Consider the following 60,948-nt stretch of genomic DNA (forward strand, 5'->3'; position numbering starts at 1 on the left):
TGCCTAACCCCCTCACCTGCAACTTACAATGTTGAAACCGGAAGTCCAGAACGCTACTTTAATACAAGCCAACATTGATTTGTAGGGAGAGGGGTGGAGATAAATTTGTGCAAATCAACGCAAGTGTCATTTCGTTTGAGGGAAAGCAGAATATCCACGTTTCGTTTTATACTCTAAAGTCCGATTTAGAAGGTACAACTTCTGCTTACGATTGTCACATGCGATTTCTAGAGCGTGCTTTGCTCGCGTCATGCAAAAAAATTGCACACAACTCTCGTCATTCAACATTGCCTATACCTACGATTGTCGTAGCATTTAACATTCATGTTTGTCCCAACGATTTTTGTCCAGGATTGTAGCTTAGAGCTCTGGAGCCAGATTTAAATTATTGTAAGTGTTGTTTCGTACCAATAACCTATCGTTGTAACAACGATACTATATTATTGAGGAATGAGCAACAATACTTAGGGTATATCCTGACTACGGTCTTTGTGAACCTGGCCTCGGAATGGTGAATTTTATGGGGGATGTGGTGGTGTTTATCACTAATTAATCCTTACAGTCCCGAGTTGAACGTACGTTTTCTTCCATTCTCAAGGCTTTTTACGGAAGTGTGGTGTTACACAGCATCAGTTCCAAAATTCCTAAAATTCCTAAATTTTGTCTGCTGAAGTGTATATTTACCTATTGGTATTCCATACAATAACTTTCTGGGCTGAAAGGGTTAAGATCTCCAAATCATATTGATTGAAATCCAGTTGTAAGCCATTTATACTGAATGTTAAATGTATGAGATTTCAGAACTTTGCTTGAACGAAATGTTTTTTGGTGCAAATGCATTTGAAAAGTGTTCAGAAATGAAATAAATATTTTTGACAGAGGAGTTGCTTGTGGTTGTGTTTTTCTCCTCTTATGGTTATTGTTATCTCGGTTTTGCCAGGTTTTGTTTAAGATAGTATGTTCCTAAAAATGAATGTAGATATATGAAATATATAATTTTGAATTGCGGATCTCCGATGAAAGATCACATAGAAGAAAGATCCTCGCAGTAAGAACGCAACTAAAGCAGTTGCGAAAAGAAAGCCTGAAAAAAAATTCAAGCTTGAACGGGATTCCAACCCATGACCTCTGCGATGCCGGTGCAGTGCTCTACCAACTGAGCTATCAAGCTGACTGGCCGCTGGTCATATTGTGAGTTCGTAATATACCCGTGAAGGATGAATAAATGAATGTAAATATATGAAACATATATTTTTGAACTGCGGATGAAAGATCATATAGAAGAAAGATCCTCGCAGTTGCAACGCAACTTTTAAGCAGTTGCGAAAAGAAAGCCTGAAAAAACGTATGTCGTTACAGATCGTTACCAGATGTTCCAAAGCACTCTATACCTGCTACATGATATCTGCAACAAGCATACCTTATTATAGAAAATTAAGGTTCGTGTTAATTAAGGTATTGGAAATTAGCGCGACTTAAATTCACGCGAATTGAGGGAAAAATTAATTCCCAATAAAGAAAATTAACGCCACAGAGGTGCTAAAATTTCAAAATGAGGGAAATTAACGCGACTTGGTCAAAGAATACCGCTAAGTGTAAAGATACGAAATGCAAATAATGTTCATGGAATTGTTGCTAAAGGTAGGAGTTAAGCGATAGAATCTGGCCACTTCAAGCGTTCATCTCCAATCTGATAAAACAACAACGCTTTTTCCTTTCAGGAATGTATCGAGAATTTGGGGTGACAATAATGGAAATTTAGGTCGCGGAAATTAACGCGCCACTTAATTAAGGACGGTGCCTACTATTGTTACTGCGCATACGTTCTGCGCATCGCGAGATACTCGGGTTTCCTACAATCTCGTCCCCAGAGCCCGCGCACGTTTAAGGCCAGCGGTGGCCACACGTCCACGAGCTCTGGGCTAATCAGAAACCGGAAGCAAGGATCCTGCTTCCGGTTTAAAGGGGAATACTGCTGACCGAGAGGAAGACAGCCTCTGGTAAAGGGCATCAAAGGCCAAGAAAACGAGTGAAAATGGCGACAACCTCCATCCCTCCCGTTTGCCAGTGATTGTCATTTATGTGAGACTTCCTTGAAAACAAAACAACCAAAACAAAGGCTGCGTAAAATCTGGGTTTGTCGGCGATTTGCCTCTCTCGACCGCGACAAAATCATTTTGCACAATTTCAGGTCGTTTTAGAAAACCAAACATTTTCCATAGGCAGGGGCAAAAACACATATATAGGCTATATCGGCTAGAAACCATTTGTTGGACTATACTCATTTGGAATTAAATTAATCTTGTTTTCGCCTGTGAATGTAGTTTTTAAAACTTTAAAATGGTAGTGAACTGATACGCAGTCTACGCAGTATGAGATAGCCAAGTTTTTTCATGATACCACGGTAAAGTTAATAGCGAAACGAAAATAGAGCCTGGTCGGAGGTTATATAAGCTTCAACCTAATTAACTAACACAGGGTAAAGATTTTCAAACGACATTCAAGAAACTTCAGCAAGATATCGTTCCTAACCTGATTGCCGTCGACGACAAATACCAACACTGATGTTTACAAACGTAAGATTAATTTTTTTCGTCGTGAAATTTACAAACGATAGGTTTCACAAGATCAGATACCACGATACCACGATCCCCGAATAAATACAATAAAATGGCAGAAGTACATTTAATAACAAGACACAATTAACTCTGTAAACGTTCAACCGAAATAACCAGCAACTTGAAACTCTAAGCTTATCAGAAAGATCGGCAATTTTTTTTTCAATTCACATATTCAGCTTAAGCTTAAGAAACTCACCCTGAAAAAAAATATTTTACCTGCACTCGATGTGGTTTATCAATCCTATAAGCTGCAAACTTACAAATGAACTTTTGCTCACAAATGAACTGTTGTGTAAAGAGTGACAACGATCGCTATTCCAAGCGTTAGTATTTTTGTCTTTCTGTCCGTCCGCTTTCTGAACCACTTTTTGGGCCACGCATTCTTGAATACTCCGCTTTTAACGCAGTAGTGACAAAGGCCGTTGGTTTTCCTTGTTCAAGTTCAATTATGTTTCTGCTGGACTGCTGACAAAATATCTGTTCCTGTTCAACAAAGTAATCTTCAATACATTCTGCTCCAGTTAAATCAACTCGCAGACTCCGCGGCGCGAATGGATTACAAGTTTGCTTCTTTCAGTTCCTTCAACAGCACGAGAAAGGCTGTTAAACTCTTATCCGCTTTAGACAATGTTAAGAACGATTTTAAACGGCCAGCATCGACTATGAACCACATTTCAGAGTCGATAATTAAAGAAGTGTTTCCGAAAATTGTCAGGTCTACCGTTAACCTCGACCGTTGCAAGTGTCATACTCCTGTCATTCAGCTTTGTCAAACGCTGCAACATATCGCAAAGGTTTTCGCGCCTTTTCCGTTAAGTCATGTGATTTGACTTGTTATCTTTTTCGTGTTTACTCACAAAAAAAAAGCGTATTAAATTTAGTTCCATTTCGATTCTATGGCGGCTTTTGCTCCGATATCCTTGACCGGCCGGCAGTCTATTTCATTTCTTGTTTTGAAACCTCCGATTCAAAGACACTTCCGGTAAAATGTAATATCCAATCAGATTTCGATTTACTGGATTTTGACATTGATTAGCCCAGAGGTCTTGCTTCCTTGGTGCTGACCAAAAGGAACGCAGCCTCTGGGAACGAGATTGGGTTTCCTATGGGTGGTGCCTGTTAATACAGGAATATTTTTGCGCGGTTAAAAACTATACGGAGAAAACAGAACTTAGCAAGTGCTCTTGGTATTCCAAAAGAAAATTGGGGGTAATCATGCATTTTTCAGAGATAATTAAGCTTCAATTTAGAAAAAAATCCCATACATTGCTTTATATTTTGGCACTTTTTAGAAATATTGTTGCTTAATTACCTCTTAAAAATGCGTGGTCACCCCCAATTTTCTTTTTGGATTCCAATAGACCTTGCTAAGATCTGCTTTTCCTGCAAAGCTGTATTTTTTCGTAATGTTTTAAGAAACATTACGAAGAAGTTCCTTCATGTTTTAATGCCCGTGGCTGTCTTGCTACAGAGAAAGACTTCTTCTTTCTCCTATCTGACACAAATAAGGTAAACGTTCGAAAGAAAATACAAAAAAGGAGCAAATGTCATGTCTTTGTTGATAACCCTTTATTAAAGTGCCAATATCAGCATGGATATTCTCTTCACTGTATTCTCTGTATTTTGGGTGGCACTAGTTGGGAGAATTTCTTTGGCGATCATTTCCTTTATTCCCCTCACTGTTTGATCAAGTAGGGACATTGTAAGGAGAAAAAGCAGCATATTCATTTTGTGTTGCAAGCAGGGGGCCTAATTTTACCAAATAAATTACGCCAGAGTTTTGCTACAGTTTTAAAATTATTCTTACGATGGCGCAAATCGCAAAAAATACGCTTGCGTGATATAACGACAATAACAATGTTTCGAAGTGTTGTTGGCATTTCCGTCTCTTATGCCGAAATGTTCATCAGGAAACTGCTCTAATTGTTCGTGCAAAGTTACATTCTTCGTTTCACATTTACCTCTTCGATTTTGTTTACCGCAACAGATTTCGTCCGATATCGCCGCACCCGCTAGTCCGAATGTTTCAATTTCGTTCGGTATCTACTTCTCTTTTTGATCTGCCAGTATTTAAAGGGGATACTGTCACGGAGATTTTGCTATATCAGTGTCGGCTGCCTCCTCCACAGTCTCCTCCCAAGGGAGCCGGTGACGAGTGCGGACACGACCTGGCGGGGCATGGGAACGAGCGTGAAGCGGGGGCTTATGGGAAGGCGAAAAGCGAATCGGAGACTGCCCGCTACAGTTCCGAGCAATGGACTGGAGACAAGGCAGGCGACTGAGATCAGGGTACGAGATTAGAGGCTGATATGTTGGCCAAAACTGCTCAAAGATTGACAAAGAGCCTCTTCTTTTACGTGAAATCACTGTTAGAGCACAAATACGCATGAGGAGTTGAAAAACTGGCCGATTTTTTTCAAGTTACAATCCTTGATTTCCATCCTAGCCATCCGCCGCCAAAGATGATTACTGCTAGTTTCTGTGCACTCGTAGGGTTATTTTTAACAAGTTTAGTGTTTTCCATCAATACAAATATGTTTTTTTCGCTTCTAAAACCATGTAAAAAGTTAGAATTATGCTCGATTAAGCAAGAAGTGCTTGTTAGTCCTTGAAAAAAAAAACCGCCACAATTATACTCTCTTTGCCTGGTTATGCTAACACAATCGACAGAATCCTAGTGCGGCCCTAGGCCAGGTGTTCACGATATTCAAAATAACGGATCGACGGCGGTGAAGACAATTGGGACACGCTGCAAAATATTCCACGAATCATGGAGTACTTTGTCACATGACGCACTTGCTTTTCATCTGGTAGCCACATTTGATCCAGTTAAAAAAGTAGCAAAAACGAAAATCAAGTGTGTATCACGTGACAAAATACTCTATGATGATTCTTGGAGTCTCCCAAGAGTCTTTGTCGCTGTCCGCCATTTTGAATATCGCGAAGACACTGGGGACGAGGTTGTTACCATACCAACAACGTGGCTCCACTGCTTGATGCTCATGTACAAATCAAACACAACCCACAACTCCTCGATACGCTTCCAACGAAGGGCCAGCGCTGGAAACATCAGTTTTTTGTAATTGACAGTGGCCAATTAATTATTTACCTCATGAACTCAGTATATAAAACCGAACATTCGAGTTTACTCCCCCACTGACGCAGCAAGCGACACAATTTCTTTAGAAAATAACCACCTTTATCTTTTGCTTATGATTGACGTGCCTATTTCGGGGTAGCAGTGTGTGTGTTTGGCACAATGTATGTGTGGTATAATAATCCTTGTCAGAATCCTTCCAATCTCAGAAATCGTTCCTTTGCTCCTAGTTAATAAGCGGGTGAGGGGGGGGGGGGGGGGGGTCCAGAGTTTTTACTTCACTCCCAAAGTTTCACACGACCGGGATCAATGCCCATTGCAACTTCGGGAAACTTTCCTTTCGCCCCAATCCCCTAAAAGTGGGTGGTTGTCTTGTGCTACAATTTGTGTCTCCTTACATGACGTACTTTCCTTTCTACTCGATTCCGAAAAAGCGGAAGCTGGCGGAAGCGATAAAAATGAACCGCTTGAAAAATGAAGAATTGAAAAGACTTTACCAAGAGGCAGAGTTCGATCGAGAACACGTGGAAGTAAAGGAAATAGAGAAGACGATACGGAGTTTTGTTGATGGAATCGTCGAGTACATTGGCCGCCGGGATCCCTTTTTCAAGAACTTAATTGTGATCCCCAGCGGAAGTTTCTATGAAGACCTTAAAGTAGAGGGACCGGACGAGTTTGATTTTATGATTTGCCTGGCAGATCTGTCCCAGCCTGGTGTGTGTGAGAAAAAGGAAATCCCGTTGAGACCAGTCCGCGATCCCGGGTATGTCCATGTGCAAGTCGTAAACGAAGCTTATCGTCGCCGATGGCAACGCTACATTTCCCGACGAGGAAATCTGAGACCCGATCTCCTCTTGCAAAGATTTCTTGAACTGATTGAGAAGGCAGTGAGGAAGAAAAAGCTAGTGTCCCGAGGAAAGATAGCCGAAAATATTGATGTTGAGCTCAGGAAAATCCCGGTCACGATTAAGCTTACATGGAACGGGACAAAGTACCCTAACTATGAAATAGGCATCGATTTAACTTTGTGCATTAAAATGACTGGATGGCCGACCGATTCAGATATACGAAAACGAGTGAAGAGAGGGCATCCTGGCTATGAGGCATTTCGAAAAGCAATCCACGAAGGTCACCATCTTGTAGCGTCGACCATTGGCGAGTCCGGCAAACCTAGGCCTTGCTGGCGTTTGTCGTTTTCAGTTGCCGAGGGGATTGTTCTCAAGAGCATTTGTAAGGACCCAAAACTCATACACAAGGTGGTTCTCAAAGTGCTAAAGGTCTTACGGAAGAAAAACGAGGATGACTTATGTCTGCTTGAACGAGCAGTAGATCCAGAAGAAGGTTTTATGCTGCAGCCAATCTCTTACAGGATAACTTGGGTGTTTCATTCTTACGTATTAAAGACAATGTTTCTACACGAATGGACTGAGTTTCCAGAAGACTCCCACTGGACCAAAGATCAGCTACAGAAACGAGTGAAGGCCATCCTACAAAGGATCCGAAAAAGTGTGACTGGGAAAGACATTCGTAGTTTCTGGGTTCCTGACTACAAACTTTTTAATTTTCGAGCAAGAAATGCAACTGAGATCGAAAAGTGTGTGTTTAAACTTTCCGATCTCCTCGAGAAACTAACATTGTAACATGGGATTAGCAGGGTCCTTGTATGTGTTTTTCTGCGGGAATAGAGCCTAATCACAGATTAGTTGAAAAATTCGCCCTGCATCCAGCCGGTTAGGTGTGTGACTGAAGTACTCAGTAATTTACCCTAAAATAAATTTGATCGTGTAACCTCGCGGTTTATTTAATAACTATGTGTTGCTCAGCAACGTGCAATTCAACTCAGCCTCTATCAACGTTCCATCATATCAGTTCCTTCTTTAGAGTCAGAAAATGAAGTTGGATTCAGGTTTAATTACTAATCAATAAAGATTCTTCCAAAAGATTTTTGTCCCTTAATTTGGTTTACACTTTTCTCTACCATAAATCTCGGTGATTAACTGAAGGCCACGTGACCTGCAGGTTGGCCTTGCGTGACTAGAGTGACAGCTAGCTGAATATCCGCAATTTCTTTTGTACCTTAAACATAACGATTAAGCTGTCACGCTGATAGTCACTGGTCACGCAAGAACATGTCACCATTCTTTTTCATCAGACATGATGCGGCACAAGTTCACTGCTACCTATCTGAACTGACTTCAGCGGACGTATGAAAGGGGAATGCCTATTGCAAATCTACTTCCCAGTTGCACCCAGATGAAAGGACAATAGCGTCTGAAAAGGCAGATGTCTTTCCTAAGTATTGTCACATCGATCCACCGGGAGAACGCATTTAGTCACCAAGTAAACAGGTCAGCTTGAGGGAGGGTGGGGCCCATGGTTTGAGCATTAAAGTCTAAGTCCTGTCGCGTCCTTGCCTCATACAAAGCACCGCTTTCGCTTCGGCGTTGCGCGGGCGCGGCGTTGTGAGAGCTTCGGATGCGCAAGGAATGACGGGTTTTAGTGCCTTACATGCCCTCTCTGTGAAGAGGTCCTTCGGTTCGCGTACGAAGCAGCGTTGTGATGACTGATTTTTTTCTTATCTCATCTCAAATGAGAGTATCTCTTGTTATAATACAAGACGATTTACTTTACCTTTTTTTCAGCTTATTTTGTTTCGGGTGCTCACTCTTTTGCAGGATAGCCAGCTCATCATGCTTTCTTTGTAAGAGGCATTTCTATTGTAGTTAAACATACTTATCTTCAACCTGTTTCTCACCGTTACGACCGGTTTGACAGGAAAATCCTGTTTGCGAAAAAGTTCCATTGCGGAACGAAAACTCTCCCCAGTCTTCCAGCGACATCTTCACCGTTTCGGAGAAAACCGGAAGAGCGACAAGACGGTTCGGAGAAAGTTTGAGACTGATGGCTTCAACAAGAAATACGGATATACACAATTTATACAAAGAAGCAGAATTCGATAGGGAACACGAAGAAGTGAAAGAAATTGAAGAAACAGTGAGAAATCTGGTACAAGAAATTGCAGAGACGATCGCCCAAAAGGATCCCCTTTTCCAAAGCACTGTTCTTCGAAGTGGAAGCTTTTACGAGGATCTAAAAGTCGAGGGGCCCAATGAATTCGATTTTATGATCTGTTTGGAAGAGTTGTCCAAACCTGGGGTGTGCGAAATCAAAGCCATCCCATTTCGGTCCGTTCCTGACCCAGGGTATGTCCAACTTCAAGTTCAGGACCCCGATATTCGGGAAAAATGGAAGAGATACATATCAAGAAAAGAGAATTTAAAAACTAAAACTCTGCTGGAAAGATTTAAAGAGCTCGTCGAAGAAGCTTTGACGGAAAAAAAGGAAAATTTCCACGACAAGCTGGAGCAACAGTTTGAAGCTGAACTCAGAAAAATTCCAGTTACCATGAAACTCGTGTGGAATGGAACGAAATACACAAATTATGATATTGCCATCGATTTGGTATTGTGCATCAGGGTGCATGGATGGCCGAAAGATTCAAACTTCCATGATCGTTGTGATAGAGGTCACCCTGGATACAATGCGATCGAAGAAGCAACCCAAGGGGGCTATCACCTCGTTGCCTCGTGTATCGGTGAGTCCGGCGCACACCGGCCTTGCTGGCGACTGTCATTTTCAAATGCGGAAGGCATTCTATTGAAACACATTTGCAATAACTCGACTCTTGTGCACAAGGCAGCGCTTAAGATATTGAAAGTGGTACGGAAGAAGAACGAGCACGAACTATGCCTATTTGAAGAAGAGGAGGACATCATCGACTTAATCTTCACTGGATGTCCCGAAACATCGTACTTAATAACTTGGGCCTTCCATTCCTACGTGCTTAAGACAATGTTTCTTCACGAATGGTTTGAGCGCCCGCAAGAGTCATATTGGATCCAGGACAGACTTGCCGAGCGTATCCGGGGTATATTGTTGAGAATCCACGATAGCCTCCTGAAGAAAGATATTCGGAGCTTTTGGCTGCCGGATTACAAACTGTTTAACTTTAGAGCGAGAAGAAGGACACGGACCAAGGTTTGCGAACGAAAGCTTTCCTCGCTGATAAAACAGTTTTAACAAGTTTTAGTATTCATTTAGCGTGCCTTTAGTTTATGGCTCGATTTCTACCAAAAAAAAAAAAAAAAAAAAAAACCAAGCTGAATATACTCCAGTAATAAACCAGAGTTCTTGGTTCTCAATTCTCTTATCTGGAGCAAATCAGGAATGTGCGCTGTCACTGCGCGATCGAGTTGGGTACAACCATGCGATGACCTTAGACAGCAAAATTTGTTTGATATCAGTGTCAGCTCAGTAACTATCGCTGTTTTTCCGTTGCAATCAATTTAGCTATCGGCCAATTCGTTTTCGTTTGATATGACCACTAGTCAACTCAGGTGACTATTTATAAGAAAAGATCTAACATTTCTAAGATACGGACGGCTGATGGCGCTTGACTAATGCTATATTTGACCGTCTTTCACTGAATTGCGTTTGTGCAAACACCGTGATGCAAATAAGGAACTTATTACCAGTTATTAATTATTCAGACTCCGTAACCGTCGCGTTTTTAATCCATAAATCAAGGGAACGATTTCGGGATGCACGGCCATTACAATGATTCGAAACGAATTCAGGTGCACCCAATGAAAACGTGATACTCGTGCATGGTTTTAGAAAAAAGACGTTAGTTTCCTTTTTGCTATATCGTCAAAGGAAGTTTTTCATTAATTAATTAAGGGGTTTGTTTGTGTACAAAATGACAGTTTGAATTGCTCCGAAAGATTCCTTAGCTGAAACGTTCGGAGGCTGAACTGAATTCAGGGAACAGAATCTTCGGAATGATTATATGCATGAGTTTCCTCGTAGCACGAGTCAAGCTGGAGCCCGAGTCAAGTTCGAGTCACAAGCAAGTTCGAGTCAGGGTCCAACTATTATTTTTCTCTCTTTTTTTCTTCTTGTTATGACTTCTGGTTGTTATTCTCTTTTATATGATGATGTGCTAGTGGTAAACGGAAAAATTAACTTTCAGGTTTGCAACATTTTTCGTTTCAATTGATCGCTAGAGCCATTACCGCTGTGACTTGCTGCTACTGCGGGAAAGAAATACGACATCCCTTAGTGTTCATAAATTTCCTAGGAAGATTAAGTCCTGAAGCTGCATACACCTGAGGCAGAGATCCCATTTCCATGACTGAGAAAACGAACGATAATGAAGTATTTAATACCCGCCTGACTCAAGCGCCATATTGTTGCGTCCAGATTACACCCAGGATAACATACAATAGAATCTTTACCCTTCGAGGGCAAAATGTAGACGCCCATGGGAATTTTTAATTTTCTCAACACGTGGGTTTCACAAGGCATAGTGACTGAAGCTTTAGTCACCAAAAACACTGGACAAACCCTTTCAGGAAAATTATAGATGGCGAGAATGAATGAGGACTGCGATTAATTTGCTACCAACAATTAATTCTCGCGATCGTGTTGACAATTAATGTTTCGTTCATGTTGATGCTTCGAACGTCAGTTGGCACATCATTATGAAAGCAAAAACCACAATCACAACCTTTGATATCAAGACAAGAACGAAGCAAAAGGGAAAAGAAAACAGAGGAAACGGAACCTGACTCGAACTTGTCTCGTGCAACGAGCAAACTCGGCTTGCGTTTCTCAATGGTCGAAATGATTTCGAGTCCGAAAAACTATTTTACATACATTTTAAAAGCAATAAAGTTAGCTGTACGCAAAGTAACCAGCAACCGATAGAAAAGGATAAGAAAATACTTTCGGTCCCGAAAGCTCTTCATCGGGAGCTTTGACAAACGTATACCTGCAGGACTTCGACTCGGTCTCTATACTGTTTACATGAAACTGGTTTGAAAAATCATCTCAACTGGATTGACTCGTTCTGGGAGCTAAATAGACACGAATTAGACTGGTTGCTTCTGTTTACATGAAACCGGTTTGAAAACATTGTCTCCTCTTGTTTGTTTCAACTGTCCTCTCCCTTCCGGGAAGCACGTTTGTGCACATAAAAAATCATTACTTATTTATTTTCTCTAGCTTTTTACTGTCTTCGTCTTGTTAGAAACAGCACCCTATTTAACATTACATATATCTTATTCGATCATTGTACATGTAGTCTACATATAATACGCCCGGACATTTTGCGAATTGCGTAGTATTTTTCTGAGCCTCGAAGGGGCGAGGAAAAATACGAGAAATGAGCAAAATGTCCGCGGGTATTATATGTAAAACCATTCAATAAGAGATTTATTATTCCACTACAAAAATTTTATTTTGTTATTTTGGCTTTTCTTTTCTAGAAAGAGTGTTGAAATACACCCGGCATTATGTATCTGTCCATCAGTTTCGAAGCGTGCAAATGACGTTAACATCACAGAAAGCCCTGACTCGTTCCCAGTTGTCTTCATCTTTATACAGGGCGCACGAAGCGGGGAGAGATGGGTACCGACAAAGGGGGTGCAAGGTGCGATAGGAAGGGAATAAACGAGAGAGGGAGACGTCGTCTTCCCTTCCTTCCCCTTCCCATCAACCCCTGCTGCCCCACCTCACGCTTCCCTTTCCCGCGGGCTGTATGAAGACGACTGGGGACGAGTCAGCAGAAAGCCAGTGAAATGTCGTTGCCATTGCCCGTGTTCGCTGTTGTAAACCGGTCAAACCAGGACACTACAGTTTATTACGGTCTTATATTTTGCGCGTTCTCTTGCCCTTATTTGGTGAAATGACATAATTGTGGAATAATAAAAGGGACCTTCAGATCAGAGTACGAGAACGAGAACGAGACTGAGTGCGAGTACGACTCAGTCAAATTTCAAATCAGTCACATCACTCCCCTGAACTCTCGCTCCTTCCCATTGTTTGCCAGCAGATTAGGAGACCCTAGAATCAAGATTGGTGTGGCAAGTGGTTATCTATACCACGCACACTAGATTGGAAAAGTCGTATACTCGTAGTCACATCTGAAGGTCCCTCTTATGAAGCAGACAACAGAATTAAAATACGCGGGGTACTTCTTCAAAATGTCGACCATCCACTTTAGCTTACGGCATTTGGATCGTGTGGCGCTTGCCAGTGTAAACGCTTCATACTCAGTTTGAGACAAGTCTAATATAAACTTGCTCTTACCAGGAGCAAGAAGCTTAGAAATATGGCGGCCAGCCTTAGCCGTGCCCGTATTAAACTTCTCTGAGTTTATACAGGTCTTACATCTTTCCCGAAAATCCAAGTAGGACATTTTTTGAACCATCCAAAACGACATTCATTAGTCCGACAGTATTTTATTCTCTTGACCGTATTTCAACCTTTCGTATGCTTTAAAATAAAAATTAAAAAAAAGCACACATTACATCGTGCATATTAGTTATTATATCATTTTCTATTTAATTGCAACACTTGTACCTATAAATATAAATATAATATGTATATATATTTGTGACAACGGTGCTTATTAATAACCCTCCCCTCTCAGAACCAATGGCATCATAAAAGCCTTGCTCGTTAAAAATTGTACTTAAGCTTTACATCTGATCATGTACGGTAAATTTCTTAGTCACCCAAAAGAAACCCCGCAAAAACACCTTCACACCACCATCGTTACTCCTAAAACAATTCCTAACCCGATTGACGTACAGTGAATTTTCTGGGAGCTTCGGACCGTCAAGGATCCGGCGATATTCTATTGATCAACGCGTGAATTCTCCGCACACTATCAGCACACTGTCCGGTAGAGTGCTAAAGAGAAACTAAAATGGAGAGTCTTGTTGTCGTCTTTGACCAGTCTCTTGCGGGCGTACCCACATTTATTTAATTCAGTGAACGTGCTTCCTTGCTAGCTCGTAAATGGCGCTATGCTACCAAGAGATCCAAACTTGTGACCCATACATGCAGGTTCTTCCTGTTACTCCTAAACGCCCGTAAATGACGCGGCAACAAATATTCGACAGCCGCTAAGGAGATGCTTCAGTCCTGAGGCTCGAGACCCCAAGGGATTGTCCCAAATCAAAGTGACGGGGAGCTCTCATTATAAATTTTGAAAGCAACCTCTTTGAGTATGGCTTCAATTCACTGTGATACCTAAGGTACTTCAATTCTAGGACAGCCTTGAGTGGTACGAATTCAAATCACGAATGTCACCCTTAAAAAGAACAAATTTACCATGCGAGTCCCACGTGAACACGACGTCTGAATGAAACCAAGTGTGCGTATAAAGATGTTCAAAGGAATTCAGCGTTGATTTTCTCGCCTATGAGCCATCTTCGTATTTCGCTTGTTCCAGCACCGATTTCGTATAACTTGGCATCCCGCAGAAATCTCCCTGTAGGGTAGTCATTGATGTAGCCGTTACCACCTTCGATAAAAGAACAAAAAAAATTTAAATATCAGTAATAACACCTCAATAGAATTGTAAAACTGGGAACTACTCGAATGTTTGCATTTAACTTTGCAGGACAAAAGACTGCACAGGCTTTGGTAAAATTGGGGTTGCCCCCATAACCAGTAGTCTCAAAAAATTCTCCCGTGTCAATGACGTTTTCTCTAGAACTGAGTAGGGAGCTTCAGCAACGACGACGACGACGGCAACGAAAACGTCAAAAAAGCAACTGGCTCACTAACCAAAACAACAACTCTGCACGTGCATAAGACTTTTCGATACATTCCTTTACCGTCACTACACGACTAGGATGTGAAGTTTCCTTATGGGGCGTTTTATGGAGGACGTAAACACACGACGACGAATTTTTCTTTCTCTTTCTAAAATTGCGTGCGGTCTCCAAGAAATCAACTCCATGAAATTTCACCTACACTTGACATTTAAAGCGAGTTGGAATAATCGCGACGACGTTTGAAAAAACGCGACTTCATTTTAATAGTGACTTTTTCGCTGCCGTCGCCATCGTCGTTACTAAAGCTCCCAAGAACCGTAGTAACACTGCTGTTCTTAAGGGTATTCCTCAGTTTTTTTTACCCACTTTTAGCGAAGCCACGTACGTCAACTAATTGCTCATAACTCTATCAGGATTACATGTACCTTGCTAGTGAAGAATAAAAGGAATGAATTATCATAACGATTTAAGTCAACACCACAGACTTACCAAGAACCTGGATAGCATCCAGTGCAACCTGCGTTGCATTCTCAGCAGCATACAGAATTACACCAGCACAATCCTGCGAAGGAACAGCAGTAACATCATTACAGAGGGCAGCACCTCAGAACGAATATTCATAACCTTGAAACGCATTCTGCTGCAGACTGGAAGCCATGCGATGTACTGGTAACGGAAGCTAAGGAGCAAGCGTTCTGGCCAGATTTTCTCCATTAAACTCGTCACCAACTGAGGCCCTGTGAAAGCCCTCAGACCACCCCGCATAATTTAGTGAAGGAGACCGCTGGCCGGCATTGTCTCGAGTTTTACCCTCGCCTAACTTACATTTATCCCCATAGGCCTAAACACTTACAAGCCTGAATCCCCGGAAAGCGAAATTTGCATCGGGAGACCGAATTTAGCCACTTACCCCAAGACATTTCGTTTTTATCTTGGTTTTAATTTCGAAATTTTTTGCGTATTGTCAACAAAGCCAAAAATTACTCCACGAAAAGGAAATATACAGATGATAGGACTCACTTGCAAACCACAACACAAGTTGAAATAAATGTGATGAAATACAAATGTAGGGTGATAATGCACTACACACCTTGCCCTGGGAGATTTGCTTTTGGTCACTTATTGACTCTCAGCAATGAAGATAAAGTTTCCTATTTTCTCAGTTTTTGTACAGGTATAATCGAATATCGTGGGATACAATGTGCGAAAACTTTCACAATATTTGTAAAATTTAAACCCCACGAAACTACGTACCTTTTAATTTTGCTAATAATTGCGTATACCTTGAATGGCTGTAGTGGCATGGTAGGGAAGGTCATAATTTGAATAATAAATTCAGGGAATTTTTAATTTGTGTATTGCTCGCTGAGGAACATGCCTCCGTAAGCGAGCTCTTGGGGGTTGAGAGTGAGTAGGAGGAAGGGGGAGGAGGTTCTGGAAGGTTCTTCCTCTCCCTTCCTTCCCCACCCACAAACTAAGAAAACGATAAATGCAACTGCCGCGGAGTTGGAAAACTAGAGGCAAAGCAAGCACTTCTGATCTTCTTTAACAGAGAACTAATAATAAACTAATAATACAAAAAATTTTAACAGGGAGCCCACGTCACAAATGTCGTTTTCAGAGGGGCCTTGTATGGGATAAATAACAATCTAATAATATGCCTAAACAGTGAAAGCTAAGAATTGAAAACAGTAAAAATTAAGAATTCAAATAATGAGCATAAAAATGGAAAATTCAAGAAACACTCTTTTAAAAGCTAGAATGTCAGAAATATTTTTAACTTCATCACATAAGATGTTCCAGTCATCAGCGGCTTGATAAATAAAACGGCCTTTAGCAAGATGCAGAGTTTTACCAAGACTGTTAAGTGAGAAGATTCAAAGGTTCTTTTGATTATTCTAGAACAAACCTTGCCGTTAACATGCCCAGCATCACAAGCTCGAGCCACTGAGTACACATAACTTCTACACGCACTTAGGCGAGTGTACATGTCCGCCATCTTGGCTTGGACTAACTAGAAAAAGAAGGTGAGCACCAACAATGAAATTTTCTCTTATCATTCAAAAACTTTAATAAACCCATTGACCTATCAAATGGTCGATGATAAAATTACGTGCAGTGATTTTATATCGATAAACCTCCTCCTTATTAGTATGCGGTGTTTTATCAGCTGATAAAACACTCCTCATTAGTACGCAGTGTTTCATCAGATATAAAGACACTGCACGTGACTTATGAATATGAATTAATTATCAACACAGCAACTGTTTTTTCGATTGCTGGATTTTTGTTTTTCCGACCATTCTGCCATTCCAGAAAAATTTTCAATGACCACTTTGTCACTGCACGTGTTGAGTTTGGGGTAGCATCCTCGATTAAATTCCTCTCTTCCTTGGACATTTTTAGGCTTCCGAAAGCTCTGGAACAGGACGCCATGTCCTCTTCGGTTAGTAGAAGAAAAGTTCAAAACACGTGTGAGATTTGATTTTCTTGCATACTAATTTAATACCTAATGTTTTTGTCGTATGCTTATTTCCAACGTTCACAAAAGCATAAATGTTATGAACTCTATTGACACACGCTTTTTCAGTTTTTGAAGCCGTTCAAAAAACTCGCAGCACGTGTTTTATCGGGTCTAAAACCACTCGGCTTTTAAATCCGATAAAACACTCCTGTTCATTTTTTAAACATAACGTAAGCATAGAACTTCCGCCACAGTTTTATTTAAGTTGTTGATTGGCAACATTCTCGGAAACATTCAGGTCACAAGGAAGCTTTAAGGGCCTTTCATTTCGGGTTGTGTATTTTTGTGAAAATGCAGCTGGTGGCACTTTTGGTTATTTCCGAAATTGTGTTTTACGCTTTCAAATTTCATAAAAATAGTTTACTTTCAATTCACTGCATTTGGTCAGGAGTAAGTTCCTCTTTTTTTTCCTTCATTCGTTCTTCCTGACTTCTTTTCAGTGGTAGGAGCGGCAATGAACTAAGGACACTTTTCAACTTTCATAACTGGCCGGCCAGATGGATCAGTTTGCGAACGGAATTGGCCGCAATTTGAAGGACTGGGTATTTACAAAACTAGCGGGTGGACAGAGCTGGTTTCAGTTGAGTTTCGAAAGTAACTCACGTTTGTTTTGGTTTTACTTTGCTACACTCTGTGATTGGTCAAAAAAAACTCGACCCATTTTCTCAACCAATGAGAATCCAAAACCAATCGTGATTTGGTCGCACGCGTTTTCCCGCGCTTTACACTGATTACATACATTTGGATTGAGTTTTGATTGGTTCAATGGACTGTACGTGTGTTGTGATTGGTTAGAGTAATTACTTTGGTTCTGGTTTTATGACATTCAATTGAAAACCGCTTTTAAACTTCAAAATATGTCCTTCTGAAGAATATGCCCTTCGTATGGTTCAAGTGCCCATAGATTTCCTGACATAAAATGAAGTACTTCTTCAAGACACGAGGCACTTGATTGCGAAAGGATTCTCAATCAAGGTAATATGGTTACATGTACAAAGGCGAACCAGAAATGTTTGACAAATTGTCCGAGTTTTACTCCTAAAAGTATACAACAGTAGTGCAGGGTAAGGAAAGAAATGTGAGACATTATATAACATAAAAAACCTACCTGGTGTTCACCAATCTTTTTTCCAAAAGCATCTCGCATATGAGCATATGGGAATGCAACATCAACACATGCCTGCATTATCCTGATAGTTTGAAAGAGAACACAAAAGCACACAGTTTGACTATGACAGTGCACTGGTACAGTTGTACAATAGACTGCAAGCAGTCCCTTTCTGGATAGTCGAGAGGTCGCGCGAAATAGCCGAGCGCGAAAAACCTGGAGCAAACAAGCGGAGGGAGGCTTGGGGAGAGGAGTCTCTTTTCAATTATTTTTCCCGCTCCAGTCTCGCTGCGCTGTGAGCGCACCATCTCGACTGACCAGAAAGGGACTACTTGCAGTCTAGTTGTACAAGCCATGCAGTCATTCGTAATCCAGCTATGTGGGGGTGATGAGTCGCTTTTGCACTTTCAGCCCCTGGGGATGGGGACTGTTCTTTGTCAGGCCTTTTCCTTTGAACAATCTGACAACTAAGGACTGAAGCCCCAGCTGGCATACGTCTTGGGAACACTGAGATCTTCAACATTCGCTACCATTATAAGATAACAAGCCAAGCCAGGGTGAAGTCTTGTTTGACATTACAAGAGAGAGACAAAGAGAAAAGCAAAGGACTTTTCATCATTCGTGGAGTAACATACCCAATTGGTCCTGCTGCTAGAATCAATCTTTCCAGATCCAAGCCACTCATTAGAACATAAACACCTTTACCTTCATCCCCCATCACATTGGCAGCTGAAATAAATAAATAAAAAAAAAGATGAAAGCAAAATGTTACACTGTAGTCACAAAAAGTACAGCTTTTCCGACACAAAATTGTTTTCATTACTTTCATCAGTGATTAAAGCATGATTATGGTACTTTCACAAATTCATTTCCTTTCCCAATAAGTGAATGTTACAAAGCAACAGTACTCCAGCGAGATGTAATTGCCGTTGACGGTGATGTACATGCAGTTCTTCTCATGGCATGAGGGAAGATTAGTTGGTCTCATACATTATGTGATTTTCAAGCCTGTGGATCTACAGTACAGTCAGTTTCCTTGATGCCAATTTACATCCTACGATTTTTTGTCAGCCTGTAAGCATTGGAGGACAGTACATAAATATATTTTGACTGACAAGGCAGTTTCTTAATGGAGTAAATTCTGAATTCATCAACAAAAAGGTTTGAAGTCCACCACAACAGATTTTCTCTCAGATTCCAAAATAAGTGCATGTTTCCTACTCAGATGCTACCTGGTCAAGAAGTTGCAACACAGTTGGTTGTGGAAGAAAAACACTACAGGTGTGTCACTATTCACTAGCAACCTTTTAAGCTTTTTCAGTGCCACCAAAAGGGATCCATGAGTTATTGGGTTTCTATGTCACCACTAAGAAAAAAAGAAGGTACAAAAAAAATGGGGAGAACCTCTGTTTGCATGGGTGAGGTTGTAAGCACAACAGAAAAAAATAAGATAATTAGGGGGTTATGGTTAACAGTCAAATTGATGTATATGTGGTGACGTGAAATTAATGAAAGTGCACTTTCCACAATTGCATAAAAAAATATGCAATCACTTGTTTGCCTTTGCAACTCTTCAGGGAAGTTTATTGATTGGTGAAAATGTTTTTTGAACATTATTTAAGAAAATAACTATGTCTTCACTCAACATTAAATTCTCTGAAGACTTAAGGACGGTGCCTACTAATACCGAAGTATTTTTGTGCGGTTTATGACTATGCGGGAAAAGCAGATCTCAGCAAGGCCTATTGGAATCCAAAAAGAAAATTGGGGGTAACCACGCATTTTTTAGAGATAATTAAGCAATAATATCTCTAACAAAAGCCAAAATATAAAGCAATGTATGGGATTTTTTCCTAAATTGAAGCTTAATTATCCCTGAAAAATGCATGGCTACCCTCAATTTTCTTTTGAGATACCAAAAGCATTTAATAAGTTCTGCTTTCTCTGCATAGTTTTAAACCGCGCAAAAATATCCCTGTATTAGTGCGCACTACCCATAGGAAACCCGACTATCTCGAGATGCGCAGAACGTATGCGCAGTAACAATAGTAGGCACCGTCCTTAACACAAAGGCAATTAAACAATTCACTACCCATATGGAGTGTGCTTAAAGTTAATGCAGCTTGATCATGTTACATCAATTTATTACATGTACATGTACCTGGAACTTTACAGTCCTCAAACACCAATTCACATGTGTTGGATCCTCGCATACCCAGTTTATCAAGTTTTGGGCTTGTTGAGAATCCGTCCATGCCCTTTTAAGACAAAAACATTCATTATAAATGAAATAAAATAACTAAAGATGTTTTTATGTAAACTTGACTATTTCTTAAGTTGTTCAATGGCTAGTAGCACAACTATGGGTACACATTATTTGAAAGTTATGTTTGAAAGTGATGTGGTGTCAAAATCCATGAACCAAAAAACCTATGATCAACGCCATCAATTTGCTTTGTACTTCTTACGTTAATTAATGTCTTTATTTATCATTCAGTGGCCATGCCTCACTTGTTATTAATTATTATTGTATTATTCAAAATTCCAGAGAGTTGGAAAACTAATACATGTACACATAGTTAACCTTTTAATCCCTAAGAGTGCCAATTGGCACAAAATGCCATAACTCTTTCAATATTCGACGGATTTCTATGACTTTTTGACACCAAGATGCTCTTGTGAAGATCTACTCATTAAAAGGATGAAAACTCAACCCCCTCCCATATGTGATATGGTTGACCACCCCCAAAACTTTTCAACTTTCCCCCCTAGAAGTTGTGGGTCTTAAGACAGCTCTCACATTATTGAAGATGTTGAGAACTGCAAAATAAGCTTTAGTTTAGGGGTATACCTAATATCCACAAGGATTCATTTGGGACATTTTTGAACTTTTAAAGTTTTTCTGTTTTAAGGCCATTATTTTATCTCAAAGCCATAACTTGTCACATTCATAATTATATCAGTTATGAAATACTCATGAGTAGCTCATGGACATTGCATTTGTAGTCTTGGATCTGGAGAAAATGTCGTTTTGCCTTAGGGGTTATAGAGTTAAACATAGAAAAGCACAGAGGGAATTTTAATTTCCATTAAGCATTTAAGAGCAATTCTCCAGGAAAGTGAAGCAAAGTTGGAAATGAAAATTTTTAACCCCCCTTCATTTTTTGTGTGGAGGTAGGTTACCTGGAGGGATGAACAAAAACAGCCATATTTGGATCGGCAGGTGCGTCGTTGCCATGGAAACCGCACTTGATCTCGTCGGCCTCAGGTCTATGTTTTGACCGAAAAATTCACTCTCAAATAGCAAAAATAAACGAGTCTGGTTCTCGAGTACATGTGAACCAATTCAAATGAAATTCATACAGATGGTAGAACCACTCTCCCAGTTTATAAAATTTGCTGTTAGAGTATTTTGGGTTCTATAATCAAGAAGACCTTGGTCGTATTACTATGTTGCCTGTCAGCCATTTTGACAAGAAGGAAAAACAAGCACAACCATATTCGTTATTTCTCCGAAAGTACTCTTTCCACATAAACCAAATTAGCAGCAGAGATTACATAGATATTGACGTTTCTAAATATCATAAAATAAATTTGGGGAAAACTATACTCTGACCATGGGTGCTGAAGACACCTGGGACAAATTGCAAAAAATTGAAAATTTGAGAGCTCTAGTATTTAGCTCAAACAGGCTTTAGAGAGAGAAAATCAGCTTCAAAAGTATCTTTTATCATCTTGTCTGCTACCTACATTTAGTAAATAAGGTTTTGGCCAACAAATTCGATGAAATATAAATTGATACAAAACCTACCTTGAGGGTTTTGGGAATTTCCTCAGGATGCTTTCGTCGCGTGGTTCTCTCCAGTATCTCTCCTTCGCACGTTCCGTCTTTTTGACCAAATCTAGTGCAGACTAACAGTTACTCTCATCGAATATCCAGTTTGCTGTGTTTCAGACCAGGGATGATGATACAAGTAGCCCGCATACACTTGACAAAGAATAGTTGACAAAGTCCAAAACATGGTCGTAATGCTTGCGATTTCTGCCGTCGAGCACCTAAATTCATCAATATTATTCAGCCAGGAAGTAAAGGAAATGTGTCGAGATCGATGTACAAAGCAAATGCATGCCTTTGAACAATCCAAAGTAACGTCTTTGGCTAAAATCGAGTCAGATATTGCGATAGTCGACAAGCCAAGAATGGTAAATAAACTGAATGCATAGGCCGGAAGTCCGAGAAGCACGACTGCTGACCGGATGTAACGCAATGTAATGGGATGTAACACTGGATGCATGTGTCATGATATCCTCTGGTAAAGGGGTTGTTTCACAATGGCAATGGTGAAGAAAGCCAAAAAATAAAAAAATGAAAAAAAAAAAAAAATAACCGAATGAAAACAAAAACAAAGGAAATGAAGCTGAACTGAAGCTTGGGTGAAAATTGAACGCATGATCATAATAGCCGCCCCCCCCCCCCCCCCCCCCGCCAAAAAAAAAAAAAAAGATTGCTCTTAAGACTGTGAAAATGCAATTACAAATTCAGTTATGATAAACTATTCGTGATAAGAGAATGAAAAATTCGCGCGTGAAATCTTATAATTATTTACCTGCACGGCAAAGAATAAGATCTATTTCGTCACTGATTTCATCACGGTTTATACTAAGTCCGTAGGCTTGCACGTGCCTGGAAATATCCCTTTGACATTGACTGAGTTTTATATTATTTCCACTGCACTCACAAACCGAAACGTCCCTTTTGGGATTTGATAGAGACCAACTTTCCATTGTCCCGACCAGGATATTTTCCTTCGCACGATTTCCCTTACAGTGTTTTTGTCGACGGCACAAATTTACGTCCGGTCACCCCTCCCCCCACCAAAAAAAAACAACAGCAAAAAATAAATAAATAAACAGAAAGAATGCCAAAATTTGGGCAGGTATTAGGTACTGAACGGTAAAATTTATCGGCGTGAAGAGGACTTATTTATTTCTGGAGGAGAGGTGGGTCAAAAATTCCAACTTCGTAACTTCTAATGTGTACGCCAATGCCCCAGATCAGCGACGTATCTTACATGCAGGTCATCCTTAACATCCAATAAGCAACGAATTAAAAAAAAAACAAACAAACAAACAAACCCAGGAAACATGGGCGGCTTATGTGGTTGTGTAAGACGACAAGTGAAGCGCTTTTATTTTGTCCTCTTTCTGTAAAACAGTCATAAAAGCGGATCAAAAGTTGTCCTTTTATCCCCCTATCAATGATATATTGTACCAAAAATACCTAAAGAAGAGATAATGCCATTGCGACAATTAGCTGAAGCTACAAAAACAAACAAACAAAAAGAGCATATATCGCATCTAAAACTACATCCGGTCAGCAGTTTTGCTACTCGCATTTCCGGTCTACATACGTTTGGTCGTAAACAGGTCGTAAACAACGATTTCTTCGCTTCTCAACCATGCACCATGGAATGTACGGATCAATTTAGCCAAAGACGTTATTCAGAATCGTCGCAGACATGCATTTGCTCAGCTGCGATCTTGATGCATCTTTTTAACTTCCTGGATGGATTGTATTGATGAATTATTTCGATACTCGACACGCGACTGTGTTTGACCTGTTCGACTGTTCTTTATTTGGGTTAATGCATCATCATCTTTGGTCTAAAAGTAGATGTTCGGCGAGGCTTGGCAGTTAGATTTGTCCTTTCCGCTAGAGTCTGTGCAAGATTTGGTCAAGAAAATGGAGCGAGCGAACTAAGGAGAGACCCATCCTATACGACAAAAGCATCCTGAAGAAATTCCCAAAAGTTGCAAGGTAAGCTTTGTTTTAATTTATATTTCATCAGATTCAATGGCCAAACCCTAATCAATCAAATGTAGATAACAGATGAGATGAATGAAAAAACCTCTGAAGCTGATATTCTCTATCTAAAGCCTGTTTGAACCAAATACTGGAGACCTCAACATTTCCAATTTTGCAACTTTTTGCAACTTGCCTCGAATGTCTTCAACACCCATGGCCAGAATATAATTTTCCCCAAATAGATTTTATAATATTTATAAACTTCAATATCTATGTAAGCCCTGCTGCTAATTTGGTTTATGTGGAAGGAGTACTTTCGGAGAAATAACGAATATGGTTGTGCTTGTTTTTCCTTCTTGTCAAAATGGCTGACAGGCAACATAGTAATACGACCAAGGTCTTCTTGATTATAGAACCCAAAATACTCTAACAGCAAATTTTATAAACAGGGAGAGTGGTTCTACCATCTGTATGAATTTCATTTGAATTGGTTCACATGTACTCGAGAACCAGACTCGTTTATTTTTACTATTTGAGAGTGAATTTTTCGGTCAAAACATAGACCTGAGGCCGACGTGATCAAGTGCGGTTTCCATGGCAACGACGCACTTGCCGATCCAAATATGGCTGTTTTTGTTCATCCCTCCAGGTAACCTACCTCCACACAAAAAATGAAGGGGGGTTAAAAATTTTCATTTCCAACTTTGCTTCACTTTCCTGGAGAATTGCTCTTAAGCCCTAGCAGTGATCAGCATCAAAATTCTCCTTGTAACAGCAATGCTTATTCATCCCCTGAGGTCTTGAGAATTAAGGATATGATCACCCCAAGTAAATTTTTTTGACATTTTCGTAATTTCTTCCCATTACTTTTATAATAAAAGTATGGGGGGGAAATAGGAAAATCCGTTCTTCCATATTAGGAGTTAAAGAAACATAAATTGTAGGGACTACAAAGAACCAAGACAGTTCATACACTGTAAATGATGCACTAACAGAACATTTTACAAGCTCTTCCTTTTTGCTCTTTTAATATTATTAGAATTATAAAATACCTTTTCAATTAGAAAACATGTGATTCCATGCTGCGGTTTAGGAGTATTAAGATCTGTTTTGGCATAAACAACCAGAACGTCTGCATCAGGTCCATTCGTAATCCACATCTTTGTCCCATTCAGCACATAGTAATCACCTAAAACAAGGAGAATACACTATAGCACAACAACAAAGAGTTTCTGATCAAGAACTGGAAACTATCTATTTCCCTTACGACCCTGGGGAAATTTTACTTTTTTAGAACAAAAGTAAAAAATATACACTGTAGTGTTCCAGATAACTGTCAAAGTCAGCGAGTTACTGAAGAATTTTGAGGGGTCAATAAGTGTGGTGGTTTTAACGAACAAAAATGCTCAAAACAAGAGTGATCTCTAAATACAGGTGATCAATTTTGGATGTTTTTACAACATTTATGGGAAAGAAATTCCCAAAACAATGACGAGTGTTTTCAAAATATGATGAATTTTGAAAACTGTTTCAATAATTTCGGAATCATTTTTTTACAATAGCTGGCAACATTTACATGAATAGATAAATAACCAGTTACTGGCTCCTAACAAGAACACTTCAACAAAAGTTGTCCAAAAAAAGCATAAAAGCGTATGTGACAATGCCGAAAGGTAGTCTGGGAAATACCCAATAAATTTCAGTAAAAGCTCAGAATCCATATTGCCTGTCATCTCAAGTCTTCACTGTATGGTCGAGGCATTATGGATTCTGAGCTTTTATTGAAATTTATCGTAAAAAGCTCAGGATCCATATTGCCTGTCATCTCAAGTCTTCGCTGTATGGTCGAGGCATTATGGATTTTGAGCTTTTATTGAAATTTATCGGGTATTTCCCAGACTACCTTTCAGGCATTGTCGCGTTTGCTTTTACGCTTTTTTTGGACAACCGTTGTCAAAGCAGCTGTATGTAGGAGTAATACTTAGACTAGAGGATGGCTGGCCACCCATTGGATGCCCAACATACAATCCCTCGCGTAAATACATGTACTTAAACGAACCAACCTCCACCATGTTACAGTAGTTTGTTACCTTTTTTATCAGCTCTAATTTTCATGGATACAACATCAGACCCTGCATTTGCTTCACTCATGGCCAGTGCTCCCATGTCTTCACCAGATATTAACTACATGTACAATAAAAAATTGAGAAACAAATTAAAATAAATCTGTCACTTTACTTCAGGTGTATTATAATAAAATTTATGTAAATGTAGTTGCTACAGATGAGAAAGGACAGTGAACAGCAGTCAGTCAGTCGGTCAGTCGGTTGGTCAGTCAGTCAGTCAACCAGTCAGTCAGTCAGTCAGCCAGCCAGCCAACCAGTTGGTCGGTCAGTCGGTCAGCCAATCAGTAAGTCAATCAGTCAGTCAGCCAGTCGGCCAGTTGGCAGTCAGTCAGTTGGTTGGTCGGCTGGTCAGTCAGTGAGTCAGTCAACCAGTCAGTCAGTCAGTCAGTCAGTCAGTCAGTCAGTCAGTGAGTCAGTCAGCCTGTCAATCAGTCGGTCAAATTGCTCTAAATTGACTAACCTTTGGTAAATATTTCTCTTTTTGAGCTTCAGATCCATTTCTCACGATTTGATTCACACACAAATTAGAATGTGCACCATAACTTAATGCAATGGATGCTGAGAATCGGCTCATCTCTTCAATCACAATACAATGGTCCAAATATCCAAGCTCAGATCCTCCGTATGTTTCTGGAAAGAGTACACATGCATACAGAGTTAATCTAAGTATTCTGAAAGAAGGAATTATCCTTCATCAATCCCATGACTTATAAAACCACAAACAATTAGATAATATTATAATCCTCCAATTTGTACTGTAAAACTGCTATTTTAAACACAACTGTTCATTTTCAAAAGGTACATAATTTAGTTACATATATATATACACTTTATTTCAACTCGAATTATCAGAGTAGCTCTATTGAGCTAATATCTTTGAGAAAGAATCAATTAACTTATTACAATACGTTAATATTAGAACACTAACTAGAAGATACTAAAAGTTCATTTTCTTTATGGTTATCTTAAAGTCTTTTAGTGATGTCATTTCTCTCATACTGTCTGGGAGCAAGTTCCAAATGTTTGCAGCTTGGATGTACTCAAGTCCATAATTTATTGTTTTTGGTATAGGTAAGGTCAGCATGTTCTTTTCTCTTAATGAGTAACTAGTGAATTACAAAGAACGAACGGTGTAAAACGGCTGAACACTTTAGACCCCAAAGGTGACCAGCATCCAATATCTCATGATAACAATATCACTGTTTGGTCAAATATACAGGTCATGAGAATACACAAAATGATCACCTAAGAAAATGCCTTGATGTTTAAACAAATTCTCCTAACTAGTGCCATAAGAAAACTATGGACAATAGTAACAGGAATATGCAGGTTGATTTTGAGGCTTGAAGGGTTTTAAATACTCAAAATATTAATTTAAAAAAATACAAACAATCTATAAATTAAAGAAGAAATTTAAAAGACCTGGTGCTGTTATTCCTAGAAGTCCTATATTGCCCAGCTGTTTCCAAAATTCCTGCGAAGAGAAATTACTATTATTTAATAATAACCACAAACATGTAAATTGTACACAAGTACAGGAGCAGATTTGAAACAACAACAACAACAACACAACACTTTATTAAAAATAGACAGTTACAGGGTGTTTATATACCTACCCGCAAATAGCTGAAGCTAGTCGAGGCGGGTAGGTATGATTATACTAAACTAAATACAAATACATTTGGTGTTTACAACTGAATTGACTAGAATAAAAGTTAAATAAGTAGTAAACAAACAAGTGACGCAAAAAAAAGGGATTCGCTAGCTGATAGAAATTAAAGGATTGTTACATATTCAGAAGCTTTTCATTATTTCAAGAATTGAAGAAGGTGTAAGGTAAGCATTTTTTTTTTTAAATGTTGATTAGTATTTCATGTATTTGTTTTTTGAATAGTTTTCTGTTGTCAGACTTTCTAATACTATCCGGTAAAGAATTCCATAGCCGTGCACCAAATCGAAAAAACGAATTCTTTAGTTGATCAAGACGTGAAGACATGATATAAAATTTGTCGGCGGTTGCTGACCTGGTGTTGTAGGAGTGTATATCTGAGACATGTTTAAATAAATTTGGTGCTGATTTGAAAATGAGGGATTAACTTCAGAAATGACCCAATCTCGTAGCCAGAGTCCTCAGACTATTTGGTCTGTGGTTAGTTGCCAGGAGAAAATCTGGGGTGGAGGAATTTTTTTCACTGCAAAATTTCTGCAGTAAAATTCACAAAATTATATGAGAAAAAGACAGAGCTGTTATGGGGCAGGAAAATAAAAAAAGTATTTTTTTCCTTTTAAACAACAGGCGAGAGGTCAGGTTTGAATTTGAAAGAATATATATGATACTCTTAATCACGGGTCTTAACTCTTCTTGAAAATAAATTAATAGTCTAGTAGCATAATTTCAAAGACACCACAGAACGAATTGCATTGTTCCAGAAAATATCCGACTGGTTAGCTCAGTTGGTAGAGTGCTGGACGTCCGTGCAGGAGGTCGCGAGTTCAAGCCCCGGCCGGACCACAACTCAGGGTCTTTAAATAACTGAGGAGAAAGTGCTGCCTCTGCTCTGACATCGGCAAATGGTTAGACTTTCTAGTCTTCTCGGATAAGGACGATAAAACCGTAGGCCCCGTCTCACAACCCTTGTTTATGAATAGCTCTGTGGGACGTTAAAGAACCCACTCACTGTTCGCAAAGAGTAGAGGACGTAGTTCCCGGTGTTGCGGTCTGGTCTTTGTATACTCTCATGGTTGGGTGGGTAAATGCTCGGAGATATTAGCTGCATAAGCTACTCTTAAAATCCGAGGGTAAACAAAGGTGATGTGATGTGATCCACATCCCTCACAAGGAACGTTTTTACATGTAGGTTTGGTTTCCCTTCTGTGAGGGGTGGGGGAGGGGGGTTGTGGATATTTGATGGAAATGTGAATTAATAGAGCCCACTTACCCTTAATTGTGGAAAATTATTGTCTTTATCAATTTGATCAGCATATGGTGCGAGTTCCTTCTGAAAGAAGTTGTTCACTGTCTCCCTCAGCTGTAAGAAAGATTGAATTGTTGGTGTAACAAAGGATAAGAGAACAATTCAAAGCTAAAATTTTGATGCATAGTCAAACGTCTTATGGACAGCTCTCTAATATGGATATGTCTCCTCTTTTACGGACAGCAAATCCAGCTAGCCATGCCAGCCCTGATTAATATAATTTACCATGGACCCTCACTCAGCAAGATTTCTGTGCAACCTCATACATTTTTTCAGTGATGCATGTATCATTAATGTATGGAGCTGGACTGAAATACAATTTTCCTCTAACTCTGAAAGAGCAATAAATTATGTCTATTAGCTTTAAAATAACCTAAATTCAATACCTCTTACTAACTGAGTTCAAGGTTCGTACTGTACGTTAGTGGCCGAGTTTTTTCCCATTGATTTATGGCCCAAGCACAAATATAAATCAATGGGAAAAAATGAGGTTCCGTAACCAAGTTGCAGTACAAACTAAGAAAACGAGGTAAGTAAGATATTTATTATATCTCTGTGGTTAATCGGGTGTGCGGGAAAGGAAACTAGTTGAAGTGAGCTGGCCGTACAGCGAAATACGGCCCATAAAATTGACCAATCACACCGTGCGTACTGACTGAGAGATATAATAAAGGAATTTAATTTTAATTTAAACTTAAATCTACTTTAAAAGTATTAAGCTAGAGGACATGCATTATATTAAAAGCAACTTTGTCTACAATTGAGAAGTGCCACTCGGCAAGGTTTTGTAGTAAGTTCTATGTTCTATGTAGAGGATTCATCATCATTAAGAGGTTCCATAAGCCTTAGATTAAGACAGAAAGCTATTCATGCTGCGTTTTTTAGAAGTTTGTTTAAATTTTTAGCTGAGTTCATTTTGTAGCCATCCATTGTGATTGAACACTGGTAACCACTGACTCGGGGATCTTCTTCGAAAAGCTCACAACAGCTTGCTAAGATCTCTAGCCATTGTATGAATCTAGGTAACACATACAAAACTTATGTAAAGGTGATGGTAAATAAGCAAAAAAAAGCTCTCATCGTACGTAAGCAACATAAAAATTAAATTAAAAGTTGCGTCTGCGACTTGACCACTTTTTAAAAGCTTCACACTAACCTGTTTTTGCTGATCTGTGATACCTGAGACATGGTCGTCTACTTGTGTTGATAAACCCCTAAGACCTAAAAATCTAGAGGCTTGTAAAAATGAATTTCTCAACAAACTTGTTCTTAGGACTGAACGAACGGCAGCCATATTGTTCGATTTCGTAATCTAGAGGATAAGAATCTGGGAACGAGTTTAATAGCCAGCGCGGAAGCGAGACTCACCCAAGGGTAAACAAAATGGCTTTCGAAAAAACATGGCTGGTTCTAATTGCTGGTTGTGGAGTTTTAGGGCTTGCAATCTGGGGTGGAATGAACACTCTAACGCTAAAGACGACTCTTTTATGGATGTTTATAAGTTTTGGATTTCTGACGTTAATAATGCATTTGTTTGGTTCGCCGATCAGTGTTCTCGTTGGCAAGGTTTTCCATACATCAGCTGATGAGGGAAAGAGCAGACGAGGTGAAGACGTGTCATCTGATTATTAGTGCTAAATATTTTATGACAATGTCTGGTTTAATGTGATATTATCATCGAGCTGCATGAAAAAGTACTAAATGTGTGAATAAATAAATGAATGCGATGCCACTACTTGTACGGTGCAAATAATTTAAAAAAGCTTACTGCTATTAAAGTAATTTTTCGAAAACGTGAGCTTAATTATCAGACTTTTTCTGTTCTTTACTTGCAGCTACCTTTACCTATCACAACTCCTAGAATCACATTTGTTGATTTATTTATTAATGTAGAGTTGATATATGTGACTGTTTTCGTGTTTTGGTGTAATTTAACATGAATTTTTAAAAAAGTATCAAGAATTATAAATACTGTTTGGTTGCAACCAGGAGGGGGGGGGGGGGGGGAGGGGAGGATTTTGGTCTCACTTAGGGTGTTCTGTGTAAAACACCATTATATTTAGTCGTGAAGGTCTCATTTAGAGTTGCATGCCAAAAGTCACTGTAACTATTTTTTGTTTATCTGTGTTTTAAAATGGTCTCTTCTAGGGGTCAAAAAGCTTGGGCCATGCCCAGATTAGTCTCCTTTAGGGGTTTAATTCAAAATTTCCGACGAGCATCCCCGTCCATTTCATATGAGAGTCCCCCTTCCTCCCCCGTCCGGGGTTTCCAATAGGCTTACAGTCATGTACCATCCTTTGTGTGGTAGCCAGTGGCTCACTAAAGTGTCCAGTTTACAAGTCTTTGGGCTGTGATGAATACAAATTTCATTTGAGTTTGTTCATGTACTTAATTTGGCAGTTAATCTCAGGGTATTGCATGAAGCTTTTTCTCTTCCAGTGGGAATATAATTTCAAAGTTTCAAAATGTGCAGGCATACTTTCTACTGCAAAGATGTTTTGCATTTTGCAGCATTGAATTTCAGTGTTCATATAGCACTATTAATATCCGAATAAATTAACAGCAAATCACAGAGTTGATACCAGTTTGTTCAAAGACTATTGATTGTTGGTTACTCTGTTGGTTTTTTCGTAGTGAAATATTCTGACGCTGAAGTGGAAGAAAAGAGGCAAAGAGTTTTACAAATGAAACAATTCCTACAAGATAACAAGGTATGTGTATTTAAAAGATACAGTACCCTACAAGCAGAGGTTCTTTGGTTGCCCTACATGTATGTCCTGGCAGACAAATACGTAACCTCTTTACACATCCAATCAATTCCTTGATCTGCTTTGTTAACATGTAACTATGTAAATGGCTTTCAACTGGTTTAACTGGCTTGCAAAAGCTCGTACGCACAGGAATTGGTGGGAAATTAGGAGCCAATGGTATTTTGTTGCGTAAAACGTTTTCACGCACAAGCAGAAAGCCAATGTTTTCATTTGCAAGTAGTTTGCAAGCACTTCATCCAACGGTTTGGTATTTATAGGGTAAACAGTTTGGTTGCTGTGAATTTGTTTGTGACTTGTCGCCAATTTTGGCAAGAACTAGCTTCCTTTGAAACTTTTGAGGCAGAGTTGTTGATGTGACATCCTAAAATGCAGGACTGGAAGTGACAATTCACATGATGTATTATAAAGTATTACATGTCCACAATAGGAAATTGTGCTGCAAAATGTGCTGCACATTGTGCCCTTTCTTTCAATTATGCTGAATCAGGTTCATAATGAAGTACAAGTGTGTAAGGTTGAGAACCAGTGCAGCCGAACAAGCGATCAAATTTAAAGTTAGAGTGTTACTTATGCTAGAGCTTTTGAATCTGCTAGGTTGAAATCTACAAAGAGAACATATTAGCCCCAAGAGAAGAAATGTTGAAGGAAAAACGAGAAGCCGAGTTTTACAAGTTTAATGGCACCTGGAGAGGAAAAGGCCAAAGACTAAGGGTAAGATTAGACTTCAACACCTGTAAAGCCGTTTAATGAAACACTGTATTTGGATTTAAAAATTATCAGTATCCTAATCACCAGCAGATGAGGTAAGTTAAAGGTTAGGGTTAAACATTCCCTGTTGTATCTGGACAGAGAACATTCTACTACAGAACTGTTTCTATCTGGAACTGTATTGATTCAAGCTTGAAATTGTGCAAAACCATTGTATCTTATAGAGGGCTCTTAGAAAGGATCTTTAAGTATTTTTGTGTGGTTTATAACTAGATCTTACAGTAGCAACGGCTATTGAAATCCAAAAAGAAAATTGTAACCACCCATTTTTTTTATGAGAAAAACACCATATAATTGCTTTGTATTTCACTGTTTTTTAGAATAATTATTATAATTCTATTATTATAGTTCACTATTATTTGTTAGTTGATTTAGTATTTACATGTAATTTTGTGATAATGTAAATTGCCTCATGTGAGGATGTGTTCAATAAAATGTCTATGTATGTAAGATCATGTAGTGTTTTTGGAGCCATCTCAGGTTTGAGTCAGTGATGTGTGGTTTCCATGGCAACTTTGGGGCCAAACATACTGTAACTGTGATGCTCACTGGTTTATCAAAATGAAACTTCGCATATTTGATTTGTGCAGCGGTCCGTGCATGCCAAATCTATTCATCAGCTGAGGGCATTTTAAAGAGCATTGTCATTGTAATCAACAAGTTTGTTGTTTAATTAAGGAAAACGGTGAAGAGGAAGCTGAACACAACTTTTTGTCCGAAGAACTTCTGATGCAGGAAGAAACGAGTTCAGATGAGGAAACAGATACCAAAGAACGTCCAGGGGACGAAAAAACTGCCAACAGTGCTGAAACAATGGATGACAAGGAAATTGCATCACCTCAAGTACAGAATGTTACAGAGTCTGTACGTCAAAGAAGAAACAGACACATTTGTGAGGTACAAAATGATGGTTTTACTCTTTTACTCTTTACTCTAACATTTCCAAATTCCAATTTGATCTGGAAAGTGCCCTCAATTAGTGCTCTGTGCTAAATACATTGACACTTAAATAAAGGGATTTATTTATTTATGATAACTTGCTTACATACATACATACATGCTGGCCCTACACTGTACTTGCGTTGATGCAATCAAGCTACCATCAATAATTACTTTACACAAAGTGCAATAGATGGAAATTCTAAGTTTTAGATTGGTAAATTGTACGCATCAGTTATGGTAAGTCCTTTTAAGGTGTACTGTATATTCAGGGCTTCTCTTTAGAAATATACATTCAAGACTTTATTTCAATATACATTATAGACTTTACTGAAGTCTAATGAGTTTGTAAGAAAGTGGCAGGAGAATAAGAAGGGAACAGTCCCACTTTATAAGTCTCAAGAGAAAAAACTTTTCTCTCTAAAACTTTTTCTCCCTAATTTTAAATATATAGGTTGTATTGTATCAATATGAGACGTTAGTGAACTGACCTCTAAAGAAGTTAGTGAACTGGCCGTTAGCGAAACAACTTAGGTGAAATGAACGGTTACCCTTTTAACGTAGAGTATTTTGCAAGCCAATATCAGTAAGCTGTCAGGTTACCCCACTTCAAACTAGTATGTTGTAGAGGATTTGAGATGGAGCTCTGTTTGATACACCAAACATTAAATATTTATTTTACCATTATATTTGGTACATGTAGTTGCCTGAAGAGCCAGACGTTAGAGAGAAAGGGGTATGATGAGTTTCTTCCTTGTCCTTGTTTGTAAAGTACAATTCTTTATTAACAAGTAGATACTATCAGACTATTTCTGAAATCTAAATTCTTTTTAAAAAAATAACGATTTTTTCCAACATTTTTTGTTTTGGCTTTTAAATTAAAGGTTTTGAGGGTGTTTGGCAGCAATGCCATCTCTTTTGTACTCATTTTGTACAGTGTACTCTTTACACCTGTTATCAATCCATAACCAAGCAGAGTGACAATAACTGATAGCCTGCTGGGACTCTTTCTCTATAAATCCAAACCAAGTTTAGCTGCATTTTGCAACCTATTCTAGACAAAAAAATCCCTACCTTATCCCAGACTCATTTTCTTCCAGAAACTTTGTCCCTTTCACAGTCTAGCCCCGAACAAAATCTTGTACGTGTACAACTGCAACAACAACTAAAACACGTGTTTTAAGTGTCAGTTCCCAGGAAACTTTAAGTCTAGACTAAATTCTTCAAGCAATTGATCAGTTTCCTGGAAAATGATACCCTATTCTAGACCGAACCTCTCTGATTTGTATACTCTATCCCAGACTAAACTGCTTGAAAAACATACCCTTCATAGCGGCACATACCCATATAGCTTATATATGGGAGTAACTCCCAGGGTTGATAAGAATCCCGGGGATAAGGCTACCTCATTATGACAAAGAATAACCTTCAAAATGATCAAAACTTCCAATTAGATTGTTATGAAATTATAATATATTTTGTTGTCTCCTAAGGTCATAACTGTTGCTCTCCGTTGTCCTGATGGAACAATAAAGAAACGTAGATTTACAGTGGAGTCACAGATTAAGGTGCGTCTTATATACATATGCTGTGTATCCTGGGGGGTGGGGTGGGGGGTGACTCCCATATAAAAGTGATGGGGGGTGAATACCTGTTAGGGATTGTAATTGGTGGTTTGGTACCTCTTTGGGGGCTAAAATCTAAAATAACTTCTGTCAGAGGTATGGCGGTACCTTTTAGGGGTTCTTTTCAAAATATCACACAATCATCCCCATCACTTTTATATGGGGCCCCCCTCCCCCAACCGGGCTAAGTGTACGCTAAAATTAATAAAACATTGTCCCCCACAAAGTGTGAATCATAAACGATGTAACCTGATGGATATGAAGTTGATTTAATTAGCATACGCATACACGTATTTCTTGTTTTTTAGCCAATATTTCAAGAACATATTAAGGACAAAATAAAGCTGAGGTCCCTGTTTCCATACATTACACATGCCATTTTCTGACAATTTGAGGTTTACTGACCGAAGTTTTTAGAATAGAGTTCGAGTTGTTGAGGTAAGTTTGAGCCAAGAGAAGATAAAATTAGTTTGAATTAGTGGGGAGTTGGTTGATATAAAATGACGTAAAAAATGGGGTCAAAATGTTAGGGGGAAATCGGATTTTGTTCGATTTAGACTTCAAGTTAACTGAGTCTTGAGTTACTGGGGTTCTACTGTACAATTTTTGTGTTGAGTTCTTGGTTTCAAATAACAATCCTGGCGAATTCCTATTGCAGGACGTTATTAATGTCCGTGAAAATGTAAAGTTTAATCTGGGTTTTCTTGTGTTGCCTTTGGTGAAATTTCCTAAAAACTGCTACAGGGGTTTAAATAACGTGCACTAGATAGGGCTCAACTTTTACAAAAATTAATAACTTGAAGACAACTTTTTACACAGTGACAAAAACCACAATTTTGCAAAAAGCAAAGAATCTGCCTTTGTAAGCCCTACCTTTTTTGCTCTTACAGTTTTTCCTGGCGAGGTTCTATCTGCTGTGAAAATTTCAGAAGAATTCATCAAAGCCAAATACGCTGACAAATGTCTGTGTTTGGGTAGTTTTAACTTAAGACTCAAAGGCATTGTTTTACCAGCGAGAGTTCGAGAACACAGTTTTGTTCGTAATTATAACGATTAAGGGGATTTCAATGAATTTGTGGAAAGAAAACAAGAGAAAACTGTGTTTCGATGTGTGACATAGCGCATGCCATGTTATAACTAATAACTGATCCCATGAACCTAGTTTAACGACCTTAGCTCCCACGAGTCTCCTGTGGCTCAGTGCTAGAGCAACCGAACTAGTAATCGGGAAGTCTTAGTTAGGTTCGACTCCTGATAGGCCGGGCTGATAGGAGCACTCGGATTTTCTTTTTCCGAGTATGCCCGTGTCATTTTGAATATTCTCAACCTTACGGAGCTGAACTGGATATTGAATGAAAATCACTTCCTCCTGCTTGATGTATTGCTTAGAATAGTAATTATTTTGATTTTCTCTGTTAATCCACAGATTTTATTTGCCTTCGCTGAGTGCTTGGGTTATTCTCCCTCACGTCATGTGATCTTAACCACGTTTCCAAGGCAACAGCTCTCGGATGTTACACAGACTTTTAGTGAGGCTGGGTTGACACACGATACCGCGCTGGTGCTGGAAGAGATATAAGAACTAATTCTATTTTAAATTCATAAATAACAACAAATAAATTGTCTTAAGCCAGAAGCCAGGAGACAACCTTGGTGGCAGATGTGCCACGGCGCCATGAGATTCTGAGAATCCTACCAAGTGCGTGTCAGAACCTCCAGGGCTGAGTTGCTCGAAGCATGGTTAGCGCTAACCATTGGTTAAGAGGTATTAAACCTATAGGTTGTCATGGTATTTAACCCGGGTTAGCGCTAACCATGCTTCGAGCAACTGGCCTCAAATCTTTAAACCGTTGCCCATTCAGGCCTTATTTTCTCTAAAAAAGAGCAAGGCTGATTTCACGGTCAGGAAAGTATAAGTTTCCAATATTCCGAAAGGCACGGCCGTTCTTCTTCAAGGTATGTTTGAGACTGGAGACGTTACAATTTAAAACAGTTACAATAGATACCTGAAAAACAGGCTAAAGTTACATAAACAAAAACGTTACAATTTGTTTTGTTACTGTTTAAAATTGTAACGTCTCTTGCCACAGGGTCAGTCTCAAACATACCCTGAAGAAGAAAGGCCGTGCCTTTCGAAATATTGGAAAAACTGATATACTTTCCTGACCGTGCAATCAGCCATAAAATTAGCAATTACGTGTACACCGTCAACACCACGTCATGTAATTGACTGACAAGCAGTTCTAGTTGTGTTTCTTCACTAAATAAATGCCTATGTCGTATTTTTTGTTGGTTTATACATCCTCTCGATGTCCGAGCCTCAAAGTCAGAGGCTTTTTCGTGCTGCTTGTGTCACTCTACTATCCTACTGGCCTCTTGAGAACTATTTGTAGCTGAAACTGTTTGTCTCTGATGTTGGTGGCAGCAGCTGATGAAATCTCGCGCGTGCTGGAGTTTTCTCTTGTTTGTGTTGAGAACGCCCGCTTAGCAACGCAGAAGTCCAAGTATTTGGTGTTCCCTTTTCCTGAAGTCTTACAGCTCCATCTAGACCAGGCGATTGTATAATTTTCACGGAAACTCTCTTGCCAGGAGAAGGTGTCTAGGTCCAGCCCGCTTCTTTCTCATGTAACGGAGCCTCCCTTGCGGTTTCACACTGGAAATTAAGGATAGGCACTTATGGTCGGGTGCCGATCCAGCCGTTAAAGACATTAAAGACCCAGTATTGCCCATTATGCATTGCACGCTTGCGTTCATTGGCGGCCATTTTCTTGATGTTGAAAAATCGGAAAGTTAGTGTTGGTCTGTGAAATCCGTTTGCATCGCTTATGTTACCGTTATAACATTGCTCTAAGGTATTGAGTCGAAACCGGTACGGAAAATTGCTTGTTTTGGTTGAGACGGCTGGATCGGTACCCAACCATAAGTGCCCATTCTTAATTTTCAGTACAAAACCGCAAGGGATGTAAACGTTAAAATCAAAGGCTCCTGTGAGCCAACTCGTGAATGCAGATGACACATAGTAATTGAAATTTAGACGGCTACGGAAACTTCCTTGAAAGCTAAAAGAAATTATATCTTTGCCCGATTATGTAACGAAAAATAACCATTCTTGTTCTATAAAAATGATTGTCAAATTATTCTGTACAGATTGAATAAGCCGATTATTCTGATGCGCCGATTAAAAAAAATCACGTGTTTTTTTATTCAAAGTTCATAGAAGCACGCTATGTGCAGCTACGTCATGCAAATTCGTGTCCCCGATAGTCCGGGGCTACTGGATTTTGCGATCGGGCTAGTGGATTCTAACCATCACTTGCCCGATGGGCAAGTGAAGTTTTTTTGGGAATTAACATTACAAAATTACCGTAGGGCAAGCCGATCTCACAAAGGAAAATCTGTTCAACAAAGTATCGCATTACATTTCATGCCCGACATAAATGCGTGATATTTTTCCTTTGGAATTCAGTCCACGCAATCCTCAAGTAAAAATAATGAACTATGACAAGCTCTTGCTAAAGAAGGTTTATTTATCGACCGCGTCCTTTTGCTTTCCCATAAATTACCAGTTGTAAATTTCGAAAATGAAACATTTTTTCCCTTTGAAACCTCTATGAAAGCTGACAAGATCTTAAAGCTAGGTGTTCATTTCACCAGAAATTTGCATAATTTTGTTTACGACGTCAATGATGCGTGACATGGCACGTTCCGCTTTCGCGTGAAAACTGACAAATTAAATTATTTTTTAATTAAATCATTTCTAAATTAAATTATTTTTAATTCTTGAAAGAAACCGCACTCTGTAGAAAAAACGAAAAAAACCTATAACTTTGCTCGGATTCAACGAAAAATCTCCATTCTTACACTAAAATGATTGTCAAATTATTCTCTACAGAATGAATGAGAGAATTCTGACGCGTCGTGAAAAAATTTTCACAAGTTTTTTTTTTTCACTAATTGAGTTTACGACCCCGGACTTTCTGAAAAACTGAAAAAACTTGTAACTTTGCTCAGATTGAACGAAAAATCTCCATTCTTGCACTAAATGATCGTCAAATTATTCTCTACATATTGAATAAAATTTCCTGATGCGCCGTGAACAACAAATGTTCGCGTGTTTTTTTCCAGTAATTGAATTTAAAACTCATTCACTGCGCACGCCCGAAAGTTAACGACAAAACCGACCGACCGACCGACCGACCGACCAACTAACCAACCAAGTCCACAGTCAACTATCGCTATAACTCGTTCATTGGGCTACGCGCATTCACGAGTTAATAACGGTTTAGTTTAGTAAGAATAACCATACCAGTTTACAGAAACTAGTATCATTCATCTTTGGCTTCGGATGGCCGGGATTGGAATGGATTGCAACTATGTATCTTGGAAAAATGGATTAAAAATGATTATAGTTTATTCCTGCTGGGAGAAATCGTTTCATATCTTCTTCTCGGTGCTCTAAGAGCAATTTCCTGTTAGAGAAGAGGTTCTCCGTCAAATGTTTGAACACTTGTGACCGACATACAGCAAAATCTCCGTGACAATGGTCAAAGTGCGCCTTTCGGTAAAACGGAATCCAAGCAGCTCATCGCATACGAGTCACATTTGACTGAGCCAGGACGGAGCGATAACAAGGCGGGAAGGTCAGCCCAAGTGAGAGGGGGCCACTTGGTAGCCTCCCTCGCGGACGCGCTTTTGTCTCGTCACGCAATCTTTCCCCTCCTTGGGGAGGGAAGATTGCGTGACGAACTAAAAGAGCGTCTCTAGCGATTTGGCAGTCCACGACCAACAAATCTCAAATTTCCCTGGCTGGTAAGACACGAACGCAGTAATCCCAATACCAGTGATCAAATTAGAATGCCGTTCTCCTACTTCGAGCGCAAGAAATGTGGCTTAACAGAAAATGAATTCAAGTCATGATATTTTTGCGAGCACATAATGATTAGAGATGTATTACCCTTAAAAACATTGAGAGAAAAGATTTCATTCCGGCAGCCTAAGTCTTCATTTTTTTTTTTTCATTTTAGCGAGCTCGTTTCCAGGGTTTATCGAATTTACGAAATTAACGAAACCAATTTACGAAAGTAAAAACCTGAGAACAAGGTTTCATATATTTGTCTATATTTCGCATCTTTTATGTCATTATACTTATTATACGTATGCTGTACCTCAGTCTTCCCGTTTCTGTTGGCAGTATGAACAAGAAGGGAACAGGAATAGGCGAGAAATGAATGAATGTCGGCGTCCTCAGAGACTCACGTGATTGCAGCGTGCCGCTCTGATAATGTCTCGTTAATCCTTCAAGTCCAGAGTCCCAATTTGTTCGAGCCGTGTTCCTTTCTTTTCACAAAGGTTAGAGCCAAACACTGTAATTTCTACATCCAAATCGCAGACCTAGGGACCGATTATCGAGACAAGACAGGCGATGAATCCAAAAAAAAAAAAAAAAAAAACCGTTAAACGTCGGTCTCCGAGCATGTTCATACCCAGTCTCCAATACGTAGTCCGCGTAACCAAAAAATCATTCACAAGAAACAGACAGCAAGTCATATTCGCACTAAGTGAATCAACCATATTTTCACAAAAGGAATAAAGTAATTATAATTAGACGTGGGAAAACAAGACAAAACGTACTAATGTGAAAATATGGTTGATTCACCTAACAAGAATATTCCTAACTGTGTTTTATGTGAATGACTTGATGGTCACGAGGACTACGAAATAGGAAAAACCCATTGGATCACTGTTATGATCTGTTATATGAAAGGAACAAAGTAATTAAACGTGTAAAGGCAAGATACACCGTGCTATGTGAAAATACAGTTCACTGGCCAGAACTTGCATTATCACGTCTGGCTTGAAAACGAAGGAGAATCGTTGCGCACCTTACATGGTAGGTAAGTTCTTAAGGTTTTTAAGTAGTATGAATTTCGCTATATTTTTCTAACAAACCAAATGATAAAGGAGCACGTTTTAGCATCAACAATGGATTTCTTATTGCATGTCTGGTACCGGTACATAATTGAACATCTCATCTTCATTGCTTTCGCTCAGGTCCGCATAGATTTATTGAAATACTATAACAGCTAACTTAAGAACATGTTAAGAACTTTTTCAGGCTCAAATTGGTCACTCCGAAAAAATAATAAGAAGAAGAAAGTTCAGCATCAGCCCTAAGGCGTACAAACCCTCCCCCCCCCCCCCCCTAAAGGGTAGGACGATCACCTCCATCACTTTTATATGGGGACCTCCCCCACCCCCGCCCCCGAAGGAGTGTAAACCATACCGGGTAAATAAATGCTCCAAAATTGCAATTCTTCTTCGACAGTCAAGGCTATCCGAAGTGTCTGAACTCTAATGAATATATTTTTAATACCTTCATCCATCGAAATTTGACGGAATCAAGACCTACAGCGAAACGGTTTTTATCCAAACTAAAAACACCCCCTTTGTAACCCCCCCGCTCCCCCCCCCGGGAGCCTCAGCCCTATTTAAACGTTCTTTTTATAAAAGAAACGCAATTCTTCTTCGACGGCCAAAGTTACACGAAGTGTCTGAGCTGTAATGAATATTTTTATACCTTCATTAATCGAAATTTGCCGGAAAAAAAATTCTCTTCTGTTTTTAGCAGCTTTCCGATTTCAACATTAATTAAGGAAACCCAAACATTTATTTGAAGCATGTGCCAGAATCAAGACCTTCAGCAAAATGGTTTTTATCTGAAGTAAAAACACAATCAACATCTAAAAGAACTTCTGAAAGGATGGGACCGTTTACTGTAGAAACTCACCGGCTAATTTTGTCGGCATTTAGTCCACATTACACAACTGTTTTGACACACGTGAGAGTCGGATGACGCTTCAAGCGTCACAGTTTAGCCAGAAAGATGTGTAGCCTGTCCTGTCCAGGCGAGTGCCCGTTCAAATGCTCCCTTTCATCATCGCCCTCCCTGGTTGAGGTAGGTTTAGCAGAAAAAGCAACCAAAAACAAAACAAAACAAAATAATAATAATAAAAAAAAACAGTTATAAAAAAACTTTAGTAAGTATAAATAATTCCAAGCGAGCATTGATTACCTTCTCTTCCCCGCTATTCCTCTAAATTGTGTTTCAAGACGTCCCCATGGAATAAGGATCAATAAGATGTACGGTGGAACAACACTTTACAGAAACAGGAGTTTTGCGGACAGTTGTACGGAAAATGGACACTTTTCTGGACCCGAGTGCACGACACTAGTTATCTACGCAATCTATAAATTGTCTATTCAGTCTGTCTGCCTGAAAAAATGCCAGCGCAGTGCAAAGACACAAACTACGTTCAGTTGCGTTTGAAGCATACAGTTACAACATTAAACATTCCGCCGTTCTGTTGTTTTAAAAAAGGCCGTTTTTATACCATCCTCGGAGACCCAGAGGCAGATAGTTGGGTCAAAAGGAAGAACGAAAGACCTCGATCTTTCGTTCTTGTAAACTTAGCCGCTTCGACTTCCTTTTGACCCGACTATCTCCCCTTGGGTCTCCGACGATGTTTTTAGCGGAGCTCCGCGCGCGGAGCCCCATAGCTAAGAAAATTTGGGAAACCCATGAATGCGAAAAATTTTGGTTTGGTTATGACGTCACTTTTGTCCGTCCGTCCGCTGCCCGTCCGTCCGTCCGTCCGTCCGTACGTACGTAATCCCACAATGCTAATCCCTAGAATTATTACTGTAGGACTAGAATTGACAGAGTTTTGGATTTCCAAACATTTTCCCCCGGGAGCTAGCTTGCTCACGCTGAAAATGTCATGTTTACGTGATTCCGACGACCGTTTATAGATAATTTGTAAACGAAAATGCTTTCTTCCAGGCAACAATCGATGGTTATATTTTATGTTACGTGTTTAAAGCTTTACGCAGATGCTTTTATCATTTAATAAATTCTCGATACCATCGATATTCGTTTAGAAATTAATTTTTGTACAATATTGTTTCGTGGCCGTGTTTTTTTTTCATTCGTACCACACGGCTCTCATGTGTTTGTAAACAAACACAAGTTGAAAAGCTCTGAAATAATTCTACCATACACCAAAGACTATTTTCCCGTATTTTCCATTTGTTAACGAGACTAGAATTATTACTATAGGAGCAGTAACTTGCTCTTACACACAAAAAATATTATCATGACGTGTAATTCGACGGCCGATTACAAATCATTTGTAAACAAAAATGCTTTCTTCCAGGCAACAATCGATGATTTTCTTTATGTTACGTGTTTAAAGCTTTACACAGATACATTAAACATTTTTAACACCACCAATATTTGCAGAGAAAATTATATTATTTTTTTTAACATTTGGTTTTGAGGCCGTGTACATGCAATGCCATTCCGCCGCTCTGCCTTCATGCGTTTGCACTTTATAAACACGCACAAGTTTTAACTGTCTAATATTTCAGGCCACAACTAAGCGTTGAAGTGATTTTCAGACATTTTTATCCGAGCGCCAAATATATTAGGGAACCCTGTTAAGCAACGACGACGGCAGCAACGTGGCTGAAAATGAACAACAAAAACAATCGCTCCGCACGTGCATTTTAAATTTTGGTACATTTCTTTGCCGTCCTCCGAAAAACATTAAAGTGAAATAACCTAATTTAACGTTCTGCGGAGAATATGAGCATTATGCTTTTTAGCGCCGCCCTAAAAATCGTACCATTATGCCGAAAACTATGCTCATGTCAGACTATTATGCTCGCGTGGTGCTGGCTGAAATTTCGCCCATGAATCCACGGTACCACCCAAACGAGTCCCCAAAGCTTAAAAGGCAACATTTTAATATTTTTTATTTACTCTTAAAGGCGACAAACAATAACGCGGAAAATCTAAAATGTGTAAAGCATGTTAAAATACAAGTATGATGAACCTGGCATACTACTGTAACCGGGCCTCTAAACCAGTAACCAAGCCTTAGAAAAAGCTGAATAATCAGACAGGAGGCAAACTCGACATTTTCTCCTTACATTTTCACTGAAAATAGGGAAAATATAAGTTTTGTAGCATTATGCTAAAAATTAGGCTATAAACTTGGCCATTATGCCGGCATTATGCTCGGTGCTCTGACTATGCCATTATGCCCGAAATTATGCCGGCGTAATGTGTCTAACCTTACCGCACGGCTCTCATTTAGTTGTAAACATACTTAAAAATCTGTGCCAAGCAACCAGTGGTGATTTCCCCGTGTTCTCCTTTTCTTGATGTTTATTTAGATTTCAGTAAGAGAAGCATTGACTGAGTTGTAAATTTTACACAGTCATGTAATGAAGATAGAATATAAGTTTAATTCAGGAGTAAGCTAACAACAATAAAACTTAATGTCAGGCTATCTTATTCCAACAGGTTGAAAATCTGCGAAAACAGATCGATGAAAATAGCAAACGGTGGATATAAAGAATGATCTTAATTTCTTCCACAAAATTTGACCTACTCCTTTTCTCCCACCAAAAGGACACTGTTATGCTCAGTTATCATTCGTTGTAAGAAGAAGTAGCGAGTTGAAAGCACTTGCATGGTCGTCATGACTGATTTCAGTTTCTGAACTGAATGTCAATCCTCAAACACAAAAACTAACGTTTAGGAATTTTCTGTCTAGCTGCAGCACTTGATTTACATGTATTTGGGGTACAAACAACTCGGCTTAAACAGTCGAACTCCAAAGAACTTCAAAGAAGTCGTTGTTTTTGGACAAAAAATTAAGAAACCAACGGAATGTAGAACTGGCGTGTTCAGCCAATGAGGAGCGCGTATTTTCGCCACTCGACCAATCAGGAATAAGCAATTTCCTTCCCCGGGGAAAGAAAAAGCAACTAAAGTTGCCCTCCATTGCAACAATCAGCACCCAAAAAAAATTGCCCTCTGTATTGCATTGTTATTGTCTGGGCAGTTTGTTGCATATGCACTAAAAATATAAATCACTGCAGAAAGAATGAGGAACTGGTAAGGTTATATTACGTTCATACGCTAAGCAGATTTTTATAAATGCTATGAAAAAAATTGGAGCTCCGCTTTTAGGCTTGGCTAAATATATACATGTATATTATAGTAGAGGAAGCAGAATGCATCTGTTACGTTATACGTCTCGTAATGCATCTCTTGTATAAAGACGCGCACAAGTCCGTTGTGCGTCGTTCAACACGCAAATTTTCGTAAGCGAGGTTTACACCCCCCCGCCTAGCCCCTTCCCCTCCACCACGCCCTTCCAGTTAAGGATCAATACTCCAGCTGCTAACAATTCTTTCACGATAAAACTGGCCTAAGGAACTGTTTCAATGGTTATGAACAAATTTAGTTTTTTTTAAAACGAGCAGCTTCGCGTAAAACGAATTTGCGCATCTCTGTTGTTGTTGTGGTTCTTCTTCTTCTTCGCAGCAGAGCCGTTCGCAGTTAAATAGGAGCAAGAAATTCCCAATTCAAGAGCGTGCTGTGTCTACGCTACAGACCAACAAGATTATTCATTCTGAGAACTCGAGAAAACGAAGACCGACTTTGTACCTGCGTAAGTAATTTTTTATACACCCATTATCATTTAGCCTTGGAATTGAAGTCAATGCAGCACTTTTATTTCATCCTTATTGTTAGTGCACCCTTCTCCCCGAGCTGGGTTTTCTTTCTTCTTTCTTCTCAAAGAAGAAGAAAAGCTCTGGTGACTATCTGCGAATCCCAGTTTCACTCAGACGCCGTTGGTCAAACTTATCAGATTTGCAATTGAAGACGTGACCAATGGCAACCCAGTTATCACTTGATGGTCAGCCGTAAATTTTGTTTTACTGTTAGTTTATGGGAGAGATAACATTAATTTGAAGTAACAATTAGGACATAAAAGGGTTTTGAGGTATGAAGCCCGTTGTTTTGGGGTTGGGTTAACGTTTACTTGCTCTATTTTTGTCTTTTTTTTGAGGGATGGGGGGGAATTATTACGTTTTATTTGGATAAAGGTTGATTAATGTTTTTAACTGAGATAGCTCACACGGATTGTTGACCATTGTTCGTCAGTTGTTAAGCAATTCAATAGACCAGTTTCGATATATAGCTTGCCCACATGGCTTAGGGGAATAAAACAACAGAAAATACATTGAAGTTTAGAGATGAAGAATTAATTTCTTTTGTTTTATTCCCCGAAGCATCGTAGCCAAGCTAGAATTGTAACATGACATGGAAATTGGTCCATTGAGCTTGTTCTATTCATGGCACTTCAACCAAATCAACCAAAATCGTTTAGACCGCCTGCATGGGACGGTCTTTGATCCAAGTAGACTGTAGAACACTAAATTTTTTGATATATAGGTACTAATAACTGGTTCTACCGAAATTCTACCTGAAATTCACATGACATAATGTGAATTACTTCATATCTGTTCTCTTGTCTTCTTGGAGCGGCTTTCAATTCAGTGTGGAAAGCCATTCACGATTGCCGTTTGGGTTTGCGTTACTTTACTATTAGTCTCCCTCGCAGCCGTTGGGTGACGAGACACAGAACGGCTGCGAGGGAGGCTACTTCGCTCTGTGATTGGTTTGCGAAAACTCGCGCCACTTTCTCAACCAATGAGAAGCTAAACCAAAAGGCTTGCGCTCGACCCGTGTTTCGGTTACATGTAATTGCTTCCAAATGGTTCATTGCGGTTTGAGTCAGTTGTGATTGGCCGTAACTGGAATATAGTAGTTGGGTTTTTGTTTTACTACACTCAATTGAAAACTGACACTATATTCTCCAACAAATAAACTATCCTTCTGGCTCATTTCCTAGGTAACTTTGCTTCTGGGAAAAGTCCACTGAAGAGAAATGTCTTCCAGCAACAGCAGCGGAGGAATCCGCGAGTTATTCCCTCTCCTTCCTATGTCGCAATGTCTTCCATGGATTGTGGGCATCACTGCTGATTCTCTAACCATAGTCGCTCTTAACTTCGTCACTATTATTTCCTTTCTGAGGCAGCGCCACCTTCAACGCAAGAGTTTATACTTGATCATCCATCTGGCGATTGTGGACTTCTTAGTCGGGGCAATTTCAGGTCCCATGCTAATTGGACGAGTCGGTATATTTTGCTTTGCATGGTCGGACCATCTAACAGTTTCCTTATTGTTCCGCTTATTCCCCGAGGCTTCTATTACTAATCTCCTCACTGTTTCTTTAGAGCGAACATTTGCCACTTTTTGTCCTTTAAAACATAGTTCTTTAAGAAGGCGAGTTTTTTATGTAGCCATTTTTAGTATTTGGTTGTTGGTTGTAATCAGGGAAGCCATTTATCTGACTGCGTTATTGAGATCGCCAATTTCATTGGTACGAATTAGTCTCTTTCTGGAAGTAATCCCGTGGGTAATTTTCTTGTTTATTTTTTGGGTATCGCACATCTCCATTTCTGTAAAAATCCGATTTAGTCCTCATCCCAATCCCTTGCACAATGGTATGATAAACAGAGAAAGACGGCTGACCTTTACCTTATTCGCTGCTGTGTTGGTATCATTACTGGTGTGGCTACCACTGCTAATTATTTTAATTTTAGAAATGTTCTTTAAGATTCTCTCAAGTCTTTCTTTAAGTTCATATTTTCACTTTATGATGACTGTGCATCTGTTCTTGTTGACCAACTCGCTAGTCAATCCAATCATATATGCCATACGGATGCCGTCATTTCGAGCGGATTTACGGAACTCCCAATCAGCCGCTTAGGAAACCTGAAACTGAAATCCGGTAATTTGTTAAAGTCACATGACTAATTTATGGAAAAAAGGCAGTATGACTTTGTGACTTTAAAGTTTGAACAGCAGTGTTCATGGCAAGGGGTTGTATATACACTGTATATAGGTGAAAGAGGCAAAATAGCGGCTGGCTTTCAAACAGGAATTAAACTTAACAAATGTTAAATGCTTCAGAATGCACTATTGTGTTGTGGACGCACACTGGTCTGAGTATCGGGCCCCTCCCCCCTCCCCTAAGGAAGGCCTGATACTCAGATTATACGCACGCGGAAGGTCCCAAAGTCAGAACGGAGCGTACACTGCAAGAGATTAAAAATATTCCGTTTGCAGCCAGGCATGTTTCAAAATCGAAAGGGTTCAAAGCTGACACTGTCTTGAAAACTATATTCGGACGTTTCGGTTGCTGCTTCAATCTTCTTCAGTGAAGAATGTAAATGACTAATGGCGAAAAATGCATGGTTACCTTCAATTTTCTTTTTGGATACCAAGAGCACTTGCTAAGTTCTGCATTCTCTGCATAGTTCTAAACCATGCAAAAATATCCCTGTATTAGTAGGCACCACCCATAGGAAACCCGAGTAACTGGAGATGCGCAAAACGTATGCGCAGGAACAAAAGTAGGCACCGCCTTAGCAAGAGCGTAAAAATTGTGACACGTTCTTAGAACGTTTCTTATATATATGTTTGTGATCGATATGCGTTCATTGATCTAGTTTGTCTCTTGGACGGAATGCCATTCTTCGAAAACAAACAAACAAACAAACAAACAAAAAAAAAACAACAACTCTTTGTCTCCATTTAGCTGATTGTTGAATAATGTCGACACATTCCAGAATGCTCTCTTGTTGGCTTGACAGAAGAATCGTTATTTTTCTATGAATTCAAAGTTTTTCGAGGATGTAATGGTTGAGATTTAAATTGATGTATTGCCATCAAAAATAAATGTGGAATCAGTTTCAGCAATAATGAGTATGGAGCCTATTAAGTGCATGGAATTGCTCTTTTAATTTCAAATCTCCTCCGAAGTTTTGCCCGCGTTCTGACTTTTTTTCTTGACTTTTTTTCCTGCGTCCTCATTTTTATCCCGACTTTGTTCTCGACTTTTAACCCGACTTTTTTCCCGCCTTTTTTCTCGACTTTTTTCGAAAGGCCGCTGACCCCTACCTTCCTACCTGGTTAGTGCCGTGGACGTTATGAATATGGCGGTCTAGTATCGTTGTTAAAACGAGATTATTCCCTTCAGTGAGACGACATTATATTTTTAAGCAAACAATAAGCAAGGAACCACACAACGAAAATGCTGCAGGTATACGCAGGATCTGTGAAAGATCTAATCAGCCAAAAATATAAATGACTCAAATTTCTGCGAGGCTGACCGGACTGCGTGGAAAACTTAACACGACAGCGACATGATAGAGACCAAACCAAGAATCAACAGAATACGGCAACCGTGGACAGCTGTTTCGAGCTGTTTGGCTCTCGTCAGTACGGTGTAGCACAGCAAAAAGTAGAACCACCGACGCTAGTCGAGTGGTCTGCCAAATGCACGTGGCAGTGATTTCGGATGGGCCCAAATTCAGACATCCGTCCACGTCATAGCGGTGACTACGAACAATGAACAAAAAAACTGAAATATCATGTCGCTGTCGCAATAATTAAGTTAAATGAGAAAAGCAAAACTTTCCTTCACAGGTACATGGCCAAACCATGTAAAAGGTACAGCATATCGGATCTAAAAAGATCTACGGTCCAAAACATAAAAGCAAACAGTAAACAAGGAACCGCACAACGAAAATGCTGCAGGTATACGCAGGATCTGTGAAAGATCTAATCAGCCAAAAATATAAATGACTCAAATTTCTGCAAGGCTGATCGGACTGCGTGGAAAACTTAACACGACAGTGACATGATAGAGACCAAACCTTTTGCTGTGCTACATCGTGCTGACGTGAGCCAACCAGCTCGAAACACCTGTCCACGGTTGCCGCATTCTGTTGGTTAAGTCTCGAATTGGTCTGTATCATGTCCGCTGTCGTGTTAACTTTTCTACGCAGTCTGATCAGCCTTGATTATATTTTTGTATTTCTTCAGAGGTTCGCCAAAATGGCCAACGTTTTTGTCGTGCATCTATTATTGACATTTGCTTTGAAAACGTCCACGTGTGAAGGTGTTCGACTTGCAAACAACATTCCTACATTGCAAGAATACCCCTGTGGACGTGATGGCCTAATTGAAAGCTATTTTCATCTTGGGCTGGAGTATACAGAGATTTTGTTGTTTCTTGAATTCAGTCATGGCAGCAACTTAAGCCTAAGGCAGTTAAAAAGGATCTTAAAAGCCAAAAGACTTGGACGAAGAAGAAGTAATTTTGCAGCCGTTTTCCCTTAATTTCTGTAAAATTTCAGTGATCCATACACTGGTTGACATTATTATACAAAACAATGCCTTAAGCAATCCATGGTACGTACGGTTCGCAATGTTCACAGTGAACGAAGTAATCTGCAGACCCATTTGAACATATTTAAACTATACTCGGTAACAAAGCATGTAATTATTCGAAAGGAATAATCGTTTCCCTAAATGTCTTTTCATTTCCCTTTCGTACGCCCATTTTGCCTCGTTATGAATTGGAGTAGTTCGCATTCCCAGATACTCCAAAATGAAAAAAAAACTTGAGCTTAAGCTTATTCGACCGAATAAATCGTCCGCGGATTTCGATACATGGCGATATAGCGCCCGGAAACTAATCCGTCATATTCACGAAGTCCACAGTACTAACCAGGTAGGTAGGGGTCAGCGGCCTTCCGAAAAAAGGCGAGAAAAAAGGCGGGAAAAAAGTCGGGAAAAACTCAGGAAAAATGTCGAGAAAAAGGTCAGAACGCGGGCGAAACTTCGGAGGATATTTGAAATTAAAAGTGTAATTTCATGGCACTTAATGGCCTCCGTAGGCTGAGAAAAAAATTTATTCCGGCAGACTAAATCTTGAATATATTTTTATCATTGTGTGATTTCTCGTTATATATTTGGCGACCTCGTTCCCAGGGCTTTTGCTCCAAATTTACCAGGGAAAAACCTTGGGAACGAGGTTGATCTATTTAAGTCAATCTCTGTCTATGGGTGGGTTTTTTTTGGGAGAATCCAAAAACGGATTTGTGATATCAGATCATTCTGATCATGGTGCACCAAAGGAACCGACGAATCATTGTCCAGAGTGGATTCGTCGGTTCCTTTGATGCACCATGATTTGAATGATTTGATGTCACAAATCCGTTTTTGGATTCTCCCAAAAAACGCACCCTATATTTCGCATCTTTTATGTCATTAAACTTATTTTACGAATGTTGTACCTCATTCTTCCCGTTTCTGCCTGCGGTATGAACAAGAAGGGGACAGGAATAGGCGAGAAAAAGCAGCTGTGAATGTCCTCAGACTCAAGAGATCGCAGCGTACCGCTCACTCCTTCAAGTCCCAATTTGTTCGAATAGTGTTTCTTTTTTTTTTTTTTCACAAAGGTTAGAGCCAAACAGTGTAATTTTACATCAAAATCAGAGACCCGGGGACAAGACAGGCGATAAATCAGGAAAAAAAACGTTAAACCTTCATCTCGCCTCGCCTTCCCCCTAGGTTCATACCCAGTCGTCCGCGTGACCAAAATATCATTCACATGAAACCGACAGCAAGTAGTATTCGCAGTAAGTGAATCAACCATATTTTCACATAGGATCACTGTTCTGATGATCTGTTATATAAAAGGAACAAAGTAATTAACGTGGAAAAACAAAACAAAACGTACTAGTGTGAAAACATGGTTGATTCACCAAATACGAATATTCTTTGCTGTCTGTTTTCTGTGAATGATTTATTGGTCACGCGCGCTACAAATGGGAAAAAACCCATAGGGTCAATGTTATCGATTTTCTGAAAGGAGCAAAGCAATTAAACGTGTAAAGGCAAGATATAACTCTGGGTGGAAGGGGGGGGGGGGGGGGGGGGCTCTCACATGAAAGGAGTGGGGATGCTCGTGGAAAATTTCGAATCAAATCCCTAAAGGAGACCAATCTGGGTGTGGCCCTAGCTTTTTTCAACTCCTGAAGAGACCATTTTAAAACACAGACAAATAAAAAAATAGAGTGACCTTTCGCGTGCTACCCTAAACGAAACCTTCACGGATGAATATAATGGCGTTTTGCCCAGAACACGCTAAGTGCAACCAAAATATGAAATTTACACTCCTAAGCGAGACGACGAGCATCCCGCCCCTTTCATATGAGAGTCCCCCCTCCCCTTCCGTGGATATAACGTGCTATGTGAAAATATGGTTCACCGGCAAGGACTTGTGTTATCATGTCTGAAATGAATGGTGGAGCCGGACTAAAGTTCTACTCCTAGTCGGCGAAAGCGAAGGAGAATCGTCGCGCACTTTACTTGGTAGGTAAGCTGTAAAGATTTTTTAAGTATGAATTTCGCTATAATAATTATATATAACATAGCTTGATACAATTTTGTATTGTGTATTGCTTCATTCTAATGAAAAGTTTGAGGCGCTTGCTGTTTACGCGGAGGACGCCGTCTTACTAATGTGAGTTGTCACCGAAGCGCCTTGATGCGTTGACCAACTTGTCTTTTATAAAAAAACCTTTTTTATGAGAACGTCGAAGTTGAGATTGACTGAAATCAAAGAACATACTAAGAACTTTACCCAGTTAAGAACATTTTTATTTTGAGTGAATGTTTTGAAAATGAACAGTATAAATGCGGACGAAATAATACGTGTCAAAGTTCAGTCTATACAGTTCAATTAATGCAAATGATAAAGGGACACATTTTAGCATCAACAATGGATTTCTTATTGCATGCCTGGTACGTACATAATTGAACATCTCATCTCAGCCTCAGCCCCACAATTAGATGTTTTTATAAAAAAATAAAAAATTAAAAAAGTGTAGGAGTTTCAACCATACCGGGTAAATAATTGCCCCGAAATTGCAATTCTTCTTCGACAGTCAAGGCTATCCGAAGTGTCTGAGCTCTATATGAATATATTTTTAATACCTTCATTCATCGAAATATGCCGGAAAAAATTCTCTACTGTTCTTGACAGCCATCTATTTCAAAATTTATTAAAGAAACTCAGACATTTATCTTAAGCTTATGCCGGAATAAAGACCTTCTGCGAAACGGTGTTCAATATCCGAACTAAAATTACAACCAACATCTTAAAGAACTTCGGAAAAGATGTGACCGGTTACTGTAGAAACTCACTAATTTTGTTAGGCTCGATTACCAGCCGCTGTTCGGGAAAATGAGCCCGCGCTCCCGCCCCTATCCCCGCCCCCCGAAAAGACTCTTCTCGGGGGAGGAAAGCCGGACCCGAGGGAGCGGCGGAAATCGAGCCTATAATTTTGTCGGCATTTAGTCCACATTACGCAACTGTTTTAATTTTGACACGCGTGAGAGTCGGATGACGCTGCAAACGTGACACCCTGCGAGCAGAGCCTCCTTTTCTTTACCGAGGAGAGAAAAGGAGGCTCTGCCTGAATCTTGTCAACTCTTTGAAGCCGCCGCAGCCCGAACTTGTGGACTAGTCAATCTTGTTTTCTCTCTTCAAACTGGTTTTTCCAGGGTGAGCATCCGTTTAGTGATAAAACCGATGGTTATAATTGAGCCCGCTGTACCATGACAAATCAAGATCTGCTCGTCGTGCTCGAAGCCAAACACCAGTTATTCTCGACGAGATTCTTATTTTGAAATTTGAACGGCGTTTTGAAATTTACCTGTCAGTTTTGAACATCGCCAACGAGGTTTCAATTTCCCGTGGAAGTTTTTCTAGTTTATTGACGGTATAAAGCGTTAAATTTTTCTTTACATTACAACATTAAGTATTTCTAGAATAACAATTGTTTCCCAAGTATTTTGAATCTCTTTTTTTTTCTGTTACAGTCAACCCAGGTCACGCGTGAACAGTATTTCCAAGAATGAAATGAACATTCGAATTTCTCTTTGTAATGTCCGACGTGTGAATGGAATGTTGGACATTTCTCTGGAAATCGTTCCGAAAAAGACGCATTAACTGAGAAAAAAAAAAAAATTCAAAATACTTGGGAAACAATTGTTATTCTTGAAATATTCAATTTTGCAGTGTAAAGAAAAATTCATACCTTTATACCGTAAAAAAGCTAGGGAAATTTATACGGGAACTCTGAAATCTCGAAGGCGATTTTCAAAACTGACATGTAAATTTCAAAATCCCGTTCAAATTTCAAAAATATCGTTCACGCGTGACCTGGGTTGACTGTAATGTGTCCTCTTCGGAAAGATTTCCAGAGAAATGTTCAACATTCCATTTAAATGTCGGACATTACAAAGACAAATTCAAATGTGCATTTCATTCTCGGTAATACTGGTCACGCGTGGATTACATGATTTTATTTTTTTCCGGCTCAGATACGTCCGTCTCTCTTCCTACCGGTCACGGCAAATCCTTAATTTATCAACTGGCGATTCCGTTAATGAAAGAGTTATCCAAGTGGTCAGATGAACTTTCGTTTCATAACCTATGATAACGGTGGTTTCTCCTCTCTTATCTTACAGTTGAACCAGGTCAAGCGTACCCCCCTAGATTCTATTAATGAATCTATTATTTGAAAATTGAACCCGTTAGTCGTTTCAAGTATTCAAATCAAAATTCGATTTCTGATTGGATTATACGAACAATGCATGAAACCACAAAACCAGGAAGCCCGCCGGAAAAAAACCCTTTTCAACATATTCAGAGCGGAAATTCTTGATTTGTATAAAAGCGGATTTTCCAAAAAGCATTCTCGTAGTTTGCAGCAGTCAACGCGTACTGTCAGAGAGAAAATTCGCCATTTTCAACCAGGCATGGTGAAAATGGGTCATGTCGGGTAAGTTAAATGATCACTAAATCAGTGGACATTTTACGTTTATACACTGGCGTTTATTCCGTTAGTTGTTAAAAGAATGAGAAAAAAAATTGGAAGCGTTTTATCATAATAAGCAGTTCTCTTTTTGAGGTATATGCAAATTAATTCAGCGACTCACATTGGAAGATGTTCATTTCAGTTGACCTTCGACAATGGCAATGACCTTCGGCACATGTGTTGCGCTATTTTTCGCGGTATAATGGACATTCTGATGAGATATATACCATACTTTTCAAGCAACAAGGTGGGTAATGCTATTCATGAAAGATAAATTGGAATTTTCAGCCCAACTCATTTCAGCAAGCGCTTGACTTTGTGCTCTTGCCATGACCAAATTTGCATAATGGCTTTAATGTATGAATGTGTCAACAACATGCGGGAACAGTTTGAACGAACGAGCTGTTTCAAATGTACTATAGTTTAAATTTTACAGGCTATTGCTTTTACTGTTAGCGCGGATCAATGTTCAAATTGAAAGCCAATAAGAATCGAATTTTAATTTGAGCATTGATCCGCGCTAACAATGAATGAATGAATGCATTCTTCGAAACGACTAATGGATTCAATTTTCAAATAATCGAGCCATTAATAGAGTCTAGGGGGGTACGCTTGACCTGGTTCGACTGTAAAGGCTCGCCTTGAGGCAAGCGCACACCTATTAGGCATATTAGGCCTGGGTTCGAAAGTGTATCCTAGCAACATGCAGCGCATACTCAATAAAGATCTTACTCGATTCACGCAGAGTCTTTCTCGCGAACGCCGAAATCGAGCGAGCAAAAGAAAGGCTCTGCTAGCAGGGTGCAAACGTGACTGATTAATAGCCAGAAATATTTGTAGCCTGTCCAGGCGGGTGCCTGATGAAATGCTTTTCTCCGTCATCGCCCTGTCTGGTAGAGGTGGGTTTAAAAATAGCAACCAAAAAAAAAAAAAAAACAGTTAGTACATATTTAGCCCAGCCTAAAAGTGGAGCTCCACAATTCCTTTTTAATAGCATTTATATAAACACATGCAAGTCTGCTTATTGAATAAACGTAATAATACGTAATAACGTTACAAATTCCTCATCCTTTCCGGAGTTATACATGTCTTAAGTGCATATAAAGCAAACTGTTTACACGAAATATTTCAGTGAGCGCTTAAAATTAATTAGAGCGTGTTTACAAATGGCGAATGATACACAAGTCCAAAACTCTGGGAATATTTCTCCTACAGAAATAATTGTAGTCTCTAAATAAACGTCGACAAAAGGAGAATATAGGAAAAATAATTGTTGGCTGTGGTCCGAAATATTCCAGAGAGCGCTTAAAATTAGAGCGTGTTTACAAATATGTGCTGCGAATGGCGAATGAATTACACAAGTCCGACGCAAAATGTTCAAAACAATTCATAACTCTGGGAATATTACTCCTAAGGAAATAATTGTAATCTCTAAAGAAACGTCGACAAAAGGAGAATATAGGAAAAATAATTGTTGGTTGTGGTATGAAATATTTCAGTGAGCGCTTAAAATTAGCGCGTGTTGACAAATCTGTGCTGCGAAAAAATCATAACGCCGTGAATATTTCTCCTACAGAAATAATTCTACTCTCTAAGTAAACGTTAACAAAAGGAGAAAACAAGAGAAATAATGTCTGGTTGTGGTCCGAAATATTTAAGCGTTTACTGCGTGTTTACAAATGTTCGCTGCGATGAATTTATAATACACATTAAGTCCAACACAAAATGTTTAAAACGATTCATAACTGTGAATAGCTCTGTGACTGTTCAAGATTAATTCTCAAACTCATTAATAATTCATCAAGAGAAAACAAAGAAAATCATCACCGTGGCCGTGGTTTGGATATGTGATCCTAATTACCATAAAATTTTGCCAACTTTAGCTTTGAATTTCTCCAAGAATTATTGATCATTTGAGAAGCCATATCAAACACTCGAAGTGTGTTTCATCAGATATCCAAACACCTCGAAGTCGTTTAAAAAAACTCAGCTGCGCCTCGTTTTCTCAACCTACTTCTCAGTGTTTGGATATCTGATGAAACACTCTTCCTCGTGTTTGATATATTACTTGATCCACAACATTTGTTTTAAATATGGAAAATTACCGACAATTGTCTGCAAAATTGCATTTAATTTCTAAGCGACTTGCGCATTGCTCACTCACCACTTGTTTGTTTTCAACCAACATTTCGCCTGTTTGTTCGCCCTCTCAGTTGCTCTCGGGTTTCAAATTTCCTTAGTCGCCTGCTTTCTCGACATATGTCGTTTGTCGAAATAGTCAACGAATACAACAATAAGTTTTCTTCAAAATTCTCGTTTGTTTTTCTGAAAGAGGTTGGGCATCCCATTTCTCGCCGAAAACAACCCGGGTTGCAGCACGGGGTTTGAGTGTCTCATTTCACATTGGATTACATGAGGAAGCGTACGTACGTACGGACGATCGGTCGGACGGAAGTGACGTCATAACCATTCTCTCATTCATGGGTTTACCAAAATCTCTTAGCTCTCAACACGCGCAGAGCTCCGCTATAAAAGAAACTTTAGTAAGTATAGATAATTCCAAGCGAGCATTGATTTTCTTCTCTTCCCCGATATTACTCTTAATTGTGTTCCGAGACGTCCCCATAGGGTCAGGGTCAATAAGTACGGTGGAACAACGCTTTACAGAAACCCGCATATTGCGGACAGTTGTACGGAAAATGGACACTTTTTTGGACCCGAGTGCACGATCTCATACAAATTTAACCTCTCTTTACGGACACTGGTTACCCACGCACTCCAGAAATTGTCCATTCAGTCCATCTGGCTGAAAAAATGCCAGCGCAGAGCAAAGTCACAAACTACGTTTCAGTCGTGTCTGAAGCATTGTTTTTACAGTTACGACATTAAACATCCCGCCGTTCTGTTGTTTTAAAAGGCCGGTTTTGTACTAGAGGAAGCATAATGCATCTGTTACGTTATACCTCTGGTTATGCGTCTCTTGTATAAAGACGGGCACAAGACGCATTATGCATTTAGACGAGCAAGCTATCTTTCGTTGCGCGTCGTTCAACATGCAAATTTTCACAAGCGAGGGTTCCCCCCTCCCCCTTCCCCTTCACGGCGCCCTTCCGTTAAGGATCAATACTCCATGCACGATCCAGCTGCTAACGATTCTTTCAAATTGTTACTGCGGTCGATATACGACGGAAGCCTAAGAAACTGTTACAGTGGTTATGAAGAAATTTAATTTTTTTAAATGAACAGCTTCGCGTAAAACCGATTTGTGCATCTCATTTGTTGTTGCTGTTCTTCTTCTTCTCAGCCATAGAGGCAAGAAATTCCCAATTCAAGAGCGTGCTGTCTCTTCGCCACTGACCAACAGGAAGACTATTCATTTTGAGAACAAACGAAGACCGAGTTTGTACCTACGTAAGTAATTTTTTATACACCCATTCTCAACTAGCCTTGGACTTGGTGTCACAGCACTTTTATTTCATCCTTATTGTTCGTATACCCTGGTCCCCGAGCTGGGTTTTCTTTCTTCTTTCTCCTCAAAGAAGAAGAATAGCTCTGGTGACTATCGTACCGAATATCACTTTCACTCAGACGCCATTGGTCAAACTTATCAGATTTGCAATTGAAGACGTGACCAATGGCAAAAGAGTTATCGCGTTTTGATCAGCCGTAAGTTTTGTTCTACTGTACGTATATGGCAAGGATAACATTAATTTACAGTAATAATTAGGACATAAAAGGGTTTTGAGGTATGGAGCCCGTTGTTTTGGGGTTGGGTTAACGTTTACTTCCGTGTTTTTGTCTTTTTTTGGGGGAAATTATTATGTTTTATTTGGATAATGCCTGATTAATGTTTTCAACTGAGATGGCTCACACGGATTGGCGACCATTCTGCGTTAGTTGCTAAGCAATTCAATAGACCAATTTCGATATATTACAATTCTAGCTTGCCTACAAGGCTAGGGGGATACAACAACAGAAATTATATTGAGGTTTAGAGATGAATAATTAATTTCTTTGTTTATTCCCCCAAGCATCGTAGCCAAGCTAGAATTGTAACATGACATGGAAATTGGTCCATTGAGCTTGTTTTATTTACGGCACTTCAACCAAATCAAGCAAAATCACTCGTTTAGACTGAGACGGTCAGTTTGGTCCAAAAAGTCTGTAGAGCACTAATGTTTTTGATATTAAGTTGCTAATAACTGGTCCTACCACAGTTCTACCTGAAATTCACATGACATAATGTGAATTACTTCATAGCTTCTCACTTGTCGTCTTGGAGTGGCTTTCAATTCAGTGTGGAAGGCCATTTACGATCAGCCGTTAGGGTTTGCATTATTTCGCTCTTAGTCTCACTCGCAGCCGTTGCGTGACGAGACACAAAACGGCTGCGGGGGAGACTACTTCGCTCTGTGATTGGTTTGCAAAACTCGCGCCACTTTCTCAACCAATGACGAGCTAAACCAAAAGGCTTGCGCTCACTCGTGTTCCGGTTAGATGTACCTGCTTCGAAATGGTTCATCGCGGTTTGAGTCAGCTGTGATTGGCTGCAGATAGAATACAGTAGTTGGGTTTTTGTTTAACGACACTCAATTGAAAATCGACACTATATTCTCCAACAAATAAACTATCCTCCTGGCTCATTTTCTAGGTAACTTTGCTTCCGGGAAAAGTCCACTGAAGAGTAATGTATTCCAGCAACAGCAGCGGAGGAATCTATAAGTCAACTCGCCCTCTCCTTCCTATATCGCAATGTCTTCCATGGATTGTGGGCATCACTGCTGATTCTCTGGCCATAGTCAGTCTTAACTTCATCACTATTATTTCCTTTCTGAGGCAGCGCCACTTTCAACGCAGGAGTTTATACTTGATCATCCATCTGGCGATTGTGGACTTCTTAGTCGGGGCAATTTCAGGTCCCATGCTAATTGGACGAGTCGGTATATTTTGTTTTTCATGGTCGGACCATCTAACAGTTTCCTTATTGTTCCGCTTATTCCCCGCTGTTTCTGTTATTAATCTCGTCACTGTTTCTTTAGAGCGAGTATTTGCCACTTTTTGTCCTTTAAAACATAGGTCTTTAAGAAGGCGAGTTTTTTATGTAGCCATTTTTAGTATTTGGTTGTCGGTTGTAATCAGGGAAGCCATTTATCTGACTGCGTTATTGAGATCGCCAACTTTGTCCGCACAAATGAAGCTCTTTCTGGAAGTAATCCCGTGGGAAATCTCCTTGTTCATTTTTTGGGTATCGTACATCTCCATTTTTGTAAAAATTCGCCGATTCAATCCTCATCCCAATCCATTGCACAATGGTATGATAAACAGAGAAAGAAGGCTGACCTTTACACTATTTGCAGCTCTATTGGTATCATTACTGATGTGGCTACCACTGCTAATTTTTTTGAGTTTAGAAACGTTCTTTCACAAGATTCTCTCAAGTCTTTCTTTAAGTTCATATTTTCACTTAACAGTGGCTGTGCATCTGTTCTTATTGACCAACTCGCTAGCCAATCCAATCATATATGCCATACGGATGCCGTCATTTCGAGCGCATTTACGAAACTCTCAATCAGCCGCTTAGGAAATCTGAAACTGAAACCCGGTAATTTGTTTAAGTCACATGACTAATTTATGGAAAAATGATAGTGCGATTTTGTGACTTTCAAGTTTGAACAGCAGTGTTCACTGGCAAGGGGTTGTATATAGACTGTATATAGGTGAAAGTGGCAAAATAGCGGCTGGCTTTCAAACAGAAATAAATTAAACTTAACAATGTAAATGCCTCAGAATGCACTGTGTTGTGGACGTACGCTGGCCTGAATATCGGGCCTCCTCCCCCCTCCCCTAAGGAAGGCCTGATACTAAGGCTGGACGCACGCGGAAGGTCCCAAAGCCAGAACGGAGCGTACGCTGTAAGGTATCACTTTGCGCAATTCTTGCTCCTTGATTGGTTAACAAACCTATTAAAGAGCGCTACCTCGTTCTGCTACTGCGCATACGTTCTGCGCATCTCGCGATGGTCCGAGAAAATCGGGTTTCTGTTGGTGGTGCCTGCTAAAACAGAAATATTTTTTTGCGTTTTATATAACCAACCTGGGAAAAGCAAGTCTTGGCACAAGGGTTTTTTTAGGATCCAAAGAGAAAATTAGGGTTAACCACGTAATAAATTTTCAGATATAATTAATTTAGGAAAAAATGCCTACATTGTTATGTATTTGGTCGCTTTTTAGAATTATTGTTGCTTAATTATCTCTGAAATATGCATGGTTAGCCCCAATTTTCATTTTGGATTACAG

The 60,948-nt window shown here is 39.5% G+C and overlaps 6 protein-coding genes and 1 long non-coding RNA gene across 10 annotated transcripts in view; 6 read left to right on the plus strand and 1 right to left on the minus strand.

The window, feature by feature from the left end:
• The window catches only part of LOC146464079 (protein bicaudal C homolog 1-like), a 35,259-nt gene extending 34,376 nt beyond the window's left edge, over positions 1–883 (plus strand). For both annotated transcript variants that reach the window (XM_085130173.1, XM_085130172.1), the window contains one exon: positions 1–883. This exon is cut by the window's left edge and continues 4,010 nt beyond it. The gene's annotated coding sequence lies outside the window, so the exon portion shown is untranslated.
• A 5,270-nt stretch (positions 884–6,153) lies between these two features.
• On the plus strand, positions 6,154–7,706 carry LOC146464081 (cyclic GMP-AMP synthase-like receptor 1). Its single transcript, XM_085130186.1, has one exon. It carries the CDS (start codon positions 6,177–6,179, stop codon positions 7,356–7,358), a length of 1,182 nt encoding a protein of 393 aa, XP_084986312.1. The 5' UTR covers positions 6,154–6,176; the 3' UTR covers positions 7,359–7,706.
• An 882-nt stretch (positions 7,707–8,588) lies between these two features.
• LOC146464082 (cyclic GMP-AMP synthase-like receptor 1) lies at positions 8,589–12,885 on the plus strand. The gene has a single exon (XM_085130187.1). It carries the CDS (start codon positions 8,620–8,622, stop codon positions 9,796–9,798), a length of 1,179 nt encoding a protein of 392 aa, XP_084986313.1. The 5' UTR covers positions 8,589–8,619; the 3' UTR covers positions 9,799–12,885.
• A 121-nt stretch (positions 12,886–13,006) lies between these two features.
• LOC146464083 (isovaleryl-CoA dehydrogenase, mitochondrial-like) lies at positions 13,007–30,211 on the minus strand. Its single transcript, XM_085130184.1, has 13 exons — positions 30,044–30,211; positions 28,852–28,941; positions 27,335–27,386; positions 26,373–26,542; positions 25,877–25,970; positions 24,839–24,975; positions 20,142–20,238; positions 18,616–18,709; positions 17,981–18,062; positions 16,258–16,362; positions 14,838–14,910; positions 13,925–14,092; positions 13,007–13,879 (listed from the first exon to the last, which is right to left on the minus strand). Exons 1-12 carry the CDS (start codon positions 30,179–30,181, stop codon positions 13,959–13,961), a joined length of 1,266 nt encoding a protein of 421 aa, XP_084986310.1. The 5' UTR covers positions 30,182–30,211; the 3' UTR covers positions 13,007–13,879; positions 13,925–13,958.
• Positions 30,212–30,222: 11 nt separating this feature from the next.
• Positions 30,223–39,410, plus strand: LOC146464084 (UBX domain-containing protein 8-like). The gene is made up of 8 exons (XM_085130211.1): positions 30,223–30,493; positions 31,522–31,598; positions 32,253–32,369; positions 33,105–33,323; positions 34,069–34,101; positions 34,859–34,933; positions 36,417–37,977; positions 39,277–39,410. Exons 1-7 carry the CDS (start codon positions 30,271–30,273, stop codon positions 36,567–36,569), a joined length of 897 nt encoding a protein of 298 aa, XP_084986337.1. The 5' UTR covers positions 30,223–30,270; the 3' UTR covers positions 36,570–37,977; positions 39,277–39,410.
• A 1,163-nt stretch (positions 39,411–40,573) lies between these two features.
• On the plus strand, positions 40,574–48,038 carry LOC146464085 (uncharacterized). 3 transcript variants are annotated; one of them, XM_085130212.1, is made up of 3 exons: positions 40,574–40,884; positions 45,387–45,513; positions 46,762–48,038. In XM_085130212.1, the coding sequence occupies exon 3, from the start codon at positions 46,798–46,800 to the stop codon at positions 47,680–47,682; it is 885 nt and encodes a 294-aa protein (XP_084986338.1). In that variant the 5' UTR covers positions 40,574–40,884; positions 45,387–45,513; positions 46,762–46,797; the 3' UTR covers positions 47,683–48,038. The 3 variants fall into 3 exon arrangements, with proteins under 3 accessions (XP_084986338.1, XP_084986339.1, XP_084986340.1); XM_085130213.1 differs by having other exon boundaries at positions 40,574–40,880; XM_085130214.1 differs by lacking the exon at positions 40,574–40,884 and having other exon boundaries at positions 43,651–45,513.
• A 3,964-nt stretch (positions 48,039–52,002) lies between these two features.
• On the plus strand, positions 52,003–60,431 carry LOC146464086 (uncharacterized). The gene is made up of 3 exons (XR_014856727.1): positions 52,003–52,139; positions 57,957–58,063; positions 59,304–60,431. It is a non-coding gene; the product is annotated as an uncharacterized LOC146464086 (long non-coding RNA).
• The last annotated feature ends 517 nt before the right edge of the window (positions 60,432–60,948 follow it).

This window comes from Pavona decussata, unplaced genomic scaffold (assembly GCF_977016875.1).
Source record: "Pavona decussata unplaced genomic scaffold, jaPavDecu1.1 SCAFFOLD_169, whole genome shotgun sequence".
Classification (NCBI taxonomy): Eukaryota; Metazoa; Cnidaria; class Anthozoa; order Scleractinia; family Agariciidae; genus Pavona; species Pavona decussata.

What these genes read in the sequence shown, in the direction of transcription:
- LOC146464081 (XM_085130186.1), top strand. Translation starts at nt 6,177, where the DNA reads ATGAACCGCTTGAAAAATGAAGAATTGAAAAGACTTTACCAAGAGGCA.
- LOC146464082 (XM_085130187.1), top strand. Translation starts at nt 8,620, where the DNA reads ATGGCTTCAACAAGAAATACGGATATACACAATTTATACAAAGAAGCA.
- LOC146464083 (XM_085130184.1), bottom strand. Translation starts at nt 30,181, where the DNA reads ATGGCTGCCGTTCGTTCAGTCCTAAGAACAAGTTTGTTGAGAAATTCA. An exon ending in TCTAGGAATAACAGCACCAG is followed by an intron (nt 26,543 to 27,334) that starts GTCTTTTAAATT and finishes TACTCTTTCCAG; the next exon opens with AAACATACGGAGGATCTGAG. An exon ending in TGAGGACTGTAAAGTTCCAG is followed by an intron (nt 18,710 to 20,141) that starts GTACATGTACAT and finishes TATTTATTTCAG; the next exon opens with CTGCCAATGTGATGGGGGAT.
- LOC146464084 (XM_085130211.1), top strand. Translation starts at nt 30,271, where the DNA reads ATGGCTTTCGAAAAAACATGGCTGGTTCTAATTGCTGGTTGTGGAGTT. An exon ending in TGAGGGAAAGAGCAGACGAG is followed by an intron (nt 30,494 to 31,521) that starts GTGAAGACGTGT and finishes GTTTTTTCGTAG; the next exon opens with TGAAATATTCTGACGCTGAA. An exon ending in AATTCCTACAAGATAACAAG is followed by an intron (nt 31,599 to 32,252) that starts GTATGTGTATTT and finishes TGAATCTGCTAG; the next exon opens with GTTGAAATCTACAAAGAGAA.
- LOC146464085 (XM_085130212.1), top strand. Translation starts at nt 46,798, where the DNA reads ATGTCTTCCAGCAACAGCAGCGGAGGAATCCGCGAGTTATTCCCTCTC.